The 60,452-nt window shown below is 37.8% G+C and overlaps 2 protein-coding genes across 3 annotated transcripts; both read right to left on the reverse strand.

Moving 5' to 3' along the window:
* Positions 1-586: 586 nt before the first annotated feature.
* Positions 587-13,154, reverse strand: LOC145779638 (polycomb protein suz12-A-like). 2 transcript variants are annotated; one of them, XM_082591274.1, is made up of 16 exons: positions 12,981-13,154; positions 10,553-10,667; positions 9,850-9,996; positions 9,311-9,463; positions 7,930-8,220; positions 7,494-7,602; positions 7,252-7,342; positions 5,579-5,674; positions 4,919-5,038; positions 4,575-4,714; positions 2,914-3,161; positions 2,708-2,824; positions 2,091-2,268; positions 1,690-1,885; positions 1,288-1,452; positions 587-1,063 (listed from the first exon to the last, which is right to left on the reverse strand). In XM_082591274.1, the coding sequence occupies exons 2-16, from the start codon at positions 10,613-10,615 to the stop codon at positions 814-816; spliced, it is 2,364 nt and encodes a 787-aa protein (XP_082447400.1). In that variant the 5' UTR covers positions 10,616-10,667; positions 12,981-13,154; the 3' UTR covers positions 587-813. The 2 variants fall into 2 exon arrangements, with proteins under 2 accessions (XP_082447400.1, XP_082447401.1); XM_082591275.1 differs by having other exon boundaries at positions 12,977-13,154.
* A 1,705-nt stretch (positions 13,155-14,859) lies between these two features.
* LOC145779863 (SNF2 related chromatin remodeling annealing helicase 1-like) lies at positions 14,860-32,613 on the reverse strand. The gene is made up of 14 exons (XM_082591528.1): positions 32,212-32,613; positions 29,072-29,204; positions 28,575-28,720; positions 26,587-26,767; positions 21,337-21,487; positions 20,711-20,878; positions 19,892-20,098; positions 18,628-18,852; positions 18,128-18,298; positions 17,712-17,894; positions 17,082-17,186; positions 16,861-16,986; positions 16,194-16,303; positions 14,860-15,296 (listed from the first exon to the last, which is right to left on the reverse strand). The coding sequence occupies exons 1-14, from the start codon at positions 32,594-32,596 to the stop codon at positions 15,089-15,091; spliced, it is 2,499 nt and encodes an 832-aa protein (XP_082447654.1). The 5' UTR covers positions 32,597-32,613; the 3' UTR covers positions 14,860-15,088.
* Between the last annotated feature and the right edge of the window lie 27,839 nt (positions 32,614-60,452).

The following is a 60,452-nucleotide window of genomic DNA, read 5'->3' on the forward strand; positions in this document are numbered from 1 at the left end:
AAATGCAACGTAGTGCTCGGCTACAATGAGAGGGCAACGGAGCTCTTTTTCAACAGCTTGCTAAAGTACAGTAGAATAAAGGTTGTTGACAAGTCATACCAGTAAACTGCAAGTCATAAGTAAGCTCGTCGTCGTCGTCTGAGCTTCTGGGGCCGAGGGTCTATCCTTTTACCACCCCAGATTCACGATGTTCCCGGACTACACTGGAAGGCTGCTAGAGAGCAGCCAGTCTTTAGTTTTATCATCCATGACGCGCAGACCTTCCACTCCGTTAGGTGGCTTGAAGATGGTACAGTCATTGATGATGTGGTCTGCGGTCTGTTCCTCGGCACCACATTCACAGGAGGAAGAAGCCATTCCCCATTGGTGCATGGTTGAGCGGAAAAGTCGTGATGTCGATAAGTAAGCTGTCTTCCTAAGACTTTTTCAATTAATGAAAAACTTCATATGGCTTCGAAAACAACCATTGCATTACCGGTAGCCTACGTCTACACAATTCTCTTCGAAAAAGCAGCTGGCAAAAAACAATCTGTATCGCTCAAACAACCAACTACCAGTAGGCCTACTGCATTTCGGACAAAACAAGTTGGACGTTAGAAGTTTATTTTTCAAAAAAATGTTGAAACTGGTTAGTTCGGTGAACGTAGAAATATCGCTTGCCGCTAATCTTTCTTTCAAAAATCTCACGAGTGCAAGAAAACAAGCCACGACCAAGCGGCTTCCAATGAACGTCTCTTGTGCACAATGCGACCGAATAAACTATGAATGTATTCTGCTTGCACTGCGAGGTAACATGAGACAAAGACGCAGAGCTCATTCTTCATTCCTATCGACCGAAACGCCATTCTGGGAGTCGTCGATGATTTTTTGCAACCGTGCAAGATTAGTCGACTTGTCCAAGTCGTAGAAATCGCCAGAGGCAAGTTTACGTGATGTCGTGAAAGTGGGGATTTTCCCTTCAGCTCCAGCGTGTTGTGAATTCATTGAATTGTGGCCTCTGGCAGGATGGGAAAAGTCAACTTGGTGCGTAGAAGAGGAACTTTTTCCAAACGATTTGTCGAAGCTAGAAAAACAAAATGTCCAAACCTCAAATATCCAAGTGGAATAGGCTAGCCTACTCACAGTGGAGTACTGCTACTTTATTTAGCTTACGTTTTTGTAGGCTACACAAACTAAGGTGCCAACATTCAACATATTGGGCGATAAATTATCGTCGAAGTATACGTAAATCATTCGCTAAAAAGTTGCCAGTTTCAGCAAGTGTTGTTTAAATAAAGGTAGCCATACTGTTGCATGAGAGTAAGAAGAGCGGATGTTTTCAGAACTCCAAAGTCGACGAGGGTGACCAAATGAAGAAGAAGATTGCGACGAAGGTTGTGACGTTTGATGATCGAACCGTAAACATCAATAAAGGAAGTGCAGGCGTCAATCATCTCGGCGTCGGCAATGCAACTGCAATGTAAGAGTCAGCATCAGCCATAAACCAGTTGGTTCGTCGAAAGAAGTATTTGAACATCACGTTTATGTAATTTACTGAACGCAAAGAAACGATGTCTAACTGGAAAGCCATTTTTACATCATTTTCATGGAAAAAGTTTTTTAAATACTTCTTTAACATTGCATTGTTGGTTAAAAACTGTATTACGTGAGCAAACCATAACTTATGCGAGACTTCGACACACCGCATACCTGTGCTTCATCGAGTATAAGTTCCACAATTTCATAATCGGCTTCTCGCCGTCATTGACGTCAGTGAACTCATCGAGCATTTTCTTGATATGATCCCTCAGCCAGTCAGGATCGGGCTCTTCTTCTGAATCGACGTCAAACTCACAAGGACGAACGGGAATGTTGGTTTCACTATGAAAGTACAGGCGATGGTGACCTGTGACGAAAACGGACACGCTCACAGAAATATAATAAGTATACTTTTGTTGTTTTTGTCCTTAAAACAAATGCACAGCTACGTGTTATACTGATTTTGTATAGTTGATCCTTGGCGAAGAGAACGAGTATGGAAAAGCTAACGTTTTTGTAATATATTCCAGAGATTCTATCGCTTCCAAAACACAGCAAAATGCCCGACAAACCTGCGTCGTAGTGTGTCGCAATGGAGGACTCGTTTTCTTCTTTCTCCAACAACTCGCTTAAATCCAATTTCGAAGTATTTCGTTCTTTGTTGGGCCGGTAAACGAGAGTGTCAGTGACCTGGACACGCCGCACTGGGCCGCGACGGCTGAAGGCCATTCCAGGTTGACTATAGACGAACTTAAAACATACAACTTTTATTAACTCTTGCCACATGATTCGGTGAGTACATAATATGTGCAATGTAAGAATAGATCAGAGTGCAATGCCATCTTTTTGGAGAAACTCGTTAAAACACAAACTAATTTTGGACGACCTCCTAATGGTAATTTATCATAGGTCTCCGTCGTGAAGTCTCTCTTTCACCCACGTTTAAAGCCGCCAGATTTAACTAAACACTGACACTGTCTGACAGTTGCTGAAATTTACACGAGCTCAGTGCGTAAGTGAAGACGACGAAAGAGGCAGTTCAAATGCGATACGACGCTTTTCATGAGTCAGAAACTACATAAAATTTGGTAAAAAATCATGTCATTGCACGGTATTATTCGTTACTTGCTACATGCGGTAAAATAGCTAAAAACAAGAGCACAAACATGTTGGCCGGAAAAGCGCCTACCTGAGGATTTCCGCAATACGAACCGTCATAGCACTCGTTGACCGAAACTTCAATGTAGCAGCCAGAAGTTTGCGGGATATAGGAAAAGTTAAAGCGGGGATGGTTGGTCTTCAAGTGCTGTGGAAAAAATCATTAGAGCAATTGGAAAGAAAAATACTTCATAACTTCAATAAATTTAACAGCAACGAGATAGGTTAAAAAAATACCTTTATTAAGCCATACAAAGTGATGCAGTGTAATTGACACCAGGGGCAGTAAAGATCCTCTCTTGCTTCTGTCTGTTGTTGCGTTTCACTGTTGTAGATGAACTGATAGCAAACAACCGATTTCGACTCGGAAACTCCGTTCGTGCTAACTCCATTGACGAGTTTTTTCTTTGAGGGATATTCTTTTCGGTACTCTATCGAATCCACAGCAAGCTTCGGAGGGCTTGGTTCAGCGTGATCTTTGTTTTCTAAAATTCGATTCAAACAAAAATAGAAATCGGTTGATTTTTCATCACTTTGCTTTTAAAAAACTTTATAAACACAGTAGAATTGAACCTTGTCAAGTGCCATCGGATTGTAAACATGAATATCTTATCTTAACCTTTCCAACACACTTGTCGTCGCTGGTTTTACGTAACACGCTCAGTTCTCAGCAACGTGTAACATACAATACACAGTTCCACACGTCTAAGAAAACAATTGAAGCCGTTTGCGCAAAAGTTGAAAAGTCATATTTAGGTGAAATTGAGTTAAGAGCACATTTATAGTCAGAAAAAGTATAAAGAATGATCTGGCGGAGTTTTAAGTTGAAATTCATTCGATTTCGACCAAAACGAGGCATGGGTACTCATTGGGCAGCCCATAATCGAATCGTTTTTTGGGAAAAAGTTAGTAAATGCGAAGGGTGGCCGTCAGAAAAACTAATATAGCTGTGTCCACCAAAATAAACTATATAATAAACATAATAGTAGATCTTTCAATATCTGTAGAGAGCAGGAAATTTCTATGGGACTTTTTACAGTAAGCTAATCAAAGTTGTTGCGCTTCTGATCTTAACACTCACAATTACCAAAGCAAAAATTAGAAATATTAAAAAAATGATCACAATTTGTCACACTTTTCTTTTTCAAATCCTTGATAGAGGCGACCAATACGCTGATTGTGATTCATTTAATTACTTTATGACGTGACTATTGTTTTTTCTGTCCTTTAAAATTTAAATCGGTCATAACAGAAGACTAGGCCGCCTGGCCCCTAGACTAGGCGGCCTGCCAATTACGTTTGAAGAATAAACTCAAAGTAGGCAAGGCATGCGTTTAAAATCATTGCAGTTGCTTCGTGTCAGATATGATCATAGCATTGAACTCAATAATATGCTGTACGATAATCTGTGACAAAAACGTACAACTAGACGTCATCCGCGAATATTATAATTTCAAACTGACACTTTGGTTTTTTGGGAAAATACAATGGTCAAAAGTTCTTCCGATACTATTTTCTGTACATTTTATATGGTTCAAAGGAAAATCTTTTGAAAAAAAGTTCACATCAACTTTTAGCATAAAAACTATTAGGTAGAAAGTTGATAAGTGAAATTTTTGTGCAAAAAGTTGATAAGTTTACATTTTATTCAAAAATACAGAAAAGCTACAGAACATAGAAAGTTAAAACTTACGCACCTAAAATGTATCACAAATCTTCATCAAATCCACATATCCTCAGTGAGATCTTTCAAAGTATAATTTTTTTAGCATTTAATTGAAAACTTCAAACGTCGTTTTGTCAAAATGCCAAAATGTGACTTATCAACTTTTGTCGCAAACTGCTTCAATTTGCAAAGTGTTCAAACCTTTCCTTATTCGTATGAAATGAAAACTCACCGAGACCATTCCTATCTTCCTCTGTGGCCTTGTTTGAATTTCGTCGTCTGACACGTTTCGCTTCGGGCTCGTCACAATTATTAGCTTTGTTTTCGGACGCTGAGTCACATAAAGGACCGGGCTTGTCATTCTCAGCCCACCTGCGCAAAAGATGAATGCATTTATCTGGCTCCCAGGATGTGGTTACCACCTCTCTGCAAAAGCAATACATCTTGACACAATTGATGGGTTTGACAATGGTCAGAAGTTTCACAAAAAAAAACTTTCTTTCGCAGGCAAACGAGCACATGTCTGTTGAAGTCAAATAATGCAGCCAAATAAACAAAGGATGGATTGACTCTCACTCGAGTTTAAACTTGAGAACCGGGGAGTTGGTCATTGTGCTGAGCACTTTGATCTCCCTCCCACCGTCGAGGGCCTCCCATGTTGCGTTTCTTCTCCCATCCCTCGACCCAGGAAATTTTCTGTGAGAACACATTGTTTTGATGATGTTTTACAAAATTTCGTTGATAGAAATCATCAAACTAGCACATAAATAACACAATTCGCTTTCGAGAAACTCTAAGGTGTTGCGGTCGCGTCATGTTGTTTAACTTAGTATCTTGTTCGGTCACTATCTTATTACTATCTATTAGCACGCCATAAGATTTGCGTTTCGTCGCTTTCACCATTTTTTAGACATTTGATAAATTGGCATGTGTAATAAAATTTTGCGTTGCTCTTACGTTTGCGATGTTGTTATATATATAATATTAAATTATTCCAACTCTTCATTGTTTTTGATAATTATTTTGCCGGCGTGTTTTTACTGTCCAGCTGTTCTTTGTGTTGTGTTCTTGTTAGCGACCTGTCTTCATTGCACAATAACCGACTTTTTAAGTTGACTAAAACTTCACATTTTAAATGATGTAGTCTTCACTTTCGCGACAGCATTAACTGCTTTCGCTGCGATATAGTTTACTTCAGACGCATGCCGATGTCTCATTGCCGTATTTGTGGCTTACCTGTTCAATGAGAGTTCATATTCTCCATCTAACAACAAATTTTCTTTATCGCTTGAGAAAATGTCCAGCTCCGCTTCGTACATAGGAGCTTGCGTTCTGAAAAATATAAAAAAATTATTCAGGCCAAAATAGTGGTAAAAAGTGTATGGTGTCTTTGGCTATATTAGCATGCTCATTGCTCAGTTTTGCAACATTCAAAAAGTGTGTTGTAGATTCTGTCTTCAATTTTAACGTTCAAAGTTTTCTCGTAAGTCAACACAGCGTGAATTAATCTTGATAACAACATAAGTTTTGAAAGGGTTTGCTAATTTAAAGCCGAAAAAAGCTGAAAACCCAAGCAAATTGAAACCAACGTTGACACGCAAATACGAGCTGAAGTTGTTCTATTTCCGTTCATTCCTTGACTCAATCAGGCTTTTCTTTGTGTACGGTACATACAATGCATACAGGCATAATCTTAAGCTGGTAAAATTGGACACTTTTTATCGTTTTAAAAACCCCTGACAAGTTGGGGCTCTTAAAATTAAACAAGACTGGGGTAACGCTACAAATAAACACAACTACTACTACATTGTTTCAAAGTCTGCTTAACTCACATGCACAGTTTTCTAATATGGTCTTTAATTGCACTGTTTTTATTAAAACTAGCGAAATTCAATTGCTCTCCCACACTCGTCACCAAATGTCGCGTGGTCATACCAATGTATGACGATCTCGCATCATGCGAGCAAGTGAACTTATAAACGACGTTTGAACATAAGCGGAAAGGAGTTTTAGACTTCAACTGAAAATAATAACCAGCTTTAAATGTTTTATAAACGGGAAAAATCTTAACGTTAAACTTCAAGGCAATAAATCTGGACAAACTTGTGTGAAACTGCCAATCGTGCTCAAACAATAAACCGTCATTGCAGTCTTTCAAAATTGTTCGTAAGTGTTTGTCCGAGTTCGACACCAAGATTCACGAGGCATTGATCATCAAATCTTTAAACCCAGGGCTCAACAGGCAATTATTTGCTGGCGGAGCTTCTTATCTTTTAACAGTTTTTGATTGAATTATCACGTCTTGTGCTTCTCGCATTTTCTTTGTTTGTGACACTATCTCGTGTTGTGCTTCTGTCAATCTTGCGTAATTCTGCCTGATTCCTTTTCTGAACAATTAATTAATTTTTACTTCTCAAATACTTGACCCGTTGTGCTGTGTAATTTTCAGTTGTCATTTTGTATGAGCGAGACAGTTTCTTAAATGTTTAGATTTGACCATATTTTTGCTGTGATACTATATGATTCTTTAGCATTTCTTTTAATATGTATTTTTTCTTATAGGCTTGAAAAGGGCTGTATGACTAGCCGAAAACGTTCGCCTTTTGTTTTATAATGTTAAATGTAGTGTTGTTGCTGAATCTGACTAAAATCTTCGAAATCAAATTTTCTTTGTTTTTCAACATCTGAGGATGTTAAAACCTATTGAGTCATCTGGAGAAAACAGTGAAGAAAGCGTAAAATTATAATTTTTAGAAAAATTTATTTGAACATTCGCTAAAAGTTAGCAAAATCTGGAAATTTCTGCAAAATGTGACAAATCAGGCCGTATCTTTAGGTGGCCATGGTATAACATAGACAGATGCCATCCGAACCTTTAAGTAAAAGAAAATACTATTAGTAAAACTGACCTTTCGCTTGTCATCTTCTTCAACTTTCGCGGAGGACCCATCGCATCATATGCTTGATGTTCATCCTCATTGTCACTGCTATTCTTCAGATCTGAGCAAAAGCATACAGTTTACTTTGACAGAACCGCGACTGGGTTTGAGCAGAAGTGGTTATGAAAAAAGGCGGCAATGCTAAGTCACGTGGTAAAGGATAGTCAGCCTAGAGTTTTAAAAAAGATCAGACAACATATTCTACCAAACACCTGTATGCAAAACTCTTCTGCGCCGACTTCCACTTGTGAGGTTTCTCAAGGAAATAGCAGCAGGGTCATCCTTGTGCTTACGCTTCCTGCCATCCATGTCGTCACCATCCTGCGTAAGTAACTTCTTCGCGTTAGTAGACGAAAGTGGCGCATATTGTGGCCGACATTTCAACCAGAAAGTCACTGATTTTATATAGATTTAACGTCGGCATACGTTGTATCCATGGCGACCTTTAAATAGATCGCTATGCTTTTACATTTTGAAGAAAGTGCGCTGAAGCTAAGAACGTGTATTCTGATTCTATTCAAGGCAAAACTTTCACAGTAACATTGAAAAGGAATCTTTGGTAAAGTCATCGGTGACAATTTCTAAATAAATCAGAGAAAAGAAGAAAAAGAACAAATACAAAAAAATATTGCAAGTAGCAAAAAGTACCATTTCGTCATCGCTTTGAGGATTATCTGAAGACTCCGCTGGAGTATCTGTGTCGTCATCACAAGGCTCATAGACGCGGAATATCAAGGAATAGTTTTTCACGCTTTGGCCATCACCGGAATGTGAAATATCGTTGGTGTGCAATAAAACAGGATCTTCAGCATCAGGGCTTCGTGGATTGACGGAAACCTCAACCGTGTCAATGTATTCCTCCGTCTGTATGGACTCACCATCTTTTCTTCGACACCGGAAAGTTTTACGAACAGATATCTCCGTATCGACAATGCTTAACTGTGAAATAACTCAATTTACAAATGCATGTTTCTGAATATTAAGAGTGAGGCTTTATGACGCAGTCCGAATGTCGGAAACCGAAATGACGCAATCCGTACACCGAGAAAACCGAACGCCATATTCAAACATTAGCAAATCGGCAAGGGATTGAGTGCACTTTGGTTTTGCATTGTGTTCAATTAACAGTATGCCTGTTGTCAAACCAACTCAACGCCGCGTAGCCATTCAGTTTATTTCTGACCGACGAAGAAAAACAATAAGGTACTTGTGTAAGCAACCAATCACGAACGGCCACAATATCATGACAGGGAGAGTGAACCGCGTCATTTAGAAATGATGTAAGTAGAGACTAGAGATGTGTCATTTTTTGTGCTCGTTTAAAAAATAAAATAGGTTCTTTGTTATGATAAACGAAAACAGTTGTTACTAGAAATAAAGTATGAAACGATTGGAAAGACTATAAAAAAAAACGAATTAAAAATAAATTAAATAAATAAAGACTAAAAAAAACGTTTTTAACCATCCTTAGACGTAAGCGATACCTCTGAACAGCGCAATCTAAACATCAGACACAAGAAATTTCGCGTCATATGAGTCTCGCAGCGTCTGGATCGAGATATTCAGTTTAGCAGCATTAGGACAGCGCCACATTGCGGCGTACCGCTAAATATTGGTACAAAAAGATAAATTCACATCTGTAAACACAGTATTGTAGCCTACTATTGTAAGCCTAACTATTGTACAAATGCTTTCGCAACCTTTCAAAAGGCAAAATTTTATTCAAACTTTTTCCAATATTATTACATTGAAAAGTGACTCATTGAAACGTTAAGAAAAAAAACAAAAAAAACAGTAACAGCAGCTGACTCAACAGCATTTCAAGAGGAATAATTAGCACCGCTTGTGACTATGGCTCGGCAAATTAAATTTGCCCTCTTATAAAGTTTTAATAATCTTCTTTTTTGAGTAAATGCTAGTTAGACCACAAAGAATAAGGTGCAAGCTATGTCAGGCTTGGTTACACAGCTTTGAAAGCTTGTGTATTGATTTAATAGCAAATGTTGTATAATCCTATAGCTCACTAAACCTTTTTGCCAATCCAGTTTTCACTGGGAACGCCTGGATCTATGTAAAAACCAGTGATCTGTAATTTCAATTGGTCACAATGAGGTGAAGCAAATCCAGATAAGGCAGAGTGATTGTACCGACAAACTTGAAGCATATCATCAACACGAAATGCCTACAATACATATAACTGTATGTGGTAATCATTTTCTAAGACTAACAAACACCATAAAATATCACTTACAATGCCGCATCATAAAAGTAGGACTGCATGCAAGTGTTAGCCATGATACAGAAAAAAACACCCGAACACTCAAAATCTGCAGTTTATTCAAATTTTTTGTCGATATAGTAGCCATTTGTAATAATATCACCTGCAATACAGAAAGGCATAAACTGGCCTTATGTATTTGCTAATGTGTACAAATAATATCAGAACTTTAATATTAGTGAGCAGTGAGAAATGTATAGCATGTTATCCAGTTGCATAGCTAAACCAAGAATTTAACATGGATGTTATACAATCTGAATCACAATGTGATTCCTTGAGCAGTTGAGCACCTTTCTCCTTGCATTGCTTCTTGAGCATCTACTGAGCATATACTGCAAGCTACGATGTAAGAAAATTGGTGATATGCAGTGGCGAGCTCTCAAAAACCTGTAAATCTGTGTCGGTTTTTCAAAGGCACGGAGAAATTCTTCTCTATCCTGAAATAGCAAAGCAACATAAACTGTTTTGAAATTAAAGAAACAAATATTATTTACAATTTTCTTCACTGGAGTGTACATTGTAGCGATCCATTATTTCAACATATCATATGACCATAGCCCAGATCATACAAGCTCTTGCCCTATTGTTGGATTTGTCCAACAGTCCAAGTCTCATGCAGAGTCACACATCATTTCAAATAACATTGATTCTATTGCAAAAGTTGAGACTAAGTTTTTAACAACTTTACTGTTTTATGTCTCACAAAGCAAAAACCCAGAACATATTTGCTTTTGAGTGCCAGATCTTTTCAACCCTGTAATCTCTCAATTAGACTTTCGGCCCTAAGCATTAAAAAAAGACTGTGTGGGTGAAGAGTCTGCCACTGTTCTAGTGGTAGGTAGCTCAAAGGAAACTTGAAATGAAATGCCCTTTTCACAAACAGTTTAAACACCGCAACACTACACAATTTCTTGAAAGTCATAAATTGAATGTGGGCCTGACTGTTCAGTGTTCACCAACATAGTATTAATTCAGTAATTTTATTCCACTAACCTGACGCAGATCAAGCACAACCTCTTCTTTCTTTAGCTTTTCTGTTTTCTTTGGTCTGGGCATATTGTAACAATTTCAGTCATATATTTTGAAGACTTCAGTATGGTAATTTTTCCTGCAAAAACAAATAACCTAATTCATATGTGATATTTCAATTGTTTCCACAGAGAGTATTTTTCCCCATGCTAGGCTGCTACAGGCCAAATCCAAGTATCAAGCAATCTTCACACAACGACACTTAAGCAGACACTGGACATCTGATATTTTTGCTTATTGGTGAAAGTGAATCCACATTCCACAACCAACTCCACTAAACATTTAATCTTGAAAGGATTGTTTTTTCAATGATGAATTGAATGAAAACAAATTTTGTGAGATAGCACAACAATTAAAAAAACATGATAACCATGTTTTTTTGTGCAGATTGCGACAACATACAGTGCACTGTGATCACAGATGCAGCACAACAGAAAGTAGCAAAACATGTCACAGCCTACGAGTAATAATTAAAATTTCTCTTAGAAAAAAGCCGATCTGGAAAATTTATCTCCCGAGTTTGTCCCTTAAAAAAGGTCAAGAAAGAAATAAAAAAAAAATGCAGCAGTGCCCAAGCCGCTGGTAGTAGTTAAATTTTTCAAATTTTCCTGAAAACATAGAGAAAACATTTTAAAATTTTCCTTTGTAAAGATCCTGACTTCACAAAAGAAGAAATTATAAGATGAAGAAATGCTGGTTCACCTCTCAAGCGTTTAACTTTAAGCAACATATATTATATAAGGTAAGGACCGCCCTTCATGCAACGGTACTTATATAGTGGATGGAATAATTCATGAACAAAACTTCAACAAGCGGAAACTTCACTCTGTCAACCTCAGTAATCAGGACTGGGTTAGTGGTTCAAAACCTCCACAGGTAGAATCGATGTGCGTATTTGCGACCATCAAGATAATTGTATCAACTTCACAAATATGTGTAAAGATTTTGCAGTAGAAAATAATTTGAAAGACAAACATGTAACAGTTTATTTTTCTATAATTTTATCACAACTAGTGTAAGTTTTATCTTGTTATGTTTACTATGCGACTTGTTCTTTAGTTTTCAAATTAAGTTTTTTATTTAAAAAAATGGCAACTTTTAAGAAGCATAAAAATAAATCTGATAACAAGAAGTGCTTTTATCAAGGTCTGCATGTTGTTGCTGTCATCACATTATTTATCACGTATTTTTTTATTGTTTTATCAAGCAAATCGTGCAGAATTACTCCGCCAGAATGACAGTGGTGTTCGAACGCATTTTGGAATTAAAACCGCAAACACAAAATGCGCTATTGTAATTTTAATACACACAGCATTGAGCAATACCACCAAATTATTACACGCTTGAGCGTATAAAAAAATCTTTCTAATAAAAAAAGGGTTAACAAATGGATACAACCTAATTCGTAATTCGTACCATGAACAATTCATACCGTCAGTTTGTACCTTGAAAAAGATCAAGAGAAAAAATTAAAAAAAGCCAAAGTCGCTGATCGCAGTTTAATAGCACAAAGCCAAAGTCGCTGATCGGAGTTTCCACAAACAATTTGAAACAAACTCGAGGGTTAGGGTTAGCGGAAACTGCGGAAAAATGTTTGCGGAAACTGCGATCAGCGAGGGTTAGAGCATAGATTACTCTATGGTTAGAGTTAGGGTAAACGGAAACTGTACGTAGAAAAATGTTTTCGGACACTGCGATTAGCGAGGGTTAGAGCATAGATTACTCTATGGCCAGCAATGAAAAATAAATTAAATTGAATGGTTAGGGTAAAGGTTAGCGGAAACTGCGGAAAAATGTTTGCGGAAACTGCGATCAGCGAGAGTTAGGGTTAGAGCATCGATTACTCTATGGTTAGAATTAGAGTAAGGGTTAACAGAAACTGAGGAAACTGCGATCAGCGAGGGTTAGGGTTAGAGCATAGATTACGCCATGACTAGAGTTAGCGGAAACTGCGGAAAAATGTTTGCGGAAAATGCGATCAGCGGACTTCGGCTATGAGCTATTTTTTCTCTCGATCTTTTCAGGGGGAAAATTTTAAAATGATTGCAGAAACTGCGATCAGCGACTTCGGCTTTTTTTAATTTTTTCTCTTGATCTTTTCAAAGTACGAACTGACGATCCGAACTGTTCATGGTACGAACTAGGTTGCATCCGTGTGCATGTACCATAGCAAGCAACTATTTTGACATATGATGGCATAAACAGAACTGCAAGCCTATTGTGACACAGCTGACCAAAGCTTTTAACCAATATAAAACTGAAACGTAGTGGAAAGTACTGAAAACAAATCAGATGTGCAGGCCTTATAAGACTTTCGCTTGAAACCTTCCTCTCACAGTTACGGTACTGTAGGCCTACACAATTACAAACTTCACTCTGTCAACTTACGTACATGACCATTGACCAGTCCTGTGTCTGGTTCAAAACCTCTGTAAGTACGCGATACTACTGTACTAGGACTGAAAGCTCTGAAAGAAGCTTTCTCATTCAACAATTAAGTCGTCTTTCAACTGGCTCCACTTCATTTAGTTCATCACCTGTAAGCCCTGTATTACAACAATTGACAACAGGTACACGTACAGGACAAAAACTTGGCGCGATATGTACCGTAATGTGTAAATGTGTTCCCAGTTGAAGACCACAGAAAAGAAAGTTTTTTTTTTTTAAATATGAAGGATCTACATAGCGCTCATTAAAATTTTAATTAGCCTTTTTGTGCACGCTTCAATACGAAAATGATTGAGTCTGATACTGCATTGAGTTGTGATCTGCATTATCTGATTCAAAAAACTTGTAGCATTGCCCAAATGCCCAGTTAAAAAATCCAATCAAAACGCGTTTCACCAAAGACTAGGCCTGGCCTACTTATTTTCAATAGCCTACTCTTTACCTGTCTCAATGTTTTTTGAAGTTTACGCAACCATGCCAAACTGTTTGTCGTATCATAAACTAAAAAATTGCATTGTTGATTTTTTCCCAGCTTGTGGAATTCAATAGGCCGAACATTTCTTTTTATATTGCTGTTTTTAAATCTGCTCACTGGACAACGTTAGCTTAATTCTCGAAGTATAAACTTGGACAACTGACTTCAAACAAACTACCGTACAGTCAGTACAAAGATGTAAGCTTGGCATAGCCCACCGTAATCTAATTGATAAACTTCTTAAACGCAGTAGTCAACGTCTACTCTACAAGCAGGCCCACAGTCCTAGGGAACGTTCAAATATTACGTAACGCCTTCGAGGGGGTTCAAGCAAAACGTTAGGCTACGTAACGCTTTCGAGTACGGAATGGTAGTTTTTTTTGCTGAATTCAAAGTGAAAAAGCGTTACATGGGGGAGGGGGGGGGATTGAAAAAAGCGCTACGTTGGCGTTACATGGGGGAGGGGGAGTCAAAAATTCGGATAAAAAGCGTTACGTAATATTTGAACGTTCCCCTAGTGCAATGACAAAGCTTTTTTGATTAAGCTGCAGAAGAGGCTTCCTAACCCTCAGTTCAAAGATAGCCCATATAGGCTAAGGCTACTGTTTCCATAATCTTCACCGCTTAACTTCGGCTACGTAATCAAGTCTTCACATCGAGCTTTTTTGCAGATAGTGTGGTCGTGACCACTATCGTTCGTTTGTAAACATTTCGTCTTGTCTTATTGGACCACGCTACCACAGAAGGGGACGTAAGCTAGCTGACAAGATCACCTGCAGCAAGAAAAATGCTGAAACAGATACCGTAGCACCTCTACTATGTGGTCAGAACTGTCGGAAACAAACATTTTATTTCGATACTAATTGTTCGCCATGATTTTGTGTCGAAAGAAAATGGGCGCCAACCACCTTTTTGTCATGTTCGTGAAAATAAAACGTTTCCGGCTTCAGGATCCTCAAAGTTAACGTTTGAACAATGCAAGCACACTGATATCAAGAGAATTGAGCTCGTGTGATAGTAGCTTAGCCTATGTGTACTAATCACGATGCAAACATTCGCTCATATCTGGCCTCAAATGTAAGAATTTGAGTAGGCTGCAACGTCACAAGCACTTTGCTATAAAACATCAAAAAACTAAACAAGTTTTTCTGACATAACGCCCTACCCTGTATGATCTATAAAAGTATAACAACGCGACCAAGTCGCATGTGGAAATCTATTTTAAATTCCAGAAGTGGTGAAAATAGTGCTTTCATTTTATGTCAATTTTAAAAAAAATCCTGATTGCTGAAAGCCTTTCACAAAAGTCTTGTCAATAAAAAAGACTCCAAAGCGTAAGGTGTACCGGTATGTAATAAGAAACATAGATCATCATTTCAGAAATAGCAGCAAAAAGAAAGCTACACTAGCACAAAAAAAAACACAGTGATCAAATAAAGACTTTACGCAATCAGAAAAGTCCTAGCCTACCGCTTTACATAGTTTACACGTCTAGCGACGATCAAACCATGTAAAACGGTAGCTTTTGCTGGCTGGAAAATAAAATTGCTACTCATGGAAGAAGCCTACATATTGCTTTATTTCTTTCGTTTCCGTTCTATTAATTGATCTAAATATATATCTTCGTCAAATTTGTCTCGTTTCCGACGATCTGAATCCGACGGTTCTTTTCGAAAGGAAGAAGACATAGTTTGTCCAACTGCAACTGCGTTCGTTGTGGGTTTTTCGTTGAGAAAATCTTTACTTGAGTTCGACGGCGAGCTTTCAGTATCGTCAAAAATATTGCTGAAAAAGAATTTTCACAAAAAAAATACTTTGATGAGATTTAAAAATGTATTTACCGAAAAGTTTATGCAAATCTACGTTAAAACACAATTATCCATAGACAATAGACATCACAATTGCAAGATACCGTACGCATTTTAAAGTTGTTTTTGAAAGCTGCTCTCATAAACGACTTCTCTTAAAAGGATACTAAAGGAAAAACCTGACTTGGCGATTGTACTTGTACATGTTCTTTGTGTTTAACATGCTACCATAAAACGATTTTCAATAAAATTTTGCCCCATTGCGGTCTGATCAGCATTCCGCGCGTGCTTTTGTCAGAGCTTTCAAAACGGGAATGGGCGTGAGCAGCGAACCGTGCAACTGTACAGTCTACGTCACTTACGTGACTGTACAGTCTACGCAACTGTACAGTCTACGTCACTTACACTAGCAATCAGCGGATCGAGCAGTAGTTCTTACTGCAGGCGATTTAACTGTAAGCTATGTATGTATGTACGGTACATCAAAACATTGTCAGACAGTTTGCTCAAAACATCAGATGTGGTACCGTGGCTTTTGTTATTGCTGTCGATAGTTAAGTATTCTAGAGCAGTGTTTCCACTTTTGGTCATTTTGAAAAAATTAAAAATAAATGAAACAATGGACTTTGGGCCTTGCCACTTGCCAGTGCCATTGAAAACATTTTTTTTCGGTAATTTTTTTTTGAAATGTGTTGTTGAACGTTCAGTTTACGCATTTTAATGCTTAATTCCAGTTTGAAAATTTCATTTAGTATGCCTTTAACGTTTATGGAAACATTCTTTAAAAAATACTAGTTTATTACAAGGTAGTCATTTATAGCTCTGTTATGGGTGAACAATAAATCAAAGCTCGTTAGGCTGGTACAACGTTTACCTTTCTTGATCGAAGGCCAGCAACAACTGTTCGTCAGAGATCGATACTTCAAACAAATCATCAGAGAGAGCAACCTCTGCTGTCGGTTTGGCATTTGCATTCCCAATAGTCTGAAAAATAAACATGATGCGGAAATAAAAGGCGAGCCAATGAAGTAATAGTTGGTAAAAAGCTGATGTTAAGCCAGAAGACTAGAGCAGTTGCTATTTTGAGTATTTTCTTTCCTCTGTCATGTATTCGCACGTATGTTGAAGGGGGTATTTGTTGTAATATCCGTAAGGCAAACATTTGCAATGCTGCAACCGGTAAACCAATGTGTTGCTCAATTCAACAAGCTTCGTGGAAAAAAATGTCACAGCTCTTTGACTTGATTTAACTACTAATTGGCATTATTAGAGCAACAGCGACACTCGCCGAAAACGAGTCAGTTGAATTGTTTGAAATGGTAACGTCTAGAACACAAGTCAAAAGTAAAACATCCATTCTTCTTCGTGAGCACTGACTGTTCTGGAGCTAAGTTTACCATGCGTTCAATGGGTATTATTAATCAGTATTTTTTTCTTTATTTAAACATAGAAATTGTATCTAACATTGCTCAGGGACGAAATCGTTGTTTTTAACAAAATATAGCAAATAACGTTATTTGGAAAGTGCATTACTTTCTCACCTGAAAATATTGCAAGATACTGTTCTGGTCACGATCTGGCTTACGAGCGTCGTGGCTCTCGGTGTCGTCAAAGTTGTTTCCGCTTAAACCTGCTTGACCTAGAACTCCCAATTTCTTTTTCACCATCTGTCAGCCATGAACAGAAATTGAAAAAAATAAAAATAAAGTCGAGAAATAAAAACTCTGGATTTGTATGTTGAAAACTGCAAAGTATCATCTACCTGCCATATGTAATCATCAGAGGTTCCCTTTGCAACGAGATAGTGAACGTTGACCACATCGCGTTGGCCTATTCTATAGCAACGGTCTTCAGCTTGGACTAATATCTGAAAGTATTGACAATTGACTTTAGGAAGTAACTTTAAACTATTTCAAAGCAACGTTAAGAAAAAGTAACGGGTGTATTTGTGTTTACTATTGAAAATGTAAGGTTTAAGCTTCACAGTGGCTATATTTATGCTGCCATTCAATACAACTTGAAACTTGGAATGTCTCAACAAAAATGGCTGAAAAAATGAATGCTTTTGAGACGTTGTGCTTCCGTAGAATGCAACACGTATTTCATGGTTTGCAAAGAAGGCAAACAAAGAAGTTGTACAACAGGTGAACCAAACCAGATATATGTTTATAAATATTAAAACAAGACAATATAAATTTCTCGGCCATTAATAAGAAAGCAAAAACTGAGGCATCTCTCTATAACTGGTAAAAATTTTGAAAAGCGGGTACCTGGTAAAAAAAGACAAACTCATCTGAAACAATTGTTCATACGAAATATCATAAGAAATAAGAATACTTGCTCTAAATTATTGGGCCATCGATGCAAAGCAATTCAAGAAATGGCTACTTACGCCTGGATTCCAAAACAGCTCGGCAAAAACAACGAGCGACGCAGCATGCAAAGTAATTCCCATGTTTGCGGCAGTTATGCTCAAAAGTGCCACTTTGCAGACGTTTTTTTCTTGAAATTTTGCCACTTCACTGCGACGCTTTTCTGAAGGCGTGTTACCATCAACTCGCATGTACTCATAGCCCTAAATGTATTTTAACAGTACTGAAGTTTTATCGCAAAACATTATTAATTTAAGTTTGTAAATACAGAGAAACTGCTCTGCAGTGCAGAAATGCTGTCAAACTCAATTAACTACCACATTGAATATTCACGTACACTCGTACAGCTTAAATTTTACAATAGGAACAATGGAACATGCGATTGAAATCATGTTATAACAGTAGGCTACAACACTTACCACTAGCAAACTCTTACCTTCTTCACTAAGGCTGCTTCTAGGTTGTCAAGTACTATTTTATGGTGAGCAAATACCAAAAACTTTTGACCTCCTTCCAACAAATCCAGGACATAGGACTTTATTGCGGGTAGTTTTCTGTGCGCAGTTTCATTGAAATACTGTAGAAGGGCGCCATGTTTTTCAACACCCTGTGAAACAGTTATTCATTGGCAAAGTTCTAGTAAAATATGTTCTTTTTACCAGGGCTGTGAAGTCCAGAAAAAAATTACTTCGACTCCACAGCCCTGCTTTTTACATTAATTCGACGTCTGCAAAAGCTGGAGTTTCGACTGTGTTGTTGGCATTCTTAGGACAATAGATCCAAGAAAAATTTTCCACGGTACGGAAAATACCAATTATACTTACGTCATGAGCAAACAACAAAACTACTTAGAAAAAGTGTAATCATCCGTAATAAAATCCGCTCATTTTACATGTTAAATACTTTGTCACTTGAAAAAAAAGGGACATTGCCTACCGAGATACCCTTCCTTTCCACTGCATGTTGGGCACTTTCCAATGCTTCCTTTTGCTTTGTGGTGGTTTTGAAGTCGCTCACGTCAATAGTGACGGAGCGTCTGAGTTTTGGCGGCAGTTGCGACAAAACTTCATTTTTTGTTCGACGAAGCATTACAGTCTCTTGTAAAAGCAAGCGCAATTCATCCATGTTCGACGAGCCTGAATATTCCCAGCCCCAAGGATTCTGAAATTCCATACAAGCGTATTATTTGTTCCGCAAAATCATGCAAAAAATCGTTAACTTTTTAAAGCGGATGGCTTTTTCCATACACTTTATATCAAAATGCAGTAAAACTGTAGTGATTTTCGTTCGGCAAAGATAAACCAAAAATTTTAAAGAGTTTTTACGTGGACCAACTACAAGCATTAGCGAAACACAAATTCCATAAAACTATCCCTTCAATTTTATTAGCAAAGATTTTTTACAGTACTAATTACTACAGCAGGGGTGAACAAACGTTTTATCTCAAAGGCCGCATTCAGAATCCGAATTTGTTTGAGGGCCGCACTATAGTATAATTAAGATTATAAGCCAAAACATAAAATTTAAAATAGTCAAAACATAAGCTTTTATTTAATTTTAAAGAAACCAAAGAAATGAAGATTTTATTTATTACATAAAAGATACAGAAAACATTTGTCTCAATCATTTATTTGAATACAACCCACATCAAGATCACACGTTGCCAGACGCACTTTGTGAATTTGTGAACGCACTTTATAACATAATCAGAAGAAAAAAATGTCGCAATTGTCGCTCCTCTCTCTATCAAGAGTCTTGGCCTTGGTCCAAGACTAAAACGAAAGTCTCATATTGCCAGTTGCCACATGCCGAAGTCAGAAATTTCGATTGTGACGTAATCGGCTGCTTTGACACAAATAGCCATGCAAGATGGTTTTGCACACAAATGACACGATACATACTGCTAAAACTGCACGTTACTGAAGAACACAATGTGGCTGGGGGAACAAACCACTACAATGCGATAAAGACACTATATATAATTTATCATTATCAAGATGAAATATATGAAGAAAAAGTTTAATTAAGCCACTGAAGTAATTAAAATTTTCAAGCAATTTTATTATTATTATTTTTATATAATTGCTTCAGGCTTTCGCGGATCGCACAGAAAATTGTCTCGGGCCGCATGTTTGCCAACCTCTAAACTAGAGCGTTTCGCGCCAATAAAGCCTTGACTGAAGTGAATAATCTACGTCACCTTTTTTGCAGCGCAGTATCGCAAGCCAAACTGATGGAAGTTTGGAAACAGATCAGGCCTCAGTAGAGAAATTTGTGTGTACAGTTCAGCTGGCCTAGACAGCGCTGGTGTCCCCGAAAGCAACATGACGTGTTTGGAACGCTTCACAGCAGCAGTTACAGCACGAGCTCGGGCTGTCTTAAAATTCTTGATGAAATGAGACTCGTCCTGAAAGAAACAACGATTTCAAGTGTAATGCAATTGAGTGCTGAGATTGTAGTGACGTTGTTTAAGGTACGGTATTTTCACTGTGTCAATGAAACATAAAAAAGCAAAGAAGATTCTCTAATCTGCAAAGACTGCTTGCGCAACAGTACAAAAATTCCAGCTCAATGCTAATCCAGTCGATCCCGTGTTTTTGTATACCGGTATCCCTTAAGCTAAATAGCTATGCCTTAAAAAAGGTTTGCGATCACGGAGCAACACTATGTACTGTAAATGTAGATTTATGTTTAATGTTGGAAATTTTTACGTTATCTAACGTGGAAAGTAACCGCTCACACATCTTTTGGTCAAATTGTAAAATAATGTATGCTTTATAATTTTCTTGCCTTTAACCGCACTGCAGTATATAGGCTAACTTTGTAAATTTTAACTTGTACGGGATTCACTCTGAGGATGCGCATTGTGATGGTGCGCGAAACGTCAGTGACGCAAAAAATCAACTTGTTTGTCTTTGCTGTTACTTTCACTTTCATCAGATGAACGTTGCAACTAGTGTTAGAAACGATTTCGATTCATTGAAACATAAAATCGAAAAAAGTTTAGCTAAATTCTTACCAGTATGACAATTTGAAAATTTCTTTCTGTGAAGTCTCCTTGGTGTTTTGAGAGCAAGTCATAGCTAATCACAGAAACTAGAGCATTACGAGAAGTGACATGGCGACCGGTCAGCACAACGCTGATATCATCATCACATAACTGTGATGGAAGCCACTTGAGCAAAGCCTGAAAAATTAAGCTTGTTCATCAATCCATATAAACCACGGAGTCTATCAAAAAGTAAGTTTCGTAGGCATTTAAATTCTTAAACATAGCATATCAAACTTATTTTTTTCTGATCCAATTGGCACAGTCGTTATAGGTTTCGTCTATTCACATGCAGCTCTGGCTTCGACACAAGCTTGAGGAAATACCAAAAAAACTTTGTATCTGCAACTCTCCTTTAGGGTTTAAAAATAAAGGGAAAGTGCAGAACTGGTACAAACCCAACGTCATCACAGAATGCCAGTACTTTGCTACAGTATGACGTACAATGCAGCTGAACCAGCTGCGTGGCCAAACAAAGACCCTGGAAACGTAGGTTGCCGCCGCCCAATCAGGTGTGCCGTGACGTTATTTTTTCTATTTTCACAAATCTCCCACCGCAACATCACATTCCGTACAATCTTTTGTGCTTCTCCTACCTCTTTCCACATGCAACGTACTGACGAGGGGCAGACCACAAGCAAGGGCCAACTTTCCTTGAAATACGAAGCAATGCAAATACTTTGAACGGTTTTTCCCAAACCCATGTCATCAGCAAGCAAAATCCTTCCTTTCCAATTGATTGCGATTCTGTACATCAGCAAAAGTAATAAGATACTGATGCAGATAAGTTAACAAAATATTAGGTACCGTTATTATAATATATATAGTTGTATAGACAAAAGTAATAAAAAGAAACGATATCAAACAACCTTTGTTATATCATCATCCCTTTGTTGATATCGGTATATCATGACCTTGAAGAAACTATGAGTCCATACAGAACAGTACAATATTGCCCAAATTAAAATCGTTATGAGTTATAAAAAATACAGGTTGAGTGCACTATATATACGGTAAGTTGTTCATCTTAAAAATAAAAAAGATCTGAAAAAAATTAACTCTCACTTGCATGAGTTCACTCATACTCAACTAGACGTCAAGTAATATATATATAAGATTATTTTTAGTCAGTCACGGTTATTCGAATGAACAATTTAAATTTGTGCTCTTTGGATATTGGATAAGCTTCAATAATATAGGTCAGTGGTTCCCAACCGGGGGGGGGAATTCCCCCTAGGGGGGGGGAATTTGGTTTTAGGATTGTAAAGCTGTTTAAGCCAAGTAAGTTGGTCGTGACCAGAGCTTAGAGCGTTAAAGAGGAGCCCTTAACTTCCGACTATTTAAACAACTGTGCACTGTCATGGATGTAGACCATCACGTAGAAAATCACGTATTCATTCATCACATCACGTATTCATCACGTAGGCCTACTTCTTTTTCATGCAAATACTCGATGGTTTTCAAGACGAAATGTAACTAAGCGAGTGTTAGAGCTTAGAGGCGCTTAAATTAATTTTTGACCTTTAAATAAAATTGGAATTTGTTTCGTTGCTGAATAATGACAGATGGATTAGATTCCTTGCTTATTTGGTTGATATGTTTGGTCCATTGAATAAACTGAATCTGAAAATGCAAGGGAAAAACACCAATATACGGTATAATATATTCAATCGCCATCTCCGTTTGAAGCAGATTGCTCATCAACACGGGTTGTATCCATGAGCCATTGACATATTGATACCAAGTGAATTTACAAACTGAACTGCTTCCATGCTGGCTCAAGGCAGGTTGGAAGAGAGTGATTGATTTATGTCACTGTCATTAAAAGATTGTCTTAAGGCACTAGAAGGCTCTTCTGTCCTGATCGGGGGGACTACGTTTTGTCTGACGTCTACCTTTCAACCAGCCTGGCTTGGGTGGCCTTCCAGGAGCAGATGCCAGTGCCGCTCAGCATTTAAAGATGCTTTGGAAGCTTTCACCAGCAAGCTTGATAATTGAAAGGGGAAAGTTATAATGAGCAATTGAACATGTCACTCTATTTAAAGAATTATCATCGATGCTAGTTGTTGACGTCAAAGAACAAGTTCTTCTAGAGTTGGAAAAATAATTGATTTAGCAACATCTCACAGCATGAGAACTGGACTTCATTCGATATTTTCCTGAAATTTATGAGGATGAGCTTGATTTAACACGAACTTCATTCACATTGTTGATGAAGAGCTTCCAGATAAATTGTAAAATGAATTTTTTTTTAGAACTCAAAACGGATTCTTGCACAAGAGACTTATTCAGAGAAAAAATTAATCACTGGATTTTGGTCATTAATGTGTAATTCCTATCCCAAAATGGCAGAGAAAGCTATTCGAAGTATCCTTCCGTTTGCTTCCACTTATCTATACAAATCAAATTTTTTAACTCTTGCAGATGAGAACAAAACAGAAAAACAGTTTAGACGTGGAGAAAGATATTCGTTATTTTCTTTCCAATACTCTTCCATCACATTCATGAGTTGTCGAAACAAAAAAATTATAACTTATAAGCTTCACAGAGACTGTTAAATGCATTCTTTTATATTTTGAATGTCGTTGGCTCCAGCTCGTGTCCGAGCATTGGTTTCGCTTTCAAATCTGGAGGCTTTGGAGGCCCAATCTATGTGATTGAAAAGACGTGGGCAAAAATCACATTGCATGGAGGGTGGGGGACGCGGTAGTTTTAGGTTTTCTTTTCTAGTGTTTCGTTTTTCATGTGCTTTTTGCATCCTGTTTTTTTTCGGGGTCTGCTACTATTCGGTGAGTCCGATTCGGTGAGAGCCTTTTTCGGTGAGAGCCCTATTCGGTGAGTTTTTTTTTTTTAATTATTGCGCGCCGTAGCCTAATTATCATTGCCGTTATAGGGTTAGGGATAGGGGTTAGGGGATAGGGGTTAGGGGATAGAGGTTAGGGGATATGGGTTGGGGGTTTTTGGGGTTGGGGATTTTTGTGTTTTTTTTTTGAATTTTTGTTTGAAAATTATCGGGTACCGTAGCCTAATTAAAACCCCTAACCCCAAACCCCCTAACCCAAAAACCCCTAACCCAAACCCCCAAAAACCCCAAAACCGCAAACCCCAAAAACCCCCAACCCCAAAAACCCCCAACCCCAAAAACCCCCAACCCCCTAACCCCAAAAACCCCCTATCCCTTAACCCCCAAACCCCCAAAAAACCCCAAACCCAGGCCTCGAATTTCGTTTTTGTTGACGGCGGACAAACGTGTCCGGTCTGAGCAGCTATCTCGGCGGACAAATTAAGTCTTACGGCGGACACACCAGTTTTAACGTCGATCGTCATACTTAATCCCTTTATCTTGATAAGTCTTCGCCATTTGAGAACCATAGCTACGGTTTAGGCTTTTTAAAATTTCAGCGAAGTCACTCTGAAAGGCTTTCATCAGACCAACGACGTGCGCTTGACGCCGTGTAGCTACTAAATATGATGATGATGATAATATGATGATTGTTAAAAATTTAAATTCTATGGACTTTTTGTGTCTGATGCAAATAAATAATAAAAAAATAATCCGCCGCATAACTGATTAACTTCCACCGAACAAGGTCGTGTGGCTTCTTGCGTCACAATGCTCTGGGCACGAGTCGGAAAACTTCTACACTAACGCGTAACGCTACTATTTTCTGATGTTCAAAGTTTCACTAGGCTTTTTTCTTTAGGTTTATTTTTGCGTGTCATGTGAGCGAAAGTGACGAAAAGAATAAACAAAACATTAGAAAAAGCACAATTATTTTTTCCCCTCTCCGTGATGCGGTCGCCTCTCTAAAATAGTATCAGTATTCCACGAGACCACGGCAAGCTCGGAGTTATAATCAGCGCAGTCAAGGCCATTCAAACATATGCGCATGATTAGAGCTTCAATAACATCGATCTTCAAAGACGTGCGCCAATCTCCACGAGATCACTGCTTGTCGTTAAGATACGTGATACCGAGATCTATTCCGTGTCTTTTCTCCAGACCGGCTAGTTGAGGGAAAAGCGTAAATGCGAGCTCTTCTTTAGCGATAAAATATGCGATTTCCAACAACCTCTTAATTTTGATTTTTTTGTTGTCACTCATATTGTCGATGGCCTTGATGACCGGAAATTGATGGCTTGGGGTAAACGATGTGTTGTGATCTTTGACAGAGCTAATCCTTACATTCGTTGTTCCTTTAATATATATATGCGTCTATCACCACTAAAATTCCTAGTAGTAGGTTCATCGCCCTCATTCTCACTTTCAGAAATTTCCCTGGGCCTCTTCTTTCTTACTGTAATACCAAAACTTAAGTTTTGCGGCATCTTGCTGTAGTAGCCTATACTCTTATAATCTAACTTTGTAACCAACCTTGCATTATCAATATTACTCGGAGATCAAAGCCAGACATTGTGACATAAGACTTGAACTAAGTTGCGAGTGATTAGTGTAGAAGTACCGGTACTCCCATCAATTCTTAGCTAAGAATTCACCTCTGTTACGCTGATTCAATGTCATCAATCGTTGAAGCAACGTAAAATTCGAAAGTTTTTCTGCTTGAATGGAAGGTAAGAGATACAGTATTAACTTTTTCTACTGTAGATGCGCGCTTCGAATGCGATAATTTCGCTTTCCCAGCGCAAATTATATTCTTGCAACAGTTGTTCGTGCTATGCAATGACGATTTGTATCGCCAGTTTCTGCGATATTTCTCGGCGGACAAATATGACCGATCTAGAGGGTACTTCCCGCGGACATCACATGCTGTGACGGCGGACATGTCCGCCGTGAATTTCGAGGCCTGCAAACCCCAAAAAACCCCAACCCCAAAAACCCCCAACCCCCAAAAACCCCCAACCTCAAAAACCCTCAACCCCAAAAACCCCCAACCCCAAAAACCCTCAACCCCCTAACCCCAAAAACCTCCTATCCCCTAACCCCAAAAACCCCCAACCCCCTAACCTCTATCCCCTAACCCTATAACGGCAATGATAATTAGGCTACGGCGCGCAATAATTTTTAAAAAAAATCTCACCGAATAGGGCTCTCACCGAAAAAGGCTCTCACCGAATCGGACTCACCGAATCGGGCCATTCCGTTTTTTTCGTGCCTCCCCAAGTTCTTTCTATCCAGAGTGATCTGTTACTACCAAGTTGTTCCCATGAATCCAGATCAATGTTTGCATGGTTGAGGGAGACTTTCAGCTGGTGTTTGTATCTCATTTTTGGTCTTTTTATTTGAATAAAATACTTTTCAGCAACGTTCTTCAATAATTAAATTATTTTAGTATGAAAAAGAATATTACTGGCTAAAAAGCTTATTACTATTGAAAGTTTAGTTTATCTTACAAGACTTAGATTAAAATATTAATGTAAACGAGTTTTTAACAAACTAAATTTATAGGGGGGAATTTAGATTTGAATATTGACTAAAAGGGTCCACCAGATAAAAAAAGGTTGGAAACCACTGATATAGGTGAATGCATGTGAAGAATGTAAATGCATGTATGCATGTGAATGCATGTATCTAAATTGATTTAGAACGATGTATACATCTGCTCTGTCTTGACAAAAAAAAAAACAGTTTAACTTCGCAAAGATTCAGCCAGTGAAAGCAGCTTGTGTCATTAATCTAAAAATATAGATTTCGATCTGATCCAGAAAATATGGCTTGATTTTTTCCATTACTTTGTAAAGGTCACACTAAATCCGTGCATGCTTAAAATTCTATATTTGAGAAAGATGAAAGGTGTCCGGTTGAGTTGACGACCACATAATCCATTTTAACTGTCTTACAACTGCAACTTCATTGATGAAATAGAACTTATAAAACCATCACGTACTCTACACCTTGTCTTTGAAACGGCATTAACGATGAAAGAAGACACGGATCCAACTTCAATTCATCAAACTCAGAAGTGCGATGACAAGCTGGTGTCCCATTAATCGCGTTCTTGAAAACGTTTAGCACACAAGCAGACAGAGGTTCAGCCTGGACGTTTGGTATTTTTCGTAGCTGAGCATCTGAAATGTAAACAAAAATCGCGAATCTACTTTCAAATCAAATATGAACAATTCCACAAATAAATAAAAATATTCCTGAAACTTTTAGGACATGAGCATGTGAGCTGTCAAAGAGAGTCAAAATGTAGCATTTTGTAGTAAGAAAGAATTGTATAAAACTTTTTTCTCTTTTGCACAGGGTTTTCGTATTCATTAATCCATTGAAGTAGTAATGGGTCCGATCGCATCTAACGCACATAAATAAGCCTTTGACTTCTAACTCTTGATGCTTGCAGTAAAATGATATAGGCATACGCGCCGACTTCCGGGGGGGCGGGGGAGCCGCCCCCCGTCAAATATGGTTGAGGCCTTGAGGGGCAACAAAAATGGCAATTACAAGTGGTGTTTCAAAGATAAAATACTTCGCGAAAGAGATTTGGATCATTTAAACTGGACTTACCTACAGTAAAGAATGCCGAAAGCGAAAAACAGCCTACGTTGCTCTTGCAAAACAGCAACTGATCGCACGGCTTTCCCTGGAACGTGAATTACTACTGAGATGCGTACGCTCACATTCACACAACTGGTTGTTGTTTCGCTGAGACTTTTCGGTCATTTGTCCAAAATGACTTGAAAAAATTCGGTCATTTTTTATCTATTTCGGTCATTTTTTTCTGATGAAAAATTTTTCCTTTTAAGTAGGCTAGCTGATACAAACCAAAATTTGCACTTCCTGACTAGCTATAACATTAAGTTTCGCTATCTATATTTTTTCGGACATTTTGACCGAATTGACTATATTTTTTTTCGGACATTTTGCTAAAAAGTCGGTCAATGACCGATAAATGACCGAAAAAAAAAAACCCAGGTCACACACTGCTTAGTGCTTATCTTCCAACGCGTGAGGAGCAACTTCAAAGTCAAAACGCGTGGCAGCGAAAAAGCGAATGCAAAGTTGAAGGTTTATTCTCGTTTCACAAGTTATCCAAACGTCCGTTAGATTTTTTGTGACTTCAAACATGAAATCGATTTTAGCAAACTTTATCGAGTTGAAACTACGACACAACGAACAGTTATGTGAACACAGCAGAAAAAATGCATTTTTTAAAACTGTTATCCGTGTTTTACTTCAATAAGCACTGTATTGATGTATATATTGTGAAAATATATAGGCTACACCGCTACATCTCATACACTCCTGCACTGTATTTGATAAAAGACTATAAAGACTTTCGATAAAAAACAGAAGAGAAAACACGTCGCCATTGTCTTAACGCTTTGAAGGTAAGTAATTACTAATTAGCAAAGCGTGCGATACGAGGTTAATAAAACTGATAGCGGGTTTCCACTTTGCTTGAGATCATGATTTTTGCGTTTTATTTCGATAACTTCACTGTCTTGATCGTTGTTATTCACTCGCACGAAAAGGAATCGGCTTGTTTTCCAAATGTTCCAATTATGAGCTAACAATATCAAAGTTTTTACACTAGGCGTACTGCATGCGTAAAACTAATCGTTTCAAGCAGCGGTTCTAATAAATTCGGTTTGCGACCTAGGTGTCAATATAAACAAGACACTAAGCTTAATCAAAAATAATGTGATGGTTATGACGTCATCACCTTTCTCGCCTCCCAAGTTTTTTGAAAAGTCGGCGCCTATGGATATAAGCTACGTTACGTGTTACGTGCTTGTAACTATTGCTTACGTGTTACACTGTAACTATAGCAATCACCCTGGCAAGCATCTGTAGTGAATATAATTCTAAAAAGTGATGGTGTGGTCTTAAGTTAAAAACACGACATAAAGGAAAAGGTATGGAGTAACATACAAAGACTATTATAATCAGCCAAAGAAAAACTCCATCTTCTTGTGTCAACATTATACATTTTACTGGGAATGGTCTTGAACAACTGAACGCAAGATGCATTGTAGGGCATGTCAACCTCAAATCTGCCTTGGCCAATTATGTAGCATCTGAAAAACATTATTCCTTGATAATTTGGCAATACTATATGGAGCTACATTTTTCAATGCAGACACAGATGGTTCAAAACTAAATGTATTCTGGTGGAGCTTCCGCAATCATAAAAAACTTTTGATATAAGTTTTATGTTAAACAGTTATATAAATTGTGTAAGTGACTTGGTTACAACTTCTTTCCACCACACATACAGTGCTTAAAATGATGGGCATCAAGACTAAAATCTTATCATTTATTGTTGAATATATGAAGATTTCTACAAAAAATATTTTAATTCAACTGAGTAATCATGACTATAGACATTATATGACTCTGTACTCTTATGTTGATGTGAAATAACTTACTTTGCAACTACTCCATTTTTTGTGGCATTGTTTTCGTTGAGTTCAACAGCAACTGATCCCCCATTGTAATCTTTTACTACAACTGCATTCTGCAATGAAGGAAGTGACTTTCCAACAGACTTGAGACTATTTTCTAGAAGTAAAAATACGTATTAAATTACCGGTACTTCAAAGGAAATTGACAGAGTGAAGTTTCCGCTTCTATTCACTAGGCTCTGTTGAATAGAGAGCTATCTTTGAAATGTGTTGCTCAAGCAAATGTCTTAAGATTTGAAGCAGCATTGCTTGATATTGCAGTTTCTTCATGAGCGAAGTCAGGCTTTTATCCAAATGAGCTATCAAGGCAACAAAAAGCAATAGATTATTTCATATGGCTTATGTTTGTACTGTATATTAGGGTGCATCGTCTCCCGCTTTTTTTTGAAATTGGTTTCGTAACATTGAGAAGTGTGTTCCACTTCAGGAAAAACTCAGCCAAAAAAATTTTTTTTGTTCAGGGACCCCCCCTTCCACTCGCGCATGCCCCCCCAAATTTCGGACAGAAAAATCGCCATAACTCCAAAACTAAAATACTTAGACATAAAGTGTTTGGTATTAGATTTATTGTAACTATATGATTTGATTCAAATTTGGTGAATAAAACATATTTTACAAAGAAACAACATTTTTTTGCTACGTTTGTTGAAAACGTTCAAGTTGGACTCCCCTTTTAAAGCCTTATTCAAGGCTACTCTATGAGATAAAGAGTTATGGATCTGTCTCTTTTAAAAGCTTTGTTCAAGTTTAGTATCATCAATCAACTATTATAATATAATAGTATGTATATAATAATCTAAAAGAGAAATAGCGATGGAATGATAATGCAGTAACTATAAGACATACCACTCATACCAAATGGAACTGTTCTGTTGATGGTGCTATCAGCATGGTATTTGACACTACATCAACAAACACTGGCCTTTGGTCTGGAGGTTGTGTTGAATTGCAACAGAAATTGAAGAAATCATTGCTATGGTGTGCATGCAGAAAACATGTTGGAGAACTAATCGTAGGTAATGTGTTTGAAGCACTGAGTATTGAAACATATCGATCGCCTGAAATAACTATGTTTGTTCACTTTCGTACTCACTTCAACAGTATTTCTCAAGACCTCATCTCTTTCCCACCTTATTTAGATACATACAAGTGCTTGTCAATCAGTGAAATGAATTTCCTTGAAACCTTGAAAGATACTGTAGCTCTTGCAACCCAGTTGCTTACAAAAAATGATAAAAGATATTTACTTCGAGAAGACTACAGAGAACTATTGGAGCTGTGTTAGTTTCAACTATCCATTGCCATGCAAGAAGCCATTTAAATTTAAACAACCAGAAGCTATTCACAAAGCTTGGTGGATGGCTAAAGTTATTTATGCCATAAAGTTAATACTATTGTCTAGAAGGACTGAAGAAGTAATGGATCCTGCTAATCCCAAGAAGCACTTGATTCTGCAACCAAAGCAAACTGAGAAGTTGAAAAGGTTTGCAATGTTCCTCCTATATGTGTATGTGCCATGGTAGTTTCGTTGCAGTTCAGGAGTTTCTGCACCATGGGCACTGAAGTTAATGAAAACTTTACATTTGTTTGAGAAAATTGATCCCATTGTAGCTACTAGTGGCTTGAAAAAGCTGAATCTCCACCTCTGGTACTTAACTGAGGAAATGATTCCTCTTTCTCTGTTTGATTACCATGTTCCAGATGAAACGAAAAGAGGAATTGTTGATGCATTGTTAAAAATGCAAGCAGCAGATGGTTCAATTCAGGAACCTCTGAAAAGAAAAGGTAAAGGAAAGCCAGTTTTTCCAGACACAATTGATGCCAACACTTCACTGATTGATTTGATTGGTAAAGATTCCTGGTATCTCTTTAAGCTCTTAAAAGTATGCCCAACGTTTTTTGAAAAAAATGTTAGGGAGTGGGAAGAAGATAGTCAGTATGAACTGGCCAAATCAAAAGCAGAAAGGTTAACAGTTGTAAATGACTGCTCCGAGCGTGGTGTCAAGCTGGCCACAGATTTTCGATCATCTGCTCAAAATATCCAAAACTTTGAAAGCATTCTTCAGGTAGTTGAACAAAGCAGATCTAAGAGACCAAATTTGCGGAAAAAATCATAGACTGTTGGATCCATCTAACAAACCGGCAGCTCCACTTTCAAAAGTAGCCTTTAATTATTAGAAATGGGACCGAAGTGGAGTTCTGTGCGTAACTATATCGCCACATAATTTCCAGGTGCTCATGAAATGTAATTATTTACAACAGCTTTACTACAAATACCACCCCGTTTGCCTGAAGAATCTATTCTACCGAGCTAGACGAAAACGTTCAAGTTGGACTCCCCTTTTAAAGCCGTTTTCAAGGCTGCTGTATGAGATATAGAGTTATGAATCTGTATTTCTTTAAAGCTTTATTCAATATTATATTATCAGTAATGAAACAGAAATCACTTTAGGCTTATTCATATTTTCAGTTCATTCAGTGACATTATTATAATATTTGCAAGGGAACATGCATAAAACGAACAGTGCATTATCATGTCGTAGCTATTTCTTTTTAGATGTATTCGAGTGAACAGTGTCTCCTGAAGAGCAAAAAAAGTTGTTTCTTTGTAAAATATGTTTTATTCACCAAATTTGAATCAAATCATATAGTTACAATAAATCTAATACCAAACACTTCATGTCTAAGTATTTTAGTTTTGGAGTTATGGCGATTTTTCTGTCCGAAATTTGGGGGGGCATGCGCGAGTGGAAGGGGGGTCCCTGAACAAAAATTTTTCTTTTGGCTGAGTTTTTCCTGAAGTGGAACACACTTCTCAATGTTACGAAACCAATTTCAAAAAAAAGCGGGAGACGATGCACCCTACTGTATATGTATATATAACTTATGACTTATGTTTTAACTTTTGCCCATCCTCGGTCTAATTGTCCTTGCGTTCACTTTCACAACAAAATAAAGTGATGAAAATGAACCCTAAGTTGACATCATACAAAACAAATACGTAAATTTAATTAGTACTGATGTGTAGTTTACATTCAAGGTTTACAGTAGTTTAATTGGTAATGGTATGGAAATAGGCTACAACAGTAGATTTAAAAACACACCTAGTTTTGAGAAGTCGGAGATATCAAACATCCAACCTTTTGTTTCTGGATCATACTTTCTTGAAGGAATGCCTTTGAATATGGCAATAATCTTTGGATCATATTTGCAAACAACAAGAAACCTATTTTCACTCATTAAGCTACATAAAAAACCACCAGCACTTGATGAAGCAACATAATTGCTGAAATTATTGATACCAGTACTTGGCAAGTTGGGTGATGTTTGTATCTGGTTTGAACTTGAACTAACAGATATGGGTAGGTGCAACTTGCTGAGGCTTGAACTTTGAGGTACTGTAGGGCTTTTTTTCATAGATTTTATCTGCAGTGCTCGTTTTCGGTTTTCTTCCATTCGCTTCAATTGATCACATGTTAAATTAGACATAACAAACAGCCTAACCAAAGTTTGGCATCAAAAACTCTAAAACATTTCAACATTTATCAATTATGGTTATTTCAGATGATTTTAAATTTCTCGGAAAAACATAGAGCAAACAGCAACAAAATGAATAAATAAACAAAAGTAAAGTAACATGGCAGTACTTCGGTTCGAAACAAAGAGAGTAGTTTAAAAATCAGATCATTTGCAAGCCCTAATATAGCCAAAAAGTCCAATGCTTGACTGGCAGGCACGGCCCCAATTGATAACATGTAAAGCTTGCTACCAGTGATGATGGAAAATTCTGACGATTTTGTCTATTGCGGCACTTTTCCTCTTGATTGGTGATATGCATTTCCTTATACTTGGAGACGGCCTTATGCACAATGAGCCTCCACAAATCTCTATCTTCAGCAAGGTTAATCCAATGTCCAGTGTCTTAAGTTGTATAATTTCAGTGATTTTTTTTGATTGTGTCTCTGAAGGGGTGCAACCTAGTTCGTACCTTGAACCATTCGTACAGTCAGTTCGTACCCTGAAAAGATCGAGAGAAAAAATTAAAAAAAGCCGAAGTCGCTGATCGCAGTTTAATAGCACAAAGCCGAAGTCGCTGATCGGAGTTTCCCCAAACAATTGGAAACAAATAACAAACTCGAGGGTTAGCGTTAGCGGAAACTGCAGTTAGCAGAAACTGCAAAACTGCGGAAAAATGTTTGCGGAAACTGCGATCAGCGAGGGTTAGAGCATAGATTACTCTATGGTTAGAGTTAGGGTAAGCGGAAACTGCGGTTAGCGGAAACTGCGGAAAAATGTTTGCGGAAAAATGTTTGCAGAAACTGCGATCAGCGAGAGTTAGAGCATAGATTACTCTATGGTTAGGGTAAAGGTTAGCGGAAACTGCGGAAAAATGTTTGCGGAAACTGCGATCAGCGAGGGTTAGGGTTAGAGCATAGAATACTCTATGGTTAGAATTAGGGTAAGGGTAAACGGAAACTGCGGTTAGCGGAAACTGCGGAAAAAAATTTGCGGAAACTGAGATCAGCGAGGGATAGGGTTAGAGCATAGATTACTCTATGGTTAGAGTTAGGGTTAGCAAAAACTGCGGAAAAAAGCTTTTCACCGGGAAAATTTTAAAATGTTTGCGGAAGCTGCGATCAGCGACTTCACCTTTTTTAAATTTTTTCTCTCGATCTTTTCAAGGTACGAACTGACGGTCCGAACTGTTCATGGTACGAACTAGGTTGCATCCTCTCTGAAGCACTTCTGGGGGCACCAACATCGCTGTGGCCTGTGGAAAGCTTTCCGGATGCAACCTAATTCGTACCATGAACAATTTGTATCGTCAGTTTGTACCTTGAAAACTTCGAGAGAAAAAAAATAAAAAAGCCGAAGTCGCTGATCGCAGTTTCCGCAAACAAACAAAAACTCGGTGCTCTTCCACAAGACGCCCTGTTGGTCAATCGGAAAAAATGATGACGTCAGACACATTGGAATGGACTATTATGAAGGAGGAAGTGCGGGGTGGAAATGCAATGAAACACACCAGAAGGAAATTGTCTCCCATTTATTGGAAATTGTCTCCCATTTATTATATTAAAAATGTTCTATTCCGTTCTTATTGTACTCCAATGTATGCATGTCATCTGTGGGAAAATTATCATCAACGTGACATTAATCGTCTGCGTGTTGCCTTCAATAATGCGTTTAGAATTATACATAATTTGCCTAAACACTATAGCGTACGTGAACATCAAGTCTTGTGTAACATCATAACATTTGATGCATTACTTCGTAAATATGTTTTTTCTTTTGTTGGAAGATGCGAAGTATCGTCTAACTCTATTGTTGCCTCCCTGATGAGGTCTGATTGCCATCATATATCAAATTACCGTCTTCATTATAATAATTGTATGTATGCTATTAACTAGTTTTGATGGCTGCCATGTCATCTGATTGTTTTTATCGTTCTCAATACTTTCAGTTCTTCTAACTTGTAACGCTACCGTACCATTGTCTGTAAACTTGTAACAGTAGATAGCCTATTTATTGAGATTTTGTGCATTTGCAGTTTGTGCATTATTTTGTTATTTTTAGATGTTATTTCGTTGTTGTTGTTCGTTATTTGTGCATTTGCAGTTTGTGTATTATTTTGTTGTTTTGTTTTGGATATGGACAGCTTTGTCTGATGCAAATAAATTATTATTATTATTGATTTGTTGTTCAATTTAAAGAAATTTGCGATCGTTGAAAAGCACAAGCATAGATCTAACCAACTAAGTTAATACCAAGTCCCAAAATACTACTAGCTCTATCTGGTGACCACCTAAACTTGACCAAATTCAAACCATTATTAAAAGTTTATTTGCAATGATAAAAACATTAAACGACAACCAATTAAAAGAACATGTTACTGTTTATTGAAGGGCTAACTTTCATTTTTATATCTTATTCAATATGCGCGCAATCGTTGTTCGAAGACAGCCCCCCAACGAAGCTTTTGCCCAATGCATTTCAATGGCGAATCGATCGTCTTCCAGTTCACGCCCTGCATGTTCACGATAATTAATTGTCTCCCATTTATTCATTTCTTGCTCAATTTCAACAGATTTGCTATCGTTGAAAAGCACAAGCATAGATCCAACCAACTAAGTTAATACCAAGTCCCAAAATACTACTAGCTCCATCTGGTGGCCACTTAAACTTGACCAAATTCAAACCATTATCAAAAGTTTATTTGCAATGATATAAACATTAAACGACAACCAATTAAAAGAACATGATACTGTTTATTGAAGTGCTAACTTTTATTTTTATATCTTATTCAATATGCGCGCAATCGTTGTTCGAAGACAGCCCCCCAACGAAGCTTTTGCCCAATGCATTTCAATGGCGAATCGATCGTCTGCCAGTTCACGTCCTGCGTGATCACGAAAATTAATTGTCTCCCATTTATTCATTGCTTGCTCAATTTCAACAGATTTGCTATCGTTGAAAAGCACAAGCATAGATCTAACCAACTAAGTTAATACCAAGTCCCAAAATACTACTAGCTCTATCTGGTGGCCACTTAAACTTGACCAAATTCAAACCATTATCAAAAGTTTATTTGCAATGATAAAAACATTAAACGACAACCAATTAAAAGAACATGTTACTGTTTATTGAAGGGCTAACTTTCATTTTTATACCTTATTTAATATACGAGCAATCGTTGTTCGAAGACAGCCCCCCAACGAAGCTTTTGCACAATGCATTTCAATGGCGAATCGATCGTCTTCCAGTTCACGCCCTGCGTGATCACAAAAATTAATTGTCTCCCATTTATTCATTTCTTGCTCAATTTCAACAGATTTGCTATCGTTGAAAAGCACAAGCATAGATCTAACCAACTAAGTTAATACCAAGTCCCAAAATACTACTAGCTCCATCTGGTGGCCACTTAAACTTGACCAAATTCAAACCATTATCAAAAGTTTATTTGCAATGATAAAAACATTAAACGACAGCCAAAGCCAAATAACGCCAAAGCCAAATAACGCCAATACAGCCAAAGCCATTAAACGACGACAGCCAAAACATTAAACAACAGAAATTTTAAAATGTTTGCGGAAACTCTGATCAACCCTAACCAGTGGCGTAACCAAGGGGGTGGGGGGGGGTTTGGGGGTTACAACCCCCCCTTTGGCACGCGTGTGACGTCACGATATTGAGAATGATGCTTTCAGTCTCTATGTCTGTAAAACAAAGTTTGCCTAATTTTAATCGAAACTGCACTAAAAAAACGAGTTTTGCCAATACCAAACATTCAAATATCTCAGCCAGGAATTAGCAACAAGAAAACATAGAGACTAGCTTTATTACCGAAAAATGCCCAAGAAAACATGATCTTATCCTTTTGCTATGTCACCGGACAGCACCATCGTAGCAAGATCCCGATATCAATTGAGCAATTGTTCAAACTGGAAATTGGTGTTTTTGTGTTTAAATTTCACAACAATTTACTACCAGATTGCTTCACCAACCTTTTTAAATATATCAAAGAGGTTCACAGCTTGTCTACAAGAAACCATGATGATGATTCTCTAAACATTCCATACTTCTCAAAAGCGCTTACTCAACATTCAATAGAATTCACAGGTGCAAAAACATGGAACGAATTTCCTTCTTCAATTAGAAAGACTGATACAAAGTCACTTTTTATTCACAAACTAAAACAGCATTTAAGCAAAACGGACACGCAATAGATTGAATAGAAAGACAACGTAGAAAGGCTTTCTTGCATTCTTGTGAAGATTTCAGTGGAAATCCGAAATTATTTACAAAAGACTAGGCTTACCTAACAATAATATCGATTGCTTGTGCTGTACTTTTATGTTTGTAGATATTAACAGCAAACGCAATACTCCATAATCAACACGACACGTCGCAAAAGGGGAGGAAAGCTTCATCAACACCATCAGGACATCATCATCTACCAGCTCATCCATTCCATCACCCACCAGGACAAGAAACAATAACTTACACTGGATATCAAACCTCAATCGTCGTAGGCTACTGTGTGATGTGCAGTCTAACCATAGAAAGAGCTCAACACCTGCTCTCCTGGGCCACATTGAAACGGGCTTTTGCCTGAGGATGGGTTTCTTTTATGTCCGGTTTTCTTTCTCCATCCTATTATTATTATTATGACTGCTCATCCACATCAATATTGGAACTGGCAAATTCAATTCACAACACTTTTCATTAGGCTGTCATTTATTACTACATGTGTGCTTCTCTCTGTTTTTGTTTTATTTTTTGCTATTTGTTTTTTTGGGTTTTGTGGCCGTGCTAACTACTGATATATAGCCTACTACATAATTTTTCATTCAGGCACGTTTTAAACCTTTCAAGGTTTTGCCACCTTTTCCCGTTCGTTAACGTGCTGGTAGGTTTATATCGATTTTTGTAGTTAGTATCTTTTTCGTCCCGGACGCGTTAATGACGAAAAATAAAATGATTGATTGATTGATTTTACAGTAATATTCATACCCAAATTTTTGTTGAAAATGCTCTCAGAATGCACCAAATTCGGTGCTGGTTAAGCATCGGTTGCCTTGGTCAGTGACGTCATGAAAATGTGTGACGTCATGCAAAAAAACGCAACTACTTTTAGGAAGGGTGCAAAAACGCGGAATAGAAAAAAAAACGGAATGGCTATTGATTTTTAAATATTTGTAGGGAATAGTGTCTCCAGCTTTCTCATTTCTACTTATAGTGCCTCCAGCTTTCTCATTTCTCATTAAATCGTTGGAAAGCACGATGCTTCATCTACCTGAATGAATTAATTGCCAAGGCGATTCGATCATTGTTCATCATAAGCCGCCACCCGTTTGCTGTGATCGGTGAATAGTGCCTCCACCAAATATGCTATAGCTTTCTCATTTCTGCTTGGATTTTAACAATTTTCTTATCGTTGGAAAGCATGATGCCTCATCTACCCGAATGGAGTAATTGCCAGTCTAAAGTAGGCATTACATTTATGTAGCGCTAACTTAAACTTTACTATTTTGTACCAATTCTTAGCAATTCAATTTTTAAAATAAAATACCAAACCAACACAAATTAAAAGAGTATGTCTTGGTTTATTCATCTGTTAACTTTCACGTTTATATGTTATCTACAACACGAGCAATCGTTGTTCAAACGTAACCACTCGACGAAGCTTTTTACCAAAACAATGCAAACACAAAGCGATCAATTTCGAGTGTTCATTATACGCCGCCCACAGTTTGATGTGATCAGTGAATACTGCCTCCACCAAATATGCTGTAGCTTTCTCATTTCTGCGCGGATTTGAACAATTTTACTATCGTTGGAAAGCACGATACTGCATCTATCCGAATTCATTAGTTGCAAGTTTAAAGTATGCATTATATTGATCTAGCGCTAATTTAAACTTTACTATTTTGTACCAATTCTCAGCAATTCAATTTTTACAATAAAAATACCAAACCAACACAGATTAAAAGAGTATGTCTTGCTTTATTCACCTAACAACTTTCACGTTTATATGTTATCTACAAAACGAGAAATCGTTGTTCAAACGTAACCGCTCGACGAAGCTTTTTTCCAATGCATTTTTCAAGGCGATTCGATCGTGGTTCAGTATAAGCCGACCACAGTTTGCTGTGATCGATGAATACTGCCTCCACCAAATATGCTGTAGCTTTCTCATTTCTGCTCGGATTTTAACAATATTCCTATCGTTGGAAAGCATGATGCCTCACCTACCCGAATGGATTAATTGCCAGTCTAAAGTAGGCATTATATTTATGCAGCGCTAACTTAAACTTTACTATTTTGTACCAATTCTCAGCAATTCATTTTTTACAATAAAAATATCAAACCAACACAAGTTAAAAGAGTATGTCTTGCTTTATTCACCCAACAACTTTCACGTTTATATGTTATCTACAAAACGAGAAATCGTTGTTCAAACGTAACCGCTCGACGAAGCTTTTTTCCAATGCATTTTTCAAGGCGATTCGATCGTGGTTCTGTATAAGCCGCCCACAGTTTGATGTGATCGGTGAATACTGCCTCCACCAAGTATGCTGTAGCTTTCTCATTTCTGCTCGGATTCTAACAATTTTACTATCGTTGGATGGCATTATGCCTCATCTACCCGAATGGATTAATTGCCAATCTAAAGTAGGCATTATATTTATGTAGCGCTAAGTTAAACTTTACTATTTTGTACCAATTCTCAGCAATTCATTTTTTACAATAAAAGTACCAAACCAACACAAATGTCTTCTTTTATTCATCTAACAACTTTCACGTTTATATGTTATCCACAAAACGATCAATCGTTGTTCAAACGTAACCGCTCGATGAAGCTTTTTTGACAATTTTACTGACGTTGGAAAGCACGATACTACATCTACCCGAATCAATTGGTTACATGTCCATGGTATACAGTATATTTATGTGCTAACTTAAACTTCACTATTATAACATCAATTACTCCGAAAGTGATATGACATTTGGACAATGCCATGAACTTCAAACAGACTTAAGCAATGATATCCATAAGCAGACAATAGGCAAAAAGTGTTTACTAATTTCCTTTAATTGAATCTTGCTTGAACATTTTTAATTATTCCAGACATGTTGGATCAATGTGCTTGGCCTACGCAGTTTTTGAAGTCAAGATTCAGTTGGTCAAGCAAAAATAGTAGACTACACATTTAGCCAAACGCAGCAACACCAGTTTTCAAGATGAAACAATAGAAACCCTTTAATGATGCAGAAATCAGTAGTCTTAACAGCATCAAATTTTACGTCTTGAAGCAGTTTAACATCGCCTATTTTAATACGAGAAGTAAAATGGGGTGACTTTGGTCCAATTATGAGACACCGCTTACTTTAATTTTACAATGGTTTTGGGAGAAAACTTTAATTATGACCGATATTGAGGGCTATCAAGAGCCCTTACATATTACCAAGTTTGAAGTCATTTGGTCCATGCGTACAGTATCAAAAAAAAAAACTATAAGTGGTTTTCACTCCAGTGTTTTAAAAAAAACTATAAGCAGTAATCTTTTTTCAAGACATGCTCATTGCCAACCCCAAAAACGGGTGTCACTGGCCCCTTTTAGAGTTTTTAAAATACTTTCAACAATCAGCACTCGTGATTATGTATCAAATATCAAGTTAATCGAACGAAAATGTACCACTAATATATGGCCTGACACCTGGTTTCCGTTTGTATTTCCTATAGGCATGTCAATTTTTGAAATATTAATCTGCACTCCATCAAGCCAAAATTGAAGAAAATGGATCACTAACACAACTAATATCCTGTAATAAACGATAAAAAGTGGATTAACATCATACAAAAGTGGCCAAAGTCACATACTTTAGATTGGCAATTAATCCATTCGGGTAGATAAAGCATAATGCCATCCAACGATAGTAAAATTGTTAGAATCCGAGCAGAAATGAGAAAGCTATACAGCATATTTGGTGGAGGCAGTATTCATCGATCACAGCAAACTGTGGGCGGCTTATACAGAACCACGATCGAATCGCCTTGAAAAATGCATTGGAAAAAAGCTTCGTCGAGCGGTTACGTTTGAACAACGATTGCTCGTTTTGTGGATTAGATATAAATGTAAAAGTTAACATATGAATAAAGCAAGACATACTCTTTTAACTTGTGTTGATTTGGTATTTTTATTGTAAAAAATGAATTGCTGAGAATTGGTACAAAATAGTAAAGTTTAAGTTAACGCTACATAAATATAATGCCTACTTTAGACTGGCAATTAATCCATTCGGGTAGATGAAGCATAATGCCATCCAACGATAGGAAAATTGTTAGAATCCGAGCAGAAATGAGAAAGCTACAGCATACTTGGTGGAGGCAGTATTCACCGATCACAGCAAACTGTGGGCGGCTTATACAGAACCACGATCGAATCGCCTTGAAAAATGCATTGGAAAAAAGCTTCGTCGAGCGGTTACGTTTGAACAACGATTGCTCGTTTTGTAGATTAGATATAAATGTAAAAGTTAACATATGAATATAGCAAGACATACTCTTTTAATTTCTGTTAATTTGGTATTTTTATTGTAAAAAATGAATTGCTGAGAATTGGTACAAAATAGTAAAGTTTAAGTTAGCGCTGCATAAATATAATGCCTACTTTAGACTGGCAATTAATCCATTCGGGTAGGTGAGGCACCATGCCATCCAACGATAGGAATACTGTTAAAATCCGAGCAGAAATGAGAAAGCTACAGCATAATTGGTGGAGGCAGTATTCATCGATCACAGCAAACTGTGGGCGGCTTATACAGAACCACGATCGAATCGCCTTGAAAAATGCATTGGAAAAAAGCTTCGTCGAGCGGTTACGTTTGAACAACGATTTCTCGTTTTGTAGATAACATATAAACGTGAAAGTTGTTGGGTGAATAAAGCAAGACATACTCTTTTAACTTGTGTTGGTTTGATATTTTTATTGTAAAAAATGAATTGCTGAGAATTGGTACAAAATAGTAAAGTTTAAGTTAGCGCTGCATAAATATAATGCCTACTTTAGACTGGCAATTAATCCATTCGGGTAGGTGAGGCATCATGCTTTCCAACGATAGAAATATTGTTAAAATCCGAGCAGAAATGAGAAAGCTACAGCATATTTGGTGGAGGCAGTATTCATCGATCACAGCAAACTGTGGTCGGCTTATACTGAACCACGATCGAATCGCCTTGAAAAATGCATTGGAAAAAAGCTTCGTCGAGCGGTTACGTTTGAACAACGATTTCTCGTTTTGTAGATAACATATAAACGTGAAAGTTGTTAGGTGAATAAAGCAAGACATACTCTTTTAATCTGTGTTGGTTTGGTATTTTTATTGTAAAAATTGAATTGCTGAAAATTGGTACAAAATAGTAAAGTTTAAATTAGCGCTAGATCAATATAATGCATACTTTAAACTTGCAACTAATGAATTCGGATAGATGCAGTATCGTGCTTTCCAACGATAGTAAAATTGTTCAAATCCGCGCAGAAATGAGAAAGCTACAGCATATTTGGCGGAGGCAGTATTCACTGATCACATCAAACTGTGGGCGGCGTATAATGAACACTCGAAATTGATCGCTTTGTGTTTGCATTGTTTTGGTAAAAAGCTTCGTCGAGCGGTTACGTTTGAACAACGATTTCTCGTTTTGTAGATAACATATAAACGTGAAAGTTAACAGATGAATAAAGCATGACATACTCTTTTAATTTGTGTTGGTTTGGTATTTTTATTGTAAAAATTGAATTGCTGAAAATTGGTACAAAATAGTAAAGTTTAAGTTAGCGCTGCATAAATGTAATGCCTACTTTAGACTTACAATTACTCCATTCGGGTAGATGAGGCATCATGCTTTCCAACGATAGGAAAATTGTTAAAATCCGAGCAGAAATGAGAAAGCTACAGCATATTTGGTGGAGGCACTATTCACCGATCACAGCAAACGGGTGGCGGCTTATGATGAACAATGATCGAATCGCCTTGGCAATTAATTCATTCAGGTAGATGAAGCATCGTGCTTTCCAACGATCTAAGCAGAAATGAGAAAGCTGGAGGCACTATAAGCAGAAATGAGAAAGCTGGAGGCACTATTCCCTACAAATATTTAAAAATCAATAGCCATTCCGCTTTTTTTTATTTCGCGCTTTTGCACCCTTCCTAAAAGTAGTTGCGTTTTTTTGCATGACGTCACACATTTTCATGACGTCACTAACCAAGGCGGCCGATGCTTAACCAGCACCCCAAATTCAAAGTAATTTTTCAAAATTTTTTGGGGGATGCCCCCCAGATCCCCCTCCGCTGGGTGTCGCTTTTGGCTAAAACGACGTCGGGCTTCGCCCGCCGACGTCAAAACCCCCCCCTTTCAAAATTCCTGGCTACGCTACTGACCCTAACCCTTTTAAAATGTTTGCGGAAACTCCAAATCAACCCTAATCCTTTTAAAACTGCGATCAGCGACTTCGGCAAACTCTTAAGATCATTACCGGAAATTTTAAAATGTTTCCGGAAAAACGGAAACTGCGATCAGCGACTTCGGCTTTGTTCTATTTTTTTTCTCTTGATTTTTTCAGTTTGCTTGTTTGCGGAAACACCCCTAACCAGTTTAAAATGTTTGCGGAAACGACGATCAACCCTAACCCTTTTAAAATGTTTGCGGAAATTGCGATCAGCGACTTCGGCAAACTCTTAGGATCATTACCGGAAATTTTAAAATGTTTGCGGAAACTGCGGAAAAACGGAAACTGCGATCAGCAATGTTCTATTTTTTTCTCTCAATCTTTTCAGTTTGTTTATTTGCGGATACCGATATTCCGATGCCCTAACTAACCCTATCCCTAATTACCGATACCTAACCGATAACCTTGCGGAAACTGCAATCAACAACTTCGGCTTTTTTTAATTTTTTCTCTCGATTTTTTCAAGGTACGAATTGTTCATGGTACGAATTAGGTTGCATCCAAGCTTTCCTAATAGAGATCTTGGGGATTCTGTGATTGTCTAACCTGGAAACATGGCTGACCCAATGTAGTTGCCTATTTAACAGACATACGTCCATGTTAGAGATAGAGCCTGTTGAAAGACTTTGGTGTCTGGGACATGTTTGCTAAAGTGAATGTTCAGAATAAATCTGGGGCAACACTGGTGAAAACTTTCCAGGAGTCGTACATGCTGGCAATAGCTGGTATGTAAGGTATCTATGGTACCACCCAGCATTCTGAACAAACCATAAAGGAAAGATGTTTAAACGACTGCGCAAACGTCGCAAACCACTAAGTTGCCAGATGGTATTTTTTTTAATTATATATTTTTTTAATTTCTTGGCGTTTTATTTATCGGGTGCAGGTTTTTTAAAACCCTTTTGAATATGTTATTTGTTTAGTGTTTAGGTTTTACTTTTATCAATAAAAAGATGTCAAAATCTCTGCTTTGTTGGTTATGGTTAGTTTTGATATTTAAAGCAATGCCTTTGTGATCAACATTTGTGAGATGTTGAAAGGTAATGTTAACGCAATATTTGGTAGTCAGACATTCGGGAATCAGCACTCAATCCCTTAGATTAGACCATGGTTGGGTGAGTTCACTAATCATGGTTTTCTAAAAACCGAGCTGCATACGATAATTTAAAACTTAAATTTTGCAGGTGACCGTAGTTCCTGGGCTACGCCGTGTGACACACAAGGAAAAAACTCCAGATGACAAGTTTTTGTGTGTGTTTAGAATGTAAGGAATATTTTGTAAACGAAACCGGTTTTTCCAAAAGTTTTGGTCATTTGAAGTGTGTTTAAAATACCTATATGCTTTGGCTCCTTTTTGGGCTACTTGCAAAAAAAAAAATGGTTTGATTTTGGGATTGGTTTGAAACGTGTTTTTGGCTGGGTAATTTTGTGGAATCTTGCAACTCTGCAAGGTTTGTTTCTTTAAATGTAGCAAACCTAGCAAACTTCGCAAATCTTGAGAAAGGTTTCTACAATGATGGCCGATGAGGTTTTCAACTGTTCATAGTTTGCATAAAATAGATAGGCCGAGACTACAGACAACCTTACCATTACTTGCTGCTAGTCTAAATCTATCTTCTTTAGGGAGACTATATGAAAACCTATTGGGGTAGGCTTTCAAATGCAGATACCTAGGGATGGGCAATTCAGAATAATTCACTATTCCAGAATTATTCCGGAATACTAAACCGAATCCAAAATCGAATCCAGAATACCGAATCCTATTAACTTCCAGGCTCCAGCAACACAAAAAGTAAAAAATTTCAGACACAAAAGCTACACAATCAAAGTAGGCTAAATGTTTGTTGCAATGCAACACATTAAGGCATTCTAAATGACTTCTAGCCAAATGGGAGCAGTGTTGCCAGATGATGGAAGCCGCTTGGCAACAAAAAGGAACTAAAATTTCACCAGATATTTAAAACACCCTAAACAGGCCCGGGGGCCAGCGCCCCCCACCCCTGAAAAAATTTCCCCCACCCCTGAAAAAATTTCCCCCCCCCTGACAAAATCCCAACATTCTTGAGCAACAGCTATAGCAACATCATCGAGCAACAGCAATTATAATGATTTTGCCCAAAAAAATTTTTCGGCTCCCTCTAAAAAAAAATTGCCTCCCCCCTTGCTCTGCGGTCTGGCTACGGCCCTGACCCTAAATAAAGCAATTTCGCTTAAATACAAATAGTTTTTAAGACTTAAGACACTGCCATCATCCATATGCAAACCTCTTGCAAAACGTTTTCTATACGAGCAGGGATTATTTGCTAAAAAGTTTTAAAAAATTGAAAAAACTTTCTTGAAAAAAATTGAGTAGAAAAAATTTCACCAGATTTCACCAAAAAGTTATCTGGTTTCAAGGTCAAAAAGCTTGGCAATAAAGACCTCTAAATTTCACCAGAATTTTTTAATTTGATTTTCTATTTTCCCATCTGGCAACTCTGAACGGGAGCGCAGCTTAGTTTCCGTCAAGCCGCAGTCGAAAAGAATCGCTCGGAAGATGCTGAGGTGTTTCAGAGCCAACTCCTTTAGCAGGGGGCATCAGATGCCTGCTCAATGTTGTTACGCCCACCAGTCAAACTGTCGCATACGCACGTGGATTGAAAAAAAGCATTGCACGATTGTGCATATTGTGTACAAAGCGTGAAGAAAATTGCGCGCTTAGTTTCTTTGATTGCTCATGCGAGCGAGTGACGTAGAGTTGCATGCGCCGTGCGCGCACAACGCGTACACAATGTTTTTGAAAGTACGGAACTGCGGATGGTGTCAGTGCAAAGAAAAAAGTGAGTAAACCACACTTTTTTTCAGTTCACTGTCTCCAGCTGACAGCTTGCACAAGACTTATGTATATCTTTAAAACCGAATCTTATTACCCGGTTTTATTACCGTTTTGGATTCGGATAGTTTAGGATCCGAATCCTTCTGGATTCGGTATTCTGAATTGCCCATCCCTACAGATACCTTCTCAAGCTTTGCGAGGAATTTGGAGTTTGCGACATTTAAAGACGCCCGCTGAGAAAACCTCATAACTATCAATCGAAAAATGCTCAAACCTTCCTCAAAGTCATAGCCTATAGTAGTTACCATCACTAGGTAATTGTACAAACCTTGTGACGTTTGCTAATATAAAGGTTATGGTCTAAGGGATGAAGTACTGATTCCCGAATGTCTGACTAGTCAGGGCCCGATTAACCATGAGGCACACGAGGCACAGGCCTCAGGCCCCCTGGTTTTGGGGCCCCCCATTTTTTTTACATTAGTAGGGAAAGTACTATAATTTGGACCACCAAATGAAAAATATTAATATTTTTAAAAAGATCCACAACATTGGGGTGCAACTAACTTTATTTGATTAGTTACAGGCTAGTTGGTTTGCAAAAACAATTCCAATCAGAAAAACTTAACACAAACAAAGAAAACTATATTATTATTTTTTTATATAGTGGTCCATATTATCAACTCAGTTTCTAAAATGGACCACCTTGTTTCATAATATGGACCACCGTACTGTAATATGGACCGTTGTCATGTGAACGTAAATATATCAAGTAGCCTAAGTCAAACTTCAAAGGCATGAAATAGAACACAGTCAATAAATAAAAATAGTCTGAAACGTTCATGATAGTCATCTCAAACAAGTTTCAAATCATTGATCGTTAGCACAGTTGTCACAATAGTAAAAATGAGCATTTGGTATATCAGCACAACTTTCATGAGCCAATTTCTCGCGCTGATAACACTGAATCCAATCCTCATTATTGGACTCGTCACACACAAGACAAGTGCATGCAGAAGTAGCATTGCTTGGAATAACTCTCTTTTTTTAAGACTAGGTTAAAGCGTTTTCTCACTTGTTTTGCTGGTTTAGCTTCTGTGAACTTGATTTTATGTTTGTGTGGCGTACCTGTCAGCACAGTAGCCTTTATAGTTTTTCTACGTTTTCTTCCCTTCGTAACTTGTTTTGGAAGTGGGCTTATGTCCTCGACAGATAGGTATCCTGCATCAAATGCTAACTAACAAGGTTGTAAGTTCTTAACACTCAATGATGATGGTCCTGGTGCTTGTGAGCTTGCTTCATACGGTGCATCAGCTAAAGTTCCAGCATTTTAATTCTGTTGACATGATAGAATTTTTTGCCACATTCTCAATGTTTACCACATCTTGTGACAAAGGTAAAATGTTTCGAGAAATTGCATCTTGAGTAGACATATCTTGATCATCAATTATCAGCGGTGATACATTGTTTGGAGAGGTGTCTACTTCATGAGGCTTGTCAGTAACTTCAGCTGAGTGAAAATCACTTTCATCAAATACAAGAGGATTAATGGGGTAAATTCCTGCTTTTTTAAATCCATTTCAAATCCAATTTCCATGCTTAGACATGTCGTCAGAATTTAATCAAATTGTTTATAATATCAAAGTGATTATGCAAATTACTGGTAGTGGCTTTTATCATTATAAGAAAGCAAGTTACAAATATATTTTATGATGCACTCTAGAAAGTTTGAAAAAAATGCATAAATCTCATGGAACTTCATTTCTATGCCTGTCTTCATTACTGAGAAACAAATTTCTACTAATTGACCATAACCTGGACCACTGGTCCATATTACCAAACAGTTAGGTGGTCCATATTACAGTTAGCATAATCTTATGTTGCTTGGTGTCATTTAGAATTAAACAGTGGACATTTCTTCAAGATTTTGGCAGATAGTCATTAGTAATGCCTCTCCTGCAGATTACTTTTGTATAATCTTTTGTAACTGTAGCAATATTTGAAATATTCTCAACAGTTTAGACCAGCAAAATAACATCGCAGACCCCCAAAACACAAAACCTCTAGTAACAACAAAGAACCAGCTCAATCCTTTGAATCTGAAATAGTAAAAACTAGGTCAGTAAGAAAGGTTAATTCAAGCTGTTCACAAACCATGAAATTATTTACTTCAGTCATTGATAAAACAGCAGTGGTCCACATTATCAGCCGGTCTACTTTATAGTACTTTCCCCTACCGTAGGCGTAGGTAGGGAAAGTTGTTGTGCCAGTGTGTGCACACTTGTTATTTTTGAGTAACAATTTCAAATTGTGTAACGATTTTGCAGTAACAGTTGAGCACTCCTGCTCTGCATCGAAAGCGATTGCCAATGAGGGCCCTTAAACTTAGCTGTGCCTCGGGCCCCCGTGAGCCTTAATCAGGCCCTGTGACTAGTGACTACCAAACATTGCGTTAATATTAACTTTCAATATCTCACTGGTCACAGCGGTAAACCATAATCTCTTCGTGGGAAAATTGTAACATAAGATTCCTGGATCCGTTCGTCTGTATGTAATGACCGAAAAAGAAACACTCTTCTGAAACGTCTATTCAAAAAGTGTATTTCTGTAAAATTAGCCCGCGGCTATCAAAAATGGAGTGTAACGCGATACACCACTAAAAACCTGTCACTACAATCCAAACTACTTAGATAAAGACGGAACTTTCGTCCAGCTGACAAGCACTAAGCAAACAGTTAAATATGCGACTAACTTTCAAGTAACAATTTTACGAATGACTAGAATACATAGCTATATCTCAAACTCACGTACGCAGTTACTGTGACGTCATAGTGAAACATTGTGAAGTAATTCTCAACAGGTATGATACAAGTCTTACGAACGATGGTGCAATCTTGGCTCATTTTTAGGAAAAATTCCATGACATAATACGCTAAGATTCAGTAGACCTGAACGGTTTTATATGACGTTTGATTTGGTGAACCATTGTCGGGAACACTCACAAATGTTGATCGCAAAGGCATTGCTTTAAATCTATTTATATCAAAACTAACCATAACCAATAAAGCAGAGATTTTGATATATTTTTATAGATGAGAATAGAACATCTGCAACATCAACACTAAACAAATAACATATTAAAAAGGGTTTTAAAAAACATGCACCCGATAAATAAAGCGCCAGGAAATTTAAAAAAATACAATTAAAAAATACCATCTGGCAACCTTGTGGTTTGCTACTGTAGGGACCCACGAGGCAATTTCCATTGTTTTTAACGTTCTACAAAATATAATTCTCCCATCACCTTTACGTTTCTAAAAAAAACTCTCTTGTTGTGCACAAATATAATTTTGATAAATGATAAAAAAGTTCCAAGTGGTCCTGGCTGAACTTATGTCAATAGATATTTTAAGGGTAGCTCGTTGTCCCCAACCAAATCTGCAAAAAGACCTTTCACTGCTTCAATACAAATTAGGAAACCTAAGAAACCTGCTTTTCGACGAGAATTGCACAACGGAGTACCGTCTGCACGTTTCAATTGCAGGATGTAATTGTAACACTCATTAAAAAATGGAATCCAGATGTTTTTGTTTCCTTTGCGCAAAGGCGATTTAAAACCTTTTGCTATAGGATTGCGGGAGTTCAGCATGTCAAATAAAGTATCAAAAATGCGAATAAACTTTACGGTAGCTTCACTTCCTTGAAATTGCTTCAGACGTAAATGTTCTGTGCAGTATTGCAAAGCATCGGCAACGCTACTGCTTAGCACTTGTGATGCTAAGTTTACCTTCATTTTTTGTTGCCAATATTGTATATGTGTTTTCGTGAGCTTGTTTGCGAGTCTCAAACCCTCTTCTTCTTGAAGTCTCTGCAGATCTACAATGTATTGCCACTTAATCTTGTGACCTTCACCATCTAGTAGCATTTTCCAGTCTGCAAATGTATTTCGGACCAACTTTAACATGTGACAAACATCAAGCATAGTGTAAATATTTTGCTGAGGACAACAAGGGTGTGTAAACGAAACTTTCAGTTTAGTGAGATCTAAAGATGCACCCAGTTCTGAAAACATAGTTAAGTGGTAATGAGGTCCATCACAAGTAACAGAAACGACTTTAGCACCAGCAGCATGAAGTCTTTCAATGCAGATTTTTACTACATTAGCGCGCTCAACCGCGTTAAGACCATTTACAAAGAAATACGCACAGGGTACTTTCCAGCAATCATTTATGGCAACAGCCATGAGGACTAAAACATCAGTTGCATGTGGCAGAGAGTCATCATCAGTGATGCCATTTCCCATATCAACGAAACCTCTGAATCTTTTCCCATCCCAGGCAACATGCTTTTTAATAGCCATTTCATTTAGTACCAATGAACATATAACGGACCTGTGGTTTTCGTGTGCATGTTTTACTTTTTCACTAATTGCATCAAATGCAGGTTTTACAAATCCAGGTTCAGCAGCGACTTTGCCATACCATTTCCTGATTTGGGACTGGTGCGGTAATACTAAATTGAATGTTTGCTTCACATATTCATATGCCTTAGCAGAATAAAATTGTAATGTTAAGGCAAACGATCGCAATTCACTGGAGTACTTGAAACCTTTTCCAGTTTTCCCTGAAAACATTCCCTTCACAATATCACGAGATACTCCGGAAAGAGAATGATGCAATGCATCCGTACAACGTAAAGAAATCATGTTTTTGTCTCGAAGCAATGATGTAAGTTCTTTTAAAGATGAAACTTTAACTTGCAGTCGTTTAGTCTTTTGATTTGATACTTTCAATTTCTTCTGAAGCTCATTGCATCTCTCGTTTGCTTCGTTGGTTAATTTTTTTAGTTTCTGTGGTGAGTCCTGTATGAAGTATCTGTGATCATGCTGGACAACCTCATAGGCATTAGGAAGATCTTCTCCAGTATCGCGGACCATTAAAGGTAATATACTCTTCCTCCGTTTCGAAGGCAAAAGTCTTGTTTTGGTCACCTACAAAAGACATATTTTAGCTTGCCTAAACTGCAGGGTAATCATGTCTCAACAATACAATATTTAACTCTCAAGAAAAAAAGCAACAACAAAGCAGACATAAAAGCTATTGGAAACAGCAAATAGCGGTAGGCTACCGTACTGGGAACTCCACAGCGTGTGCAGCTTAAAGCAGAGTAGCTTGCATTGATTTTAAAGTTGTATAAGCATAACGTTTATTAAAACCAAGTCTCATTTTTCAAAAAAAGTTTTGAAGTTACATCGTTTTAATTTTATAAGCATAAAATTTACAAGCATACCAATCGTAATTTTTTATGAAAATGTTATCATGTCTGAGTGGTCACAGCGGTAAACCATAATCTCTTCGTGGGAAAATTGTAACATAAGATTCCCGAATCCGTTCGTCTGTATGTAATGACCGAAAAAGAACGTCTTTTCTTCGAAACGTCTTTTCAAAATTGTATTTCTGTAAAAATAGCCTCAAAGCTGTCAAAATTGGATGCAACGCCGTACACCACTAAAACTTGTCACTACAGAACAGATTACTTAGATAAAAGACGGAAAATTTGTCCAGCTAGCAAGCACCAAGCAAACAGTTAAATATGCGACTGACTTCCAACAAACAATTTTACGAATGACTAGAATAATTTGCGATATCTCAAATGCACGTAGACAGTAACTGTGACGCAATAATGAAAGACATTGTCACGCAATTCAAACCGTTGTTCAAAGGTAGTGATGCAATATTTCATCAGGTCTTACGACCGATGGTGCAATATTTGGACATTTTCTAGCAATTTCCATGACGTAAGATGCCAGCTAGACCATAACGGTTTTTATATGACGTTTGATTTGGTGAAAATTGTCGGGAACATAGCGACCCCTAGTTATGACAGTCTGACATGGCATAACTAAAAAAGAATTGACGACAATTGTGAGCCAATGAATAAAAACACAATGATACACAAATTGTTTGAATCACTCACGTTTAAGTTAATACGTAAATACAAAGGGCATGCAAAGAATGAACAACAATACGGGATAATACACGACGATACATGAAATTGGTACCATAGGTATACGCTAAAATGACGCTATATACAATGGTTGCGATAATAACCGACTGTTCTGGGCTCAGACAAGTGTCGGCCACCGCAGACAAAACCAGGCTCAAACCCTAACACTTAGGTGTTCTTTACGGGGGCGAGGCACAAAATATCCCTCAACACGTAGTCTACTTTCACTTCCCCCGTACTCTCATCATAGTTGCAGACGGCAACTTTAGCTCTACGAACCACAGGCTTCCCTTTCCTAATTTGTGGAACTACCTCATGCACCCTCCCAAGTTGATACTTCCCACGTTTACCAATGTCTTGGAGAGAACCCACCACTACAAGTTGACCAGGCTCCAAATTCTCGGCCATTTTTAACCATTTTTTTCCGGCCCTGAAGCCCTGGCAAGTAAAAATCTATCCATTTGCTCCAAAACTGCTGAGAAAGTGACAAATTGAACCGATAATCCCTTCTTAGTTGGTCACGATCATGTGGCTGCCCAACAGCACAGTATGGGTCTAAGTATGGGGTCAAAAGTGAGGCAGGGGTGATGACAGTAAAATCCCTAGGGTCGTCACTCAAAGGTACCAAAGGGCGTTCGTTCACGATCCGAACAGCACTGCTGGTGTACGTAAGCAGTTCAATAAAATTGGGCTTACGTATTGAAGAGTCCAAAATGTGAAAAAAGTACTTGGTCATATCGGCCACGAAACCAAATCTACTCAGCCGAAATCCAGCCAAGAGATCTGCCAGAGGATTTAACAAATCAGGACACAAAAACATTACATCATTAACACAAGTTCCTCGAAATTCAGACTTGCCATCGTAAACAATGCGCTTTTTTAATTGTGACGTCACAAAGTATGGTAAATACCACTGAAATCCTTTTACATTTTCTGCTTCACCAGCACGCTCAATATAGCCATTAGATTTAAGATCTTTCATGGTGTCAGTAAGGAAATCACGAAGTTCAGGTTGTTTTAAAGACTTCTTCCTTAAAGCAGCAGCTCTATCTGACGCCAACACAAAATTGTTAGGTAAATCAATATCTTCCTTCAACGGTACAGGTATCTCAAATCGACCATCTTTCAACTCAATATTCGGTTCAACAAGTTTTCTAGCCAAATTATCATTGCGAGACAATTCACAGGTTTCATTTTGCAAAGTCAAATCTTGAATGACTTTATTCAGGTCTGCTATTTCCATATCACGAGACTCAATTTTACGCTGAAAGCCAGAGATGACATCCGACTCTGAAGACGTCTGCACTCTGCACACATTTGCAACGCTTTCATCCAAGGGTGACTTACAACCACAAGCCAACCAACCGAGAGGAGTGAGCAAAGCATGTGGTTCACTACGATTTTCACCAACACGCTCTTCTTTAGCACACATCAAATAAGCGTTGTCGTTGCCAATCAGCACATCTACAGTACTACAATCATTCAAATGAAACATATTCACGTCATGAAAATGACGGAAACTACTTAAATCCTGCTTATGTGGTAAAGTTTTAACATCGTCAGCCCAAGCTGGGTTAACCACCGAAGTTATATCACAAAACAGTTCATTCGTCTCTAACGACTGGATGTTGAGTTTAACAAGGTCAGCACAAGTAGGTTTCTGACCAGCCAGAGTATCCATTTTAAACGACGCTTTGTCATACGGTTTAACGTCAAGTTCGCAGACCAAATCACTCGAAACAAAAGTCAACTGCGAACCAGGATCATGCTGACAATACACTAACTTCGATTTGCCAGTCATTGGATTCAAAACACGAGCAGCAGTAATGCGGTTAAAGGCTGCTTTAACATTTCCAATCTTAACATTACGCACAGGAACTCTGGCACCAACATCATCTTTACCGACCGAATCCAGAGAATCACGTGACGTCACATAAAAATCATGCAGAAGAAAATAGTGCTTCCTATCGTTGTTAGGGCCACATTGACGACAGTTGTTTGCATGAACGCAATCCCTAACCATATGCTGGCCAGGGATTCATAGTATAGGGATCGCCAACTCGGCTGGAAATGCGACAATCGGAGTGTAAAAGTGTTGCCAGATATTTTTTATATTTTTGGGAAAAAATGTTATTTTGGCATTTTTAAAGAGTAGTGGTCGCCCAAAGCTTGTCCGTTTAAATCTAACCTGAAGTTTACAGTTGCAAAAGATTGAGTTAAGGTAGTTTGTAGTTGTGTTACTTTGCAATAAGAATGTGCTGAATTTATGTGCAAAACTTAAATAAAACTTGCAGGTTTAAAAAAAATTCTACTAACCAGTTAAGAACAAAAAAAATTGAGAAACTTAAAAATACACCCCAGGAATAAAGAGCTTCATGTTTTAAGTGTTGAAGCCGGTAATTATTTTTCAAGTAATATGTTTTATGTACAAGAGAGGTTAAATTTTCCAAAAATATGATAGTTTGATAAGTGAACAATAAAATTGCTTTAGATTAGTTTTAAAATATTTATTTACGGACAAGTTTTGGGCAACTACTACTTTAAAAATGCCAAAATAATATTTTTTCTAAAAATATAAAAAAATATCTGGCAACACTTTTACACTCCGATTGTCGGATTTCCAGCCGAGTTGGCGATCCCTATAGTATGAATCCCTGATGCTGGCGCAAACAATTCAAGCATTTGCCAGCTTTCACAATGACATCTCTCCGATCTTTAGGTGTCAAGCGCAAAAATTCTTTACAATTAGACAAAAAATGATATTCAACTTGACCACGTGACGAACAATAAAAACATGCCGGTATGTCTCTACGTCTGGCCACACCACCGCGCGGTGCGCCAACAGCAGTCGAGTACTGTGAATTCCCTGAAATCACATTATCATGGGGTTTTACCGACGTCTGCCTAACCGGACATGAAGGCAATTTTCCTTTGCCAAACTTTTTAAAATGCTGCGACTCACCAGAATCGCCCATTAGCATAATGCTAAAATCAGTCGACTTGCGCGTTTCCTCCCGTACTACAAATTCAAACAAACTCTGAAAAGTAGGCTCATCAGTACCACCATACTGATCACCTAAAAAGTCAAGATAACGCTGCTTAGCGTCAAACGGAGTCGCTTAGCCAAATCCAAAACAAAACGTCCTTCCAATTTGTCACGCTGACCATAAGCTTGCACGTAAAGCAGACACTGCGACAATTCATCTTTAAACTCTTTCAAATCACTGGAAAAGATCGAAGTCAATTTGCTACCATAGCGATACTTTCTAATTTCCGGTTCGGCGAAAAGACCTCCACGAACCCCAAAACGCTGGGACAAGCGAGCCAACGACATTTCTATCCTGTCTTCTTCTGACAAGCCAGGAGTGTCGGAAACCAAATTAGCAATCGTTTGCGCAGCTGTTCTAACACAAGCTGTTTGTAACAAAGTCAAACGAGTTCCTTTAAACGGTGAAGCTGCCATTAAGGCCGTAACACGATTTTTAAAGAAGATAAATGGCATATTATTATCATCGTAACCAATCAAGGCCGCCTTATCAAAAAACGTCCTACTATTTTGGTATTCAAAAAAGCAATCCTGTTGTTGAGAACTCGATTTAGCGGGAGAAGACAAACTATATCCCTTAAGGGGCTGAGTGGGCTCAGTCACATGCACAGCCCGATCACGATCCTCACACACGTTAAAATCAGGAGACGCGATACGCCTCTCACAACCACCCAAATTACGTGTAGCTGGGAGATCAAAAACTAGCGGCGCAGAAAATTGTGAAGGGGGCAAAACATTACTTCTGATAGCGGCCCCGTGACTTGTACGCTCTGGGGGAGGAGTTCGGCTATAATTCGCAGGCCTTGGCTCTACAGCCTTCGGAAGACCCTTAGCCGCGGCCCCGAGACCTCCTGAAACAGCTGGAAAACGTGTGGATTGCACTGGTCCACTTACAGATTGAACAGGCGTCTGGAAAAGGTTATGTAAATTAAACTGCGATTGATGTTCATTTCTGGAATGGCTAGAAGAGCCCACCTCTGATCGATATTCAGCTAAAACTACCTCTTTACGTTGTTCAGCCCTCAACTGAGCGTCTTTGAGTGCGAACTCAGCAGCTCTCGCTTCTGCTCTCGCTTCTGCTCTCGCTTCTGCTCTCGCTTCTGCTCTCGCGGCGGCCTCAGCAGCTCTCGCTTCGGCCTCTGCTCGTACGGCCTCAGCAGCTCTCGCTTCGGCCTCAGCTCTTATGGTCTCAGCTCTCGCCATGGCCTCAGCAGCTCTTGCTTCGGCCTCAGCTTGTATCTGGAGCTCCTCTCGTCTTAGCTGTAGGTTAATTTGTGCCACTATCCGAGACGAACTCGTAGACATCCTAGTGCTTACATTTGAGGCGCTATCCTCAGGATGTAAGGTACCTGCAGCTAATAAGGCCCGCTAATTTTCAAACCTCAATATTTTTCTAAATACTGCATAATTTTGAACGAAACTTGGAATGAGGATACTTTGGGTCTATCTAAACAACATATCTATTAAACAAGTTTCTAAATAAAAGGAGTTGTAAAATATTAAAAAAATTAAAAAAAATCTCAAGCGGGCCTTATTAGATGCACGTGTTGTGAATAAGGCCCGGTTTGAATTAGCACCAAAAGTGATGGAAAAGGTGTATTTTCACAATAACAACAACACAAAACAAATTCTAATCGACAACACAGGCACATAACTAATAATTAAATACACAAAGACAATTATTCCCTCCCCCGCCCCATGCTCCATTTTTTAAAAAGCGACATGGTGTTTTTAGATATGGTAGGGATGATAAAGTATTTTGATTCTGAAATTTGATATTTCCATTGCAATAACAAATTGGATTAATGGTGTAACAAGAATTGTTTAGATCACTTAAGTCTTTAACCCTCACTTTCTTAACCAGGGGTGCACAACGTTACCCCAGGGGCCCATAGGCCTCATTACCAAAATTAGCCTAGTCTGATCATCATTATCAGTCTTGCTTTAATTAGAAAAAAAGTTCAAATTTATTGGTTTTACTGCATCAGCATGCACATATCTTTCACATAAAATGTAAAAAAAAAACGGAAGTCAAAGCGGTTTGTTAACTGTAGAACATTCTAAATATGTGAAAATTAATAAAACCACTCAATTTCAGTCCCCCCAAACTTCAACTTTCCGTAACTCAAAAAGTTCTCAACTTTAGGCTGTGAAACTTTACCAGTTAGTCTCAATTCACCATAGCAGCAATCAGATCTTCCAATTTTGTTTAAAAGATTTGTAACAACGGAGATCCATGGGGTGGGCCTTATTACTGGCCCGGCCTTATTAGCTGCAGGTGCCTTATGTCAGCATCCAACATATCTGAGAACTCACTTACTTTTTGTTCAAGGTTATTTTTTAACGAGTTAAATTCGGGGTCTACCCTATCACGAAGTTCTGCCAAGATTGCAGAGGTAAAAATTTTAGTCAAAAGAGCATGGAAATGCCGTAAATCCTCTTCCAAAGTAGAGAACTTAGATCTAAAAATTAACAGTTCCTGCTTATCACTCAAAGAACCTAGGGCTAGAGAAAGTTCCCCAATTTGAGTCAAAATATCCCTTCTAAGATGCCGGGCCTCTCGAACTGACTTAGCCTCATCGTTACTGGGTCCCTCCCCAGAATGGCCTGCCCGACCGCAAAGAACATCATCAGGCTTAAACTCAGTCGAGTCGACGGCGGTCGAGTCCTTGTCGCCACCGAGTGTAGACATATTGAATGTTGGGGCTAAATTTAACAATTAAAAAATTAAGTTACACAAACACACAAAATTAAGTTATAAAAAACTTAACTGCAAAGACCGTAAAAATACAAAAAGAATTTAAATGCACAATACCGTAGTTGTACGGGTATATGAAGTCCTAGAGTTCCACAAAACTTGCTTGGATTCGTTCACTTGAATCTTCAAGCACAGATGGATTGTCTTTAATCTTTTTTCTTCAAATGAATGTCAATGTTGTTTTTTCTTCAGAAACAACAAAGAAACGCCTTTAATTTTTAACTTGAAGTTCTTCAGTACCAACTGAGAAGAAATGTCTTTAATTTTCTTTTGCTTCTGTAGACTACCAACCAACAAGATCTTCTTTTATTATTTTGCTTTAATTTCTTCTTGACCTACCAACTGACAAGAACTCGTCTTTTATTATTTATGCCTTCAAGTGCTTCTTGGCCTACCAGCTAACAAAAACGTCTTTTATTATTTATGGTCACAGCGGTAAACCATAATCTCTTCGTGGGAAAATTGTAACATAAGATTCCCGAATCCGTTCGTCTGTATGTAATGACCGAAAAAGAAACACTCCTTCGAAACTTCTTTTCAAAATTGTATTTCTGTAAAAATAGCCTCAAAGCTGTCGAAAGTGGATGCAACGCCGTACACCACTAAAACTTGTCACTACAGAACAGATTACTTAGATAAAAGACGGAAAATTTGTCCAGCTAGCAAGCACCAAGCAAACAGTTAAATATGCGACTGACTTCCAACAAACAATTTTACGAATGACTAGAATAATTTGCGATATCTCAAATGCACGTAGACAGTAACTGTGACGCAATAATGAAAGACATTGTCACGCAATTCAAACCGTTGTTCAAAGGTAGTGATGCAATATTTCATCAGGTCTTACGACCGATGGTGCAATATTTGGACATTTTCTAGCAATTTCCATGACGTAAGATGCCAGCTAGGTTAAGTAGACCATAACGGTTTTTATATGACGTTTGATTTGGTGAAAATTGTCGGGAACACTAAGCATTCCAGCTTTCAAATCACATTATTTCAAGTGAACAAGGATTCCGTGACCGGTTTCGCTCTTCTTAGAGCACATCAGACAGACTCAGGTTTCGAACCCAGACCTCCTGGTGTCTACAGCCAGACAAGTCTGATATTTTAACTACTCGGCCCCCCAATGTTCCATGTCTCAATGGTGGCAGATTAGGATTATGTCTGCTTGAACCCCTCTACTCGACAGAGCTTATGCTATCTCATAGTAGCCTATATATACCCAATTAAAATTCACAATATGTCACTCTACAAATAATTTTATTTATTTGGAGTTATGTTTATGCGTCTTGCATAGCCGACAAGTCGCAATGCACATTGCACATAGGCCTAAGCGTCTGTCTTCATTAAGCAGATACAAAATACAAGGTAGGCTATAGGCTATTTGAAAACTGGAACTAAATTCAAAAATAGCCTATCATTGGCCAACAGTGCGCATAATCATAATAATAATAGTCGTGTTTTTATTTAAGCCCATTGCGGCAGTTAACTTTTCGTACGTTTTTCAAATGATTACCTTGTTCAAATGCTTTGGAAATGCCTTAAAACGAGTGGGGACAGCGTTGTCTCGTAAAGTCACTCGCTCACCACAGCGATACATGAACTCTTCCTTGAAATGATCAGAACAAATAAATGTGTGTTTAGAAGGTGTCCAATTGGCACGCTTGACGTTCGCAATCCATAATTTTCTTCGTTCTTCATTGGTTGGAAATCTAAGCAACGTAAAATAGCATGATACGTTATAGGCTAATGTAGTAGCTAGGCTATATATTGAAAGCCCGATTTCACATTTGTTATGTTTTTTTTATAAGAAAAGCGCCACAATTTTTGTCCAAAATATAACAAAGAAATTACAAAAATCTCCGCCTAGAAGGAAAAGAAATTAGTCAGTGTCAGTCCGAGGATAAAGATTCAAAACCAACCAACCAGTGTTATCGTCACAATACTAGTATTTTCTATTTTCTCATAGCTCGCTAAAAGTATCACAATATTTCCATACCTGTGAAATGAACGCGGAAATGTTTTCTTCGCAATTGATTCTTCATCCTCGCTGCTTTCACTGCTACTCCTTTTATCATCTGAATTGTATTTTCTTCGTTTGTTACATCCATATGCACAGCACGCCATATCCAAAGTCCAGGGGTTTAAGGTTTTTAATGAAATTTTATTAACCCCAGAATTTGAAACACTAATTTTTGAACTAGCGTTTTTTTAGAATGAATAGATTTTTGAATTTGAAACGTAAGAATTATCGTAATTGTCATACTATACTATATGCCTACTATATTATATGTAAAACTTGTTTGTGCGGAGGTATATAAAGCACTTTCAAAATAAAAGAAAAAGCAAGCAATTGCGTAATTTAAAATTAACAAATTCCAACAATATGTTTGCGATTGTAGAACAGCAAAGGTGAAATCATATAAAGATTTCGTCATACTAGGTGAATTGCGAAGATATTTATTAGTTGTTATTTCACAGCAACTTGAAACTGAAGCTATTTCTTTAAAAGTTATTGTTGATGAAATCACACGAATTTACGTCATAATGCAACGTTTTGCTACAACGGAGAAAATCGAAAGCCATCAATCTCTATTGAACAGAATCCTGGTAAAAGCTGCGGTTGTGTTGTTGCATAGAAAACTATTTGTTTTGTCAATTATTTGTTCACAACAACTGAGTTTTTTAAGAAACGCAAATATTATAGG

Source organism: Aplidium turbinatum, chromosome 11 (genome assembly GCF_918807975.1).
Source record: "Aplidium turbinatum chromosome 11, kaAplTurb1.1, whole genome shotgun sequence".
NCBI lineage: Eukaryota > Metazoa > Chordata > Ascidiacea > Aplousobranchia > Polyclinidae > Aplidium > Aplidium turbinatum.

Coding starts and splice junctions, on each gene's coding strand:
- LOC145779638 (XM_082591274.1), bottom strand. CDS start 10,615: ATGCCCAGACCAAAGAAAACAGAAAAGCTAAAGAAAGAAGAGGTTGTG. Junction 9,997..10,552: donor TTGTGCTTGATCTGCGTCAG/GTTAGTGGAATA, acceptor TTGCTATTTCAG/GATAGAGAAGAATTTCTCCG. Junction 5,039..5,578: donor TATGAACTCTCATTGAACAG/GTAAGCCACAAA, acceptor GTGTTCTCACAG/AAAATTTCCTGGGTCGAGGG.
- LOC145779863 (XM_082591528.1), bottom strand. CDS start 32,596: ATGTCTAATTTAACATGTGATCAATTGAAGCGAATGGAAGAAAACCGA. Junction 20,879..21,336: donor TACGTTGCATGTGGAAAGAG/GTAGGAGAAGCA, acceptor TTAATTTTTCAG/GCTTTGCTCAAGTGGCTTCC. Junction 15,297..16,193: donor CTGGCCTTCGATCAAGAAAG/GTAAACGTTGTA, acceptor ATTCTTTTTCAG/CAATATTTTTGACGATACTG.